Raw genomic sequence first — 72,089 nt, 5'->3', positions numbered from 1 at the left:
AACTAAGCTAGATGGATTATTGTGGGTGACTTCAATATTATCAGATCAAATGATGGGCATGGGGAATAGGCACTTAGTTGGGCATGATTGGATCGCGCGATCATGCCCCTATGGTTGTAAGTCTTTCTAGATCTCAACTCTCTAGTTTTCTTTCTTTTAAATTCCAACAAATGTGTGTGGAACATGAGTCTTTTATGGGTTTGATCAAGAAGGCTTGGGAGGAGGAAGTGGATGATTCCCTTTTTTTTTTGAGGGGCTTGCTCGGAAATTAAAATGTGCCAATAGCTATTTGTGGGAATGAAATACAAATATTTTCAGGAAGACTGATGTCCATATTTTTGAGTTGGAAAAAAGAATTGGAAGTCTTGAAATTGCTTTGCAAGATAATTTTTCAGAGGAGGTGGATTTAGACTTGGTTACTTCAAAACTTGAGTTGGACCTTTGGCTCCAACGTGAAAAAATAAGCCTTCGACAAGTTTCAAAGGTGCACTGGCTTACAAAAGGGAAGGCTTCGACTAGTTTTTTCGTGTAGTAAAGGCAACCAAAACAAAGATGATCTATGAAATGAAGTTATCTGGTGGGCGACTACTTTCTTCTTCAGAGGAAGTACATCAAGGTACAGTGGAATACTTTGATCAATTCCTGAGATCTCGGCCAAGGAATTCTTTACTAGATTTGTCATGCTTAGTTGAGAAATCTATTGTCCATTACAAAAATGTTTTTGTTATGTTAGTTACCGTCAATGGAGGAAGTGAAATGTTGTTTTCTGGTCTTGATGGGTTTGGATTGGGGTTTTTTCACTCTTGTTGGGATATTGTTAAACAAGATGTGATGGAGGCGGTAGGTGATTTCTTTGGAGGAAAAAATCTTCCTCGATTTTACACAACGTCTTCGTTGGTGCTTATTCCAAAAGTGGATAATCTGTAATCTTTTAATAACTTTCGGCCTATCAACTTATGTTCAGTCATGTATAAAGTATGTTCTAAAATATTTGTGCAGCACCTAACTCCTATTGTTTGTAGATTGATCTCGCTTGAGCAAGGGGCTTTTCTTCCTGGGTGAAGCATTTTTGATAATATAAGTTTGACTCAGGAAATAATTCATTCGATTAATAAGAAGATGAGGAATGTGAATGTGTTGTTGATGAAGGTTGACATGGCAAAAGCATATGATAGTGTGGAATGAGATTTCTTATTGCATATTGTTGAAGCTTTTGGTTTCTCTAATCAATTTTTTGGTTTGATTCAAAATTATATTACTTTGCCTTGGTTCTCAGTGGTGATGAATGGTGTTTTCAAAGGTTTTTTTTTTTAAAGGAGGTCGGGGTCTTTGGCAAGGAGACCCGTTATATCCTCTTTTGTTTATTTTGGTTAAGAAAATCCTATCTCGGCTTTTGAAGCAAAAATTTATAGAAGGTAAAATTGAATTTTTTGTTCATTCAAGAGGGGTTCCGCTTATCTCGCACCTTTTATACACAGATGATATCGTTATTTTTACAAGTGGTAATATCAAGTCCCTTCGAAACATATTGAGATTTTTGTAACAAATGAGTCATGGTCAGGACAGGTAGTAAGTGTGGAGAAATCTTCTCTCATTTTTTCAAAACATATTACATCTACTCGTCAACATGTTCTTCTTCGATCTATAGGTTTTAAAGGGTTTTCTTTTCCCTTTTCGGTACTTTGAAGTTCCAATTATCTTAGGAAAACTAAAAGCTGTACATTTGGAGGACTTAGTGGTGTGAGTACGAAAAAGAGTTGATGACTGGAAATCTCAGTTGCTTTCACAAGGTGCCCGATTGATCCTGATCAAGTAAGTTTTATTGAGTATGCCTATTCATTTATTATCTACTCTTTAGGTACCAAATGTAGTGTTCAAACTATTGAACACTTGCTTTAGGAAAATTTTTTGGGGCTCCTCGGAAGGGAAGTATAAACGTAGTTGGAGAGCATGGGATAAAATGTGTCTATCAGGGGAGGAAGGTGGTTTGGGAATTAAGAGGTTGTATGAGATTCAACAGTCTCTAAATGTAAAATTTGCTTGAAAATTTCTTTATGAGAATTCCTTATGGGTGAATTTTTTTGGAGCAAAATATGTGAAGAATAAGCATGTTTCATTTGTAGATGTGAATAAGGGATCCAGAAATTGGCAAATGATTGCTAAGTGCTTGCCTTTGGTTATTAATCTTTCTCATTGGAAGGTTATAGAGGGTAAAATATTTTTTTGGAATAATAAATGCTCAGATGAGGGCCTCTTAATTAATCATCATTCCAATGTTACATTTATGAAAACTACCGTTAAAGAATGCAAACTGGAGGATGGCTGAGATATCAATACTATCTCTCGATTGAGGGGGTTCGGAAAATGCAATGGCTGTGGTGGATAGTTTAGGAAGAAATAAGTATGGGTCTGATATTCTGGTATGGACTGATAATGTGGATGGCAATTTCTCAACTAAAAGTGCTTGGAGTCATACTCGATTTTGAGCACTGAAGGTGGCCTGGTTTAACTAGGTATGGCACCCGTCCTTTCAAAAAAAAAAAAATTCAGTTATGATTTTGAAAGCTTTTATTCGTGCCTTGAGTGTTGATGATCAAATTCGTAAGCTTGGTATATAGCTTGTTTCCAGATGTAATTGCTATGATACTTGGGGTACGAAGACTTGAACCATGTTTAGGCTAAAGGGGATTTTGCAGAAGAGATGTGGGAACGGGCCTTTTTTCGGTTGGTATGACATCCATGTGAGGTAGTGGGTGGTAGATTCAAGTAGAGTGTTAGTTTCTTCAGGCTAAAGAAAATTCACAAATATGGTATCTTTTTAGTATTATTCTGTATCTTGATATGGTGCTTATGGAATAGAAGATGCAAAGCAAGGATGGAAGATAAGCAAGAGTCAGTGTTGTCGACATGGGGCGAAAATAAAATACTGGGTTGGTTGGTTGGGGGAAAAGTTAAAGGGTGGTACTGGTTGGAATGGTTAGGATGAAGAAATTTTATTGGCTTTCCATTTGCCAATTAAACAGGTTCAACGTATATAAAAGTCCTAAGTTGGTTCGGTGGTTGCCTTCTAAAGTAGGTCGATTTAAATTAAATGTTGACGGTAGCTATATTGGCAATCCAGACATGATGGGGGCTGGTGGAGTTATTCAAAACTCACATAGTGAATTGTAGGTGGCTTTTGTGATAAATCTTGGCGAATGAACAAATATTAAAGCGGAGCTTCTGGGTCTTTTACATGGTTTATGACTTACAAAATCTTTGGATTTCTCTTATATTGACATAGATATGGATACAGATTCTTTGTTGGTTATAAATTAGTCGTGGAATAAACATTGTACAATTTGGTACTGAGAAGATTTTTGGGAAGAGGTTCAATTGCTGCTGGAAAATTTGGATGTTAACGTTAATCATGTTTATCGTGAATAAAATTTTTCAATAGCTTTTCTTGCTAAGTTAGTGGTGGAGGGGTTCATTGCTACTTAGGAGAATGTTGTCAAGCTACCAAGGCCTCTCAAAGGGTCTTTGAAACTAGTGAAATTGGGTCTACCAAATGTTCGACTTTAGCTGGTTGGTTAGGTTTTTTTGTCTTTATGGGTTTATTTGTCGGTTTCTTTTTATAGTTGTGATGTTTACACGATATTCCTTTGCCAAAAGTGAGGGTTTCTAATAAGGGTGCTGTTATATACAGTCCCATAAAGGGGACTGTCTTGCAGTCCCAGTATGAGAAATGGCCATACTATCCCCACTTTTGAGCATGAATTGACCGTATTACCCTTGAAGTCACTACAAACTAAATCTGAAAGTGGGCATTTGAAATATGTACGCCGTTTTCCCTCTCCCCTGTGCGTGACTCTGGAGCCCAACAAGAAGGCAGTACACCATCGATTGAACCACCTGCTCCACCATTGACTGCCGACAACTTCCTTGGTAAAAATGTAGTTTCCTGCTATTTTACTGTTTTACATTGTAATAATTTTTCATTCTTGTAATGTTTTTTACAGAAAAATGTGGTGAACTTCCTTGTAATTTTTACAAAACAAGGCTCAGGAAATTTTACATTAGGATGGTCATTAAATTAGTTTTCATTTAAAATTAGTGAACTTCCTGGTCTGTGAAATCCTAAATGTTTCCTAAGTGTATACCCATTTGTAATGAACAACGTTTGTGAAATTTTACATTAGGATGGTCATTAATGAAGTTTTCATTTAAAATTAATGAATTTCCAGGTTTGTGAAATCCTAAGTGTTTCCTAAGCGTATATTTGTAATGAACCTGGTTTGTGAAATTTTACATTAAGATGGTCATTAATGAAGTTTTCATTTAAAATTAGTGAACTTCCGGGTTTGTGAAATCCTAAGTGTATATTTTTGGTTTTCTCAACCCATGCCTTCTTTGTTTTGTAATGAATATATTCATAAATAGTTGTTTTATTTTTTTTTCTTTTAATTGCTCTTCAATTAAACAACATTTGTGAAACAAAAGAGCAATTGAAAAGAAGAAAAACAAAAGAAATATGTTCTGAATTTTGAGGATAGTAAATAATAATGAGGAGCTCAAAAATCCGAGATACTTGACTCTTCTTGTATACACAGTGTGTACATAATTGTGTATTAAGCTTGGTTAATGAGATTGTGCATGTGGTCACGATATGTCATGAAGTTCATAAAATAGTCATTTCTTTTCCTTTCGAATTCTAATGATTTGCAAAGTTGTGGATAACTCTAATTTTTTTTTTTAGTTTTTAATTTCATGTTGTACTTAAATATATGAAGATTGTTCTTGATGGAGAAAGGGGAAGAATGTACTTCTACTAGGCGATTGCTGTTTTTTGTGGAAAGCAGTAATTATATGGGTATGCCAACGCCAGGTGATGATAAGGTAGTGATTGATAATCATGGTGTAGTGTTGGGGAATGATGATGATGATGTGGTGGTTTTAGAGCCAACACCGGGAAATGATAATGATGGTATTTTAGAGCTAACCTCAGGAAATGATGATGATGGGGTTTCATAACCAATGCCGGGAAATGATGATGATGGGGTTTTAGAGCCAATGCCATGAAATGATGATGATGGGGTTTCAGAGCCAACGCTGGAAAATGATGATGGTGATGGTGGAGTTTTAGAGCCAACGCCGGATATGTTTTTTAAGATTGAGAAAGAACTCATTTATTACTACAAGCAATATGGGAGACAGACTGGATTCAGCATAATGACACAAAGAAGTAAAAGGGAGAATGATGTGAGTGTTAGATATGTAACACTTGGTTGTGCTCGTGGTGGTAAGGCAAGAAAAAGTATTACCAACATTTCTAAACCCCGCCCAACAACAAAGACTGATTGTAAGGCGAGAATTAATGCAGTTTTGGCTGATAGTGTCTTATGTATAATTACTGTCTGCAATACACATAACCATGGGTTAAGTCCACAAAAGGAAAGATTTTTTAGATGTAATCGGACAATTGATGATTTCGTAAAGAGGTAGTTAGATATTAACAACAAGGCAGACATAGGTATGTCCAAAAGTTTTAATGCATTGGTTGTCGAGGTTGGTGGTTTTGAGAAATTTCCATTTATTGAAAAAGATGCCTGGAATTATATTGACAAAACTCGACACCTTAGACTTGGCAAAGGAAGTGCTGATGCACTTCGTGGTTATTTTGAGAGAATACAGTATAAGAATGATGGGTTTTACTCATCGATGGATTTGGATGATGATGGTCGATTAAAAAATGTTTTCTGGGCCGATGCACGCAGCAGAGCAGCGTACGAGTATTTTGGAGATGTTGTGACATTTGATACAACATACCTGACAAATAGATATGGTATGCTATTTGCTCCGTTTGTTGGTGTTAACCATCATGGTTAGTCAATACTTTTGGGATGAGTTTGATATCAAGTGAAAATATTGAAACATTTGTTTGGTTATTTGACACTTGGTTGAAATGTATGTATGGGAGGGCACCGAAAGCTATCATTACTGATCAAGACAGGGCCATGAAAAATGCTATAGCAATAGTCTTTCCAAATACTTGACATAGATACTGTTTGTGGCACATAATGAGAAAACTACCAGAGAAGTTGGGTTCACATGCTGAATTTAAGTCTGATTTAAAAAGTGGATTGCAGAGATGTGTTTATGATTCTCAGACTTCTAATGAGTTTGAGACGTCTTGGGAGGTATTTACTGATACCTACAATTTGAAGGAAAATGCATGGCTTCAAAGTCTTTATAGTGAGCGAATGTATTGGGATCCTATATACTTGAAAAATACATTTTGGGCTGGGATGAGCACAACTCAGAGGAGTGAGAGCATGAATGCCTTTTTTGATGGGTATGTACATTCAGGGACTACATTGAAAGAATTTGTCAATCAATTCGACAATGCACTAAGGAAGAAAGTAGAGAATGAAATGGCAGTAGATTTCTACTCATTTAATTGCACAGTATCTTGTATATCTCATTTACCCTTGGAGAAAAAATTTCAGGCAATATACGTGAATTCAAAATTTAAGGAAGTGCAGTCAGAGGTAATGAGGATTATCTACTCTCACTGTGTTATCATAAAAACAAAAGGGGCTATTACCACGTATCAAGTTAATGACAATAGAGAGGTTGAAGACGGCATCAAGAAGTCAACTTTGCAGGCGTACTTTAATGAAGAAGAGTCTGAGGTGAAGTACATGTGTGGGTTATATGAGATGAGAGGAATTATATGTAGGCACATGCTTTCAATTTTCGCCGCAAGGGATGTCCTAGTGTTGCCAAAAAAGTACATTATGGATAGGTGGATGAAGGACATTAAACGTAGATATGTTCTCATTTGAAACAGTTACGATGACTTGAGTGGTAAACCAGCCGCTATTCGGTACTCTGGTTGATAAAATTATGTTACGAAGTAGCTACAAATGCATGTGAAAGTGAAGAAAATTCCTTGGATATGACAGAGAAGTTTAAGGCAATGAATTCGATTTATACTAAATCAAAGCCTCAGGCGACTGTTGCAAGCACTCATATTTCCGCTAATGCTGAAACTGGAAGTTCGAAAAAAGTATTGAGTCCTCGTGTTGTCAGAGGCAAAGGGAGGCCCCCATCAAAGAGGAAACAACCTACATAGAGAAGTTGCAAACCAAAAATAAAAATGGTGGCAAGCGATAGAGAAAAAATGTAAGAAGATTTAAATATTTCAATTTTGATATAGTTTTAGAGCATTTAAGTTATTTAAATTTTAACCAATGACTATTTAAATGCATGTAGGCAACATCACATATGAAAGATGTACTAAACCCCGCAGATTCGGTAAACCAAATTGGTATACCACAAAGTGTACTATCGCAATTGCCTGGTACACAACAAAATGTTATTTATCAAGTAACTTTAGCTTAATACTCCTTATTGCATTTGTCTTTCGAACAAATCATTCTATATAGTTTGCATGATTTTAAATATTTCAAACATCTTGCAGGTGAACTTCGAAATGCATGACCCTCATGTTAATTGATGGAAGACATTGTAGACTGCTGTAGAAGACAATGTAAACTTCTGTATTATCTATTTACATTGTAGACCGTTGATGAGTTTGACTATTTAATGAGATTTGAAGACTTAGATTATACATGTTACTGTTTCTTGTTCAAAACTTCGAACTCTCTTTAGCTGTATGATTTGCAATAATATTTATATGAACTTGATTTATTGTTATGACGTTGGATATTTGAATCAATTACAGGATGGTCATTTTCAAAATTTCAGCATAACTTGCCATCATCATTATTTTCAAAATTTCGGCATTTTTTATTTGTCATGGTAAACATTTTTACCCTTGAATACATAGTAATTTAGAATACATAGTAACACTTGGTTGTCTAAAATCATTACAATAGTGCGAAGTTCACATTAGATAACACAAAATCAAAGAGTTTCATACATAACTGCTGGGTTTGTCCCTTGTACACGAATTCAAAAATGTGGCAAACCAATTGATTACAACCTACTTAACAACATTACACTTTTTGTTACACTTTACTAAATTTTCAATTCTTCTTGATCCTATCCAACAACAAAATAATAGAATTGCAAGTGCCCAATACACGCAAGATCGCATGCGTGGATTGTTATCATTGTTTATTAGAGCATGAAGCTCATCCCGATCAGAGGCGAGTTCTTCTTCCCTTTTTTGGAGTTCTTCCTCCCATTTTCGGAGTTGTTCTTTTTTCTCTTCGAGGTGACGTTCTCTTTCACAGGAAACTTTAGCTTCATTTTCCACTTCAATATCTACCCATAAAAAATACTCGTAGTATGGCCTTCCTTGTAACTGCAAACAGCTTATATAAATCATTATGGGAATTAAAATAACAAGTTCAATATCTGAAAAAAGGTGGCATAAACATGTACAGTATTTACCTCTCTATTGTAATTGGGACACGAATAAAAAGGTCGCCTTGGATTTCTAAGGGTGTTTGACAATTTTAGACGTGCCAACTCCCCGCATAAACATTTTGGAGGAGTGTTCGAAGATGATGAAACATGTGATAAGAACATTACATATCAAAACTTTAAAAATCTACATAAAAAGAAAATACCAATGTTGATAGGAGCATTCAATAAATACCAAAGAAATATGAATTTTTTTTGGATTAGGAGGTTTTGTATGTAAGATTAGGTTTTAATATTTTTTTGTATTGTTTTTTGTATGTAAGACAATTTTAATTCACAGTCTAATGTTGTATTCTCTGAAATCTATGATTAGAATTTAGTCCATGCTAGTCAAAGTAGAAATCTTCAGTGGCTAAGGAGGAAATGGACTTCGGGCTCTTCAAAATTCTGTGTGTAGCTTCTCTTGCTTCTTTGATGTTGTGCTTATAAGTGGTGATTTTCGTGAGATAGGATTATGGATGGTGATTTTTGCAATGTCAGATAAAAGTTCTTCTTCAATCTTTGTTTCAGGTTTCAACAGCTAAGTATGAATGAAGTACATATATGCTGCTCCTGCCATTTGAGAGATATATCTCTCAAATGGCAGGAGCAGCATATATTGTTTTTTTGTATTCTGTTTCAGGTTTCAACAGTAATAGTCACTTCTTTGGTTTTTTTTTTTGCCTCAAAAAGTGAATAAAAATACCGTCCACTAAATATTACATTCGGTTAAATAAGCACATATGAAACACACAATGTCCTGCATTTGGTTAACTACAAGTTGTATAAAATAAATGAGGTTTTCCCACTAAGGCAACGTAGCTTTGTGTCATACACCCTTATTGGATTCCTCACATTATCAATCCCTTAGAAAGAAAAGGACTGTATTTAGGACTTTACTAAGCGGCCAAACCCTTGGAATATTGGATTCCTCACAGTCCCAAGCAAGGCAAATTCACGGTCTAACCCATGCATACACTGACCATTTTGTGTCGAGTAATCCAATCATACATACATACATACATACGTACATACATATATGGAAAAAAAATTCTACTGATATATACTGACAGAATTGGGCATCAAGATGACTCATGACTGTAACAAGCCCAGCTGTAACAAGTAAAGTCTCTCTACTGAGCATTTACACAAACAGTAGGCATGCATTACGGGTAGCATTTGAGAAACATAGATTCGGCAGTCTCTAATCACCCATTATACAACAATGTCCAAGTGTTTCTAGAATAACATAGCTTAAAAATACACAAAATCTAAAAATTTTGTTAAATATCACCAAAAGACTCATGAGATTTCGGAATTTTTTTGAAATCAAAGGGATACCCACACGGATTCAATACCACAATCAGAGGAATGGGAAGGGATACCCGAAAGGGCCGAAAGGATTTACCGTATTTTTAAACCCTGAGCAAACAGAAACTGATGTACCAGGTGGCGACGGCGACGAGCCAAATCTGGGTAGTGCGGTGATGGGGGGAGGGCCAGGTTCGTTTGATGGGGCAGTGATGAATCTAAGGAAGCCGTTAGGTTGAATCTGAGGAAGGGGGCGTTGGGTTTTCTTTCTTGCATTGAAACGGTTTGTTTCATCTAGATTTAAGGCTTGCAATCCTGTCCTGCATACGGGATTTGCAACCAGAATTATTCTTCTAATAAAGATATGGATCATCTACCGTCTTCCTTCCAAAAAAAAAAAAAGGGTAAAAAAGCCATCAAACTTCCGATTATAGATTAAAATTTATAATATACAAATTAATTGTTAGAATAAAATAGTGAGTGACATGAATGCGGGAGAGAGGCCTAATTAAAGTATCGTCTCCCACTAGGCCGATCCAGTCATATATGGAAAATCATGCATGAATTCCTTGATTTACATTGAAATTCATCCGGATGCTTGAGCTTATGCATGCTTTTCAACACTGCTACAGTAAATTTGCATGTGGAACATTGAATTAGGTCATGTTGGGTCGTTTACTTGAACAACTTTGCCCGTTTGTTTGAATAGATACTTCCCAGTTTGCCATTTGTGACCACCTAGTAACAAAATACAATTAATCAGCGTGCTTAACAGTTTTTAGACTACTGATCAATCCATGATCTTATTAATCCTCATGGGAAGTACTGTACAAGTGTATATTCCAAATTTTCTGTCTCGATGATATATTTAAATTTGGATTTGGATTTACACGGTTACACCGACGCGAAACAAGATCTTGAGCTTTTCATGAAAATCTTGGATTTGAAATCATGGTAATTCATTCGAGATTCAATCTAAATCTGATTCTTGTATCTAAACGTACTTAACCTTAATTTATGGAATTCCATTGAACAAGGAATATAGGGCACAAAAAGGTAAGATCGAGTGATTCTTGACTTGGGGCGCCACGTACTGACGATAAAAAAAGGGTGGATATACAATTGAAAGCCATCACTAAGTTGGTAAAAGTTATATGCATGCCCCTGAATATGTATGAAGATGGAAGCAAAGTTTATACGGTAGATAATTTAATTTAGGATAAAATAAAAGAGAAGTGATATTTATAATTATAAAGTGTGCAAATACTCTACATTCCTTCTAAAAAAATAAGTAAATGTAAAACTCACGTAAAAAAAATTAATTTTATAATAATGATAGATTTTACTCTCTTTTAATAAAAATATGTGACGTTTGCATAATTTATAATTATATCTAAAATTATTTAAAATAATAAAATAATTAGTTTAATAGGGTGGCCACCGTCATGAGCATATATTGCACATGAAAAATAATGATCAGGAAACTCCAGTACTAGGTAGTCTAATTTTGACCTTGATTAATTAATGACGTACGTTAATAGTGCAACATTAGCATCTTTCTCAAATATTGTTGTTGTGACGTTGTCTTTTGAACTTCCAACGTCATGATGACGCAGAGCAAAAGGTCAACAACCCGCATGGAAAAGAGAGAAGAAATTTAGCCATGAATAGATTGACAGATGAAGTTTCCGGGCAACAACACAAGGTAGCGGGGTAGATTCCTTCCAGCTTCTTATACAAAGAAGATGGCATGGGTCTAGCTGGTCAAAGGAATTTCAAACATGTATTTTGTGATTAGAAAGAAATCAACACGCATCTATACATACAACTTTATTTATTTATTTATTAGAAAGGGTCAAGTTGGTCAGCTTCTATTTTTGGTCCTTAGTTGTTCTGTCTCCATCAATACCTACAAACATCGAAGGACTCCCCATTCAGTAATTCATGACCATGTTATGATTTCAATAACATCTACTCGATCCATAGCTCAAACTCGTGAAAGATTACCAAACCCTAAACTATACGAGTGTCCATGTGCTAAATGTACGACATCAACGCTAAAAATTACTTCTTAATGTGCTTATAATAACACAAGCCGATTCTTCCATTGGATGATTTAGGCAATTGCTTAAGGTCCAGCGTAAAAAATAAAAGTCTAAACTAGAATTAAAAAAAAAAATACTCAATTAAAATAATTAATTAACTCAATAAAATAACATGAAAAGTTTCAAATAGATATTATTTCATTATTATTTTAAAAATACCCTACATAATGATTATTTCAAGTACTCTCCTAAAAATATACTTTTATTTCATTATTAATTTAATATATAATCAAAAAATTATAAATAGCAAAATCGAATTTTCGAGTATTCATAACATTTTTTTTTATATGATCCTTTGATGAGGTAAGAGTCCACTTTTTTCCAAATGTGTAGGTTAATATTTATAGAATTTTATTGACAATAATGATTATGATTGCTTCTTGGGCTAGCTTAAATATTAAAAATATCTTATAATATCTGTAAATAATAGTGAAATAGTTTGAATTAAGATATTTTATTAAATTTTAAAAAATGAGAAAAAAGTTAAATTTGAGAATATCTAAAAATACTTGAGAATATTTTTGTTTTCAAATGGGTGCTAAAAGTTTAAAGCACGTCTTATGAAACTAGATTCGATAAAATCCTCTCTTAATCAAAAATTCATTAATAAAGATTAGTCAATTATTAGTTAAAAATGTACTATAAAATCTTAATTAATAATTTTATTTTGCAAAAAAATTGGATTTATTTTTAAATAAAAATGAAATATAAAAATTAGAATTAAAATAATTTTATTTAATTTCACTTCATATATATAGAAAAAATAGCCTCTATCAAAATCTTAGCGTTAACTCCAAACTATTGAGCCGAGTCAGCCGACCCTGGTATAACAATATATTTTACTCATTTTATAGATGCGTATTTGACGGGCCACCCTAAGCAACACACTACGACGTCATGAATTCTTGTTTGGTAAGGGTAAAAGACATGAATTCTTGAGCTGAGCCAAATCAAGTCGAGTTATTATTTGAGTTTTGTTTGTGCTGTTATTTATAATTTTTGAATAAATTAAATAATTAAAAATATATACCAACTTACAAATAAAAAAAAATTAAATCTAATGAAATTTCTATAATTAATATATAAACCTTATATTGAACAATAAAATTGTAACATGTTTACAAATACATTTTTTAAATGGTTATACATTTTAGTGTATAATGAAACTACCAAGTCCTATATACTAACTATTACATATTATAAAATATATACTATAATTAATCACTTAAGCACTTAAAATTAACTAACATATAATTATGAACTATATTTAATATATAGGTATACATGACTAGGTATAAGTAATTGGGTTACATACTACATATTTAATCATAAAGGTAACTACGCTTATGTTATTAAATTTAATATGTATAGAAGCATATGTGTGTGTGTGTAAGAATATTAATATATAGAAATAAATTATATTTATTCAATAATTTATGTTGAGCTCTAATCGACTCAAGCTAATGAGTCAAACATGAATGAGCGAGCCTTAACGAATTTTAATTAAGTTGAGTCGAGTTTAAATAAGTATGTATCATTTACTAATCGAGCAAGTTTTGCTTTCACGATCAAACTTCTTTTTTTCAAGAATCAATTTCAATTCGAGTTTAGTCGAGCGATCAATCATACGGATTGGTTCATTTACAACCCTAATCGTGGACACTTGCTACTATGGGCTTAGTTGTCAGTTCCAAAAACTCATGGTCACGACTTGGCCCTAGGTTGCGAAAACCCATGATCACGACTTGGCTATTGGGCTCTAAAGACCCATAGCACCAACCATGGTCACGACTTGGCTGTGTGTCCCACAAAGACCCATGGCCAAGTCATGGCTGTAGGTTGTAGAGGCCGACAACCATGGTCATGGGTCTCTTGGCCACGACTAGCTCGAGTGGCATGCAACCATAGATCTACAAGAAGAAAGCTAGAAGAAAGAAGGGGAGAATGAGAATGAGAGAAGGAGAAGAATAAGAAAGCCATAATAGACGAAGATTGAAAGAAGAAGATGAAGTCTGACCGGTAGGAGAGACTGAGACTGTGGAAGAGAAAATAAGAATGAGGTTAACTTAGGACTTTTTTACTTACATGGTAGGGGGCGGGTGGGTAGGTGGGTACCCATGCCCACCCCGTATGCTTTTCTATTTTATAAATTTCGATCCAGCAGCCTACTCAATGTTAGCGGGCGGATAGTCCACCTAGTAGCTTGTGGGTTTGGATAGATAGGTCGATGGGCCGAGTACCGTGGCTTGCCAAGAAGCCTAATTTTATCCAATAAATTGAGTTTTCTCGAATTCATGTAAATATGTCATCAAACATCCAATTGATATAAAATTTGTAATCTACAAAATTGTTAGAATACAAGAGTGACTGAGATCGATGTGGGAGAGATGCCTAAGTACTAAAGTATCCAACTGTACGTCTCCCACTAAGATCTCGTCATGGGTCATGGATAACCATGCATATAATATTATATGTTAAAAGAGTTAATTAATTCGGAGTTTGAGTAACTTCTATATCAGATTTATGGGATTCATTCCTTTTGGTAGCTTATCGAAAAGTCCTTTAATATTCTTTTAAGACTTTTCGTCAAAGTGACGAAAATGATCAATCCTCACCAAAGACATTCATGTCCAATGTAGGCCATATAGGTAGGCCAACCTATTTTTCTCCCAATCCCTAGGACTGTTCATACGGGCCGGATTTTATCCGGCCCTGCCCGGAATCCTGTTTTACCGGATTCTGGTTCCGGGTTTCGGCCCATATTAAATCTAGGCCGGAACCCGAATTGCAAAATCCGGACCTATCCGGTCCGGATCCGGGTTTAAAAACCGGATACCGGATTTAAAAATCGGCACCCGGTTTTCATTTAATTTTGTTCTTCTTCGGCTCTAAACCCGTACCGTGTTCACTTCACACATTCTCTCTCTCTCATGTAAAAACCCTAGCTGCTACCGCTGTCTTCTTTAGTTTTGGTTCTCTCTCTCTCTCTCTCTCTCTCTCTCTCTCTCTCTCTCGTGTAAACGCTTTCTTCTTTCGTTTTAACGCTGCCCTTGAATCTTCTCCTTCGTCAGAGGCGGACCTGAGGTGCGACTCGATCCCGTAGTAGATTGCCTCATCAGCAAGCTCTTGCATGGAGAATCTGCAAGATGTGGAGGGGAGACGATTTGATCTGAGAAGGGAGAGGAGGACTGAGAAGATCTGGGGATCCCGATCTGAAAACCAGGTAAGCGTCTCTCTTTCTCTCTCCTTTTGAGCATTTATAAACATGGTTTTCCTAGATCTGCCATTTTTTATTTAACATGGGTTATTTTTCTCTGTTTTGTTATTTTTTCTTTAAGCGTTCTAGATCTGTGACTTTTCCACGAGATGGGTATTTTTAATCTGTCTGCCTCTCTCGCTGTCCGGAGTGTGCTGTGGATGAGAGGTTTTTTGGTTCTTGAGGAGACTAGGCGACTTTAAATAGGTTTTTTCATATACCAAATACCTTGCTCTTTCTATGCCATTAGGTAGTTTTCGATGGATTTCTTGGATGGATAGAATTGGGTGAATACCAAAGTAATTTTTTCTTTGTTGAAATAGTTGTTGATTTGCTAAAAGATTGTCTTTTTCTTTAATCCTGGAGCATCCTTTCAATATTTAGTATTTACTAATCCAAAATTTGTCCTGTTTTGGTATGATATAAAAGGAAGGAGGTAGTTGTTAATTTCGTAAGTAAAATTTTAGGACTTAGTACTAGAAATAAGTGTATTTATCAATTGGTTTTGTCTGTATGGGTGGGTGGATCTTTCAATGATACGCCATTAATTAGCTGCTTGGGGATAACAGTACCCAAAACGTGAAGTTCATAGTTCCCTGTTCAAAATAGAAGCAATGACTAGACGCCACCATGGATTTGAACTGAGAAATTCCTATCTGCATTGGCTACATCAGTTTAAATTTCAGAAAAAGGAGACTTTTTACCCCCAATATTGTTCTTGGGTGTTTTAACTGAAGTTTCCATCTAAAGGTGTGTTTTAATCATAAGCTGATGTGTTTCTCGAACAAGCTTTTTTGGGACGTTTGTTACTGTTTAAACAAGTGGAGGAGAAATTAAGAATATAGTCTTGGTAATGTGATCACCAAGCTTGATTGTTGAAGTGAGGCAACGTGATGCTGTTATATGTTTATAAAGTATATGCTGTCATGAGTTTGATAGATCTTAGGAAACGTGAAGAAAAATCCAGAGTCCTTGATGTTGATTACAGTGATGAATAATTTAAATCCATTTAAATTTTCTCTATTAGGAGATTGGATCTTTTATACATGTTCATGTGCTTATATTCAAATGTTATGTTAAATATAATTCTTTGGACCATATTCAGCCAACCATATCTTAGTCTATCCATGGATTTACTCAAGTTTTTATTTTTTGCAGGATCTCGTTCGGTCCAATCACTTGAAGTTGCTATTTGGTGTGGAGATTAAATAATTGATGGAAATACATCTGATTTTGTAATTTATATATTGTAATTTTGTAATTTATATATTGTAATGTTGTAATTTATATATTGTAATTTTGTATTTTGTAATGTATATATAGCAAATAATGGAATATGTAGTGGATTGCATTATGATACATGCATAGATGAATGTTGGATTTTTTTATTTTTTTTAGATGCATCTAGTATTTTTAGAACACAAATATTATGCTTTGTCTATGTTTTTATGAGTATGTTTTTTTCTGTGTATTTGGTCATCTTTGGCTATGTTTTGCATCAAACAAATGAAACATGCATAGCTACATGTTTATTCTTTTGTTTTTCAACCTCTAAAGTGCACAATCAAATTTATTTTTTTGATTTTTATAAAAAAATCAGAGCTACATGTGAAAATATTGTATATACATTTAGGTTTTTATATGGGTTAAAAAAAAAAAAAACTGGGTTCAATCCGGAACCCGGAATCTGGGTTTTGAAAAACCCAGATTCATCCGGGTTCCGGCCCGTTTATGACCTGGGCTAATCCGGTCCGGGTTCCGGCCCGGATTTGCAATCCGGGTCCCGATTTGGGTCCACCCGGATTTTCGGATCAGAAACCTGATGAACAGGCCTACCAATCCCCACAATGAATTAATTGTATTTATATATATGCTATAATGCTAATTAGCTCAATCAATGGTCCATAAGAAAAGTGAAAATGAATGTTCCGTTGAAATACTAGCAACAATGAATTATTAAGGGCACTAACAATGGTTTATGTATCTTTATCTTTAAAATCACATTTTTTGAAGATTGATTTTGAAGATGAAGAAAAATTCCTATATTAGATTATGTATTTTTTGACCAAATAATAAAAAAATATTATTATTATTATTCTTTTTTCCTAAAATTTAGATAATTCAATAAATTCAATTCAAATTCCAAATCCAAGTTCAATAAATTCAATCTACCATATATATATATTCAGCAATATAGAAAAATCCACACATAGTCTATGTGTGATCTAATTTCATACAAATTCATAACTTGAACAAAGAAAAATAATAAAAATAATGTTTGAAGAAGGAAAATGACATCTTCAAAGACAAATAATGACTGTTCATAATTATTCAAAATTATAAATATAGATAAACCAATACAGATGATTTTAAAGAAAGTTTATTCAAATTTAAGAATAAAAATAAAGATAAATAAGCTATTGCTAGTGCTCCAACATGTGTATTTGTTAACGTGTGATCAAATACATGTGTGATCAGGTGAATACGATGGCTTTCACTTCTGTAGATTTTTGTGAGAAATCATGTATCGGAGAGCAATGTTTTCTTCACCATAGGTACATAATTATGTTAACTCCTAAATTTAATGATAACATGGAGGCGAGAACAACATATCAAACTGGTCAAAATTTTATCAATTCCTCAAGAAATGCAATAGTTCGTGCTATTGTTAAGATAATAAATTGATATAGTTTTATGAAATGTATTCAATTTATTTTACAACCAAATAAATTTATAATAATCATATCAAATTACTTCAATTTATATAATTATTTTTGTGTATATATATTTTTTATTTTCAAAGTATTTATGGACCTATGCTTAGTGATCGGTCAAACTTGGAGCCACTTTGTGGGGTCCAACCGCGTTACGTAGGAGATGGTTCAACAAAGCAAAGCGACCATAGCAAGTTCGTACAATTAATTCCAATGGTAAAATACTACTTGAGTTTACTTTAGAATGAGTCACGTCGTTAATTAAAGATGATTATAAAATATATGGATAGCACCCGAGTTCCAGTTCACTGCTGTTCTCGCCCCTCACGACTCCTTTTGCATTTAATCCCTATAAATACCACCAAACTCTCACAGCACAACATCGAACACAGCTTGCTTGGAGAAAAAAAACAGAACACAGCTTGCTTGCTTTAGAACGAGAGAGAGAGAGAGAGAGAGAGAGAGAGAGATGAGATGGAGAACTTTCCAGTGATAAACTTGGAGAAGCTAAACGGTGAGGAGAGAGGAGCAACCATGGCGAAGATCAAAGATGCATGCGAAAACTGGGGTTTCTTTGAGGTACGTATCAGTATCAGCTAAGAGCCTAAGCCTTGCTAAATTTGTTACTAGCTGCACATCCATTATTGAGTTGCTCATTAATTTACAGTTCCACTTATGGGTTAAAGTACTGTTTTGCGTTCCTCTCTGAAATTTGTGTGTATATGCAGTTGCTTAATCATGGCATATCCCATGAGTTAATGGATGCTGTGGAGAGGTTGACAAAGGAGCACTACAAGAAGTGCATGGAGCAAAGGTTCAAGCAACTGATGGCAAGCAAGGGTCTAGAGCGTGTTCAGGCTGAGGTCCATGACATGGATTGGGAGAGCACCTTCCACTTACGACATCTCCCCTCCTCCAATATCTTCGAGATTCCAGACCTCGAAGATGATTACAGGTAGGTAAAGAGTATGCAATTTGTGCACAAATATTGCGTGGAAGACATTTTTTCAAGAAAAAAATTAATGAGATTTGTACACATGAACTTATATCTGATGAGATGACTTCCATTCATCTACTCAGAAGTGGAAGGTGCTCAGTACCTCATGATATTTTGCATCTCAAATATGTATAATATTGCAGGAAGATCATGAAGGAATTTGCAGTGAAGTTGGAAAAACTGGCAGAGGAACTCCTAGAGCTGTTAGGTGAGAATCTTGGACTGGAGAAAGGTTACATCAAAAAGGCATTGTGTGGATCAAAAGGTCCAACTTTTGCAACCAAGGTTAGCAACTACCCTCCCTGCCCAAAGCCAGACCTGATCAAGGGTCTCCGTGCCCACACCGATGCTGGTGGCATTATCCTTCTTTTCCAGGATGACAAGGTCAGCGGTCTCCAGCTTCTGAAAGATGGCCACTGGATTGACGTGCCTCCTATGCGCCATTCCATTGTCATCAACCTTGGTGACCAGCTCGAGGTATATATATATATACAAGAAATTAAGTTTTATAACAAGTTCTTGTAACAAGAGAACAAAAAAGAGAAAAAACAGAACTTTTTGAGGAACAGATTATAAACAATCAACAAGTTATCTTACCAGGATCTCATGCAAGTCTGTTTATGGACACACCCAACACACACCACATTGACTAGCCTATAATGAGTCCCAGTACAATTAAAATGATATTATTAAAGTGATCTTGAATGTATATGTATAGGTCATCACCAATGGGAGGTACAAGAGTGTGCTGCACAGAGTGATAGCCCAAACTGATGGGAACAGAATGTCAATAGCTTCATTCTACAACCCTGGCAGTGATGCTGTAATTTATCCAGCACCAGCACTGGTAGAGAAAGAGGGAGATGATGAGAAGAAGAACCATGTTTACCCAAAATTCGTGTTTGAGGACTACATGAAGCTGTATGCTGGCCTCAAGTTCCAGGCCAAGGAGCCAAGATTTGAAGCCATGAGGGCAACAGGTGGCTTGAGTCCAATTGCAACAGCTTGAGAGCAAATTTTCTAGTTGAAGAGAAAATGAATAATTGTCATATATTATATATGTGGTGGCTTCGTAAACATACCCTGAATTTTATGAATTGATTATTTGTAGAATGTGAGTTTTCTATCTTATAATATTTGTGGTATATGACCCAACAAAATAATATTAAAATTTTATAACAATGTTACTATTTACCATAACTTTTGTGTTCCTCAATCACACTTATTGATCATGTGATACATTAAATTAATTTTATACGTCGACAACGTATAATATCCCACAGTTCTTACCGGGAACAAAGTAAAATCAACCTGAGATTTTTTCAGGAGATCGAGCGTTTCTATCTTTGTTAGTGAGCAACAACCGAAGAGAATCACATCAAAATAATGGGTGTTGTGTGAGGGATAGAAGGGAAATCATGTGACAAAATTTGTTTTGAAATGATCAAATCCTAGAGGATAGGAGATGCTGGGTATCCATAATTGTTGATTCGATCGTCCATGGGGTACGTACGTGAGTATATATTTGGTAAGCATTGCTCTCGATCACCTCCTTCCCCCACCTGATTGGCATGTGAATTTTAAAATAAGAAAGTTTGGCCAATACCCATTATGCTTTCGGGGTTTGGCTTCTTATGCAATATATAATTTTTAAATTAACAGCATGGTATGAGTTATTTAGAAATAAGACCTTTGTTAATTTTTGTGTCCACCAATGTCAATAAAAACAACACTTGGCCGAATCATAGACTTCTAACCCCCACTTGGAAATTGGCAATCATATAAAACCAAGGTTTGACAAATCCCTTTCTTTTTAATATACGCTTCCTCACCCAGGAATCACTTGCCTCATGTTGATTCATCCTTCCATGTCTTCAATGTTAGTGTATGTGTTAGTGTTAGCGTACAGAATTATGTTAGTCCCACATTACTTGAGTGAGGCCCTTGTATAGCCTTTGACCTCATATATATAGGTCATATTGTATAGCACAATATATATAGAATTGAGAAATACAATTCTAACATGGCATTAGAGCCACTACTATAATCCTTTAATTTCTAGTAGTTTTTGTCCTTCTCAGCATTCTTGTACTACCTTTGTCTTCTATGGCTAAGTTTTGCTCACTATCATAACACATTTACAAAATTTCAGAATCATTATGCCTAAAGCTATATACTGATCACATGACATATCTTTAGGAAGATCTCATTTAGACCGACTCAACACCGTCAAAATTAGTCAAATTGGAATCTTGCACCCGCCCCCATACATTGTCCGAAGTTTCTGCCACACCACCCACACACCTCACAAGCTAAACACACCCCGCAGATACATAGCCACGCACCACAAGCACAGGCCTCTTTGTTGACGTCAGCCCTAGTGCCACGTGGCTTCACCGTGGCTTCACCAACAACTGCCAAGTCGGCCAAGTCTTGTTAGCAGCCACATTGTCCTACCACCTTAGCAGCCTTCCATGTCAACATTATTGACTATTGGCTATTGACTTTGACCACAACGTTAACTTTTTTAGATCTAGGTGTTTTTTGCATATTTTCATGTGCTAATCTCACTTTTGCAGTGTATTTTTACATATTTGGTCTTGTAATGGCTCAAAACAATGAGATTCTTCATCCTATTCATGTTGTATTAGATGGTAGAAACTATTTGATTTGGTCTCAATCTGTTCGTAGTTTTCTTAAAGGCCATGAACTTTGGTTCTATTGCATGGGTGATTGGACAAAGCCAGTGCAAATAGGAGATGAACAAGCATAAAAATTTCAGCAACACCTTCTTAAATGGGATAGCCATAATCACTAGATCCTTATTTGGATGCACAACACCTCTATTCCAACTATCTCCAACCTACTTGGTAGCTTTGATGACGCTTTATCTGCCTGGACCATGTTAGCCAGGTGTTATGCTAACCCTTATGGGTTTAGAGCGTACCAACTTATGGTCGAGTTGTATAAGCTTAGACAAGAGCTTGTCCAATCTATCAATGAATTCTTTGATTTCCTTCATCGCATTTGGAATCAGATTGATATCTCTAACCCACTTTGGATGGATTCCATTGATGCTAAAATGTATGTCATTCGTCGATCAACTTCTCATGGCCCTATAGTATGACTTTGAGCCGATCCATGGTCTATTGCTTAATCACACTTCGACTCCCCCTAGATATTGTTGTCAATGAGTTGATCCATAAGGAAACTTGTCTGTAAACATTACAGACTTAGAATAAGCTCAGCCTCTTAACTACCACTTCATTAGTTTCCTCCTTTGACAAACCTCAACAATCTCGTTTTGAGAAGTACAGTCCTAGCAACCATTATTTCAATAGGTTGTTTGTCATGATGGTAAACGTCCTGACCATGTCATTGAGACCTGTTACCATTGTAACAAGAAAGGACCCCCTATTACAGTTGTTTCTAGTTCAGACACTTCTCAAGTCTCTAAAACCATTAAAGATGTTTCTTAGTCTTCTAGATCTAGTGTCACTCTCTCGATAGCTAACTTGGAGAACCTCAATCAAGCACGAGACAGGCCCTAGAGTGGAGCGCATGTTTCCAATGAGCATTGATTTGCATCTTACATCAGTTCCTCCCAGTTCACTTGTTGGTGTTTCTATAATCACATCTGTTTTTCTTTCCTTTGCCCATTGACACTCTCTACTTGGTCATGTATTCTCTTCTCGAATACAATAGTTAGTTTCTTGAGGTCTTAGGTTCTGTGTCCCAAGATACTTTTGATTGTATTTCTTCTCAGTTAGGAAAACAAGCTGCCTTGCATTTTCATAGTAGTGAATCATTGTCTAATAGTATTTTTTATTCGATATAATTTGATGTTTGGGGACCTACCCCCACAAGTAGTATCGGTGGATCTCATTACTTGTTATATTCATTGATGATTTCACTTGTTATAGTTGGATTTATCTTATGCACTCTCATTTTGAACTATTTCATATTCACTGCAATTTTACAAAAATGATTGAAACTTTATTTTCTAAATATATCAAAATTTTTAATTTGACAATGCACTTGAATACAAACAATCCGCTTTTCAAAGTATCTTACAAATGGCACTATCCATCAAACCTCCTGTCTAGACACCTCTTAGTAGAATGAATAAGCCAAATGAAAACTTCATCACATCCTTCATACGTATCAAACTTTTGTCGTCTTTGCTAAGGTCTCTGCCCCATTTTGTGGTGAAGTTGCCCTTACTATGGTTCATACCATTAACCACATTCTAAGTCCTATCATCTTAAATCAATCTCTATATGAGTGTCTATTTGGATCTCCCTCTGACTATCAACACATTCATTCCTTTGGTTCTGTTTGATTTGTCCTTCTTCAGTCTCATGAACATACAAAGTGGGAGCCACATTCTCGCATTAATTGATTTCTTCACTACGGTGAGACTCAAAAGGGCTATAGGTGTTATGATCCTATTACTCATCGCTTACGCGTTTTCCATCATGTTGTCTTATAAGAACATTTGTTATTTACTGAGGTATCCACCTTGAGTTCATCTATTTCTCAATCATCTACCTTAGAACTTTTTCCAAATGAGCCCTCCAATCATTATCTAAGAACCATACATGGGATTTGGTTGATTTGCCTCCTGGAAAATCTATGATTTGTTGTAAGTGGATCTGCAAGATCAAGACTCATGCAAATGGTTCTATTGAGAGGTATAAAACTCAACTTGTTCCGAAAGGTTTTACACAAGAATGTGGCATTGACTATGAGGAGACTTTTTGCCCCAATTGATCGTCTCTCCTCTATTTGCACTCTTTTGGCTTTTGTAGCCTCTCATCAATGGAAGCTCTTTCATATGGATGTAAAAAGTTCATTCTTCAATGGCAATTTGTGTGAATGGGTATATATGTAGCCATCACAAGGTCTCTCTAATCCACCAGCCAAGGTCTGCCACCTTCGTCGTGCGCACTCTATATGGCCTTAAGTAGGCCCCTCATGCCTGATTTTCAAAATTCACCTCCACCGTTTCTTACTTGGGCTACTCACTTAGCTCCTATGACTCGTCCCTCTTCATTCATTGTTATGAAAAATGTCTCATTTTGCTACTACTATATGTGGATAACATAATTATTAACAATGATGATCTTAATGGCATTCAGGAAGTTAAGAACTTCCTCAACTAGAAATTTGAGATGAAAGATCTTGGTCACCTCAACTATTTTCTTTACTTGGAGATCACTTCCTTAATAGATGGGTTGACCTCACCCTTGCCAAGTTTGCCTTTGATCTCCTGTCTTGAGTTAGCCTTACTAACAACAAGGTTGTTGATACATGCATCGAGCTTTATGCACATCTAAGGGAATTATCTTCTGACTTTACGCTTTATCGAAAGTTGGTTGGTAGCCTTATTTATCCTATAGTCACTCGTCCAAATACCTTTTATGTTGTGCATTAGGTGATTCAGTTCATGTCTGTCCCTCAAACAGCCCACTCTACTGTTTTCCTATGCATTCTTTGGTATCTTAAGGGCGCTCTCTTCCATGGTTTGCACTTCTTTGCTCAATCCCCACTAGTTCTTCAGGCATACTCTGATGTTGACTGGCAGGTGATCCCAATGATTACCGTTCCACCATAGGTTACTGCTTTCTTCTCGGCTCCTCATTAATCTCTTAGTGTAGTAAGAAACAGACTATTATCTCTCAATCTAGCACTGAGGGAAAGTACCTTGCGCTAGCAGACACCATCACTTAAATCCTTTAGCTTTGATGATTACTTTAGGATTTAGGTGTGCCTTTCATCTTTGCCACTCCTCTTTACTGTGACAATCACAATGCCATCTAGATTGCTCAAAATGATGCTTTCCATGAGCAGACCAAGCACATCAAGACTGATTTTCACCACCCATCTGTCATGTCAGAAGCTCCCTGTTGCTTGACTTCACCAACTCTACTTGCTATTTTAGATTTTTGATCGGCAAGTAGATCATATGTACAGGCTACCAGCACCAACGTGTAATGAACCCAACTAAATTGGTCCAGACTTGATGGGCCTCCAGCTAAATTGCTGTCCTTTTTATTTTATTTTTTTTATTTGAGTTGCTAAATTATCCCATTGGCCCATAGCCTTAGCTATTGTTTGTAGAAACTCTCCCGTGGCCTTATTTTGGTTGCTGTTGAGTATGGGGTGCCTTATAGTATGTACACTGGAGGTAGTTGTTTGTAAGGTGGGGGTATGGAATGTTGTTTAGCTTGATTTTGCTAGAGTAATTGGGGTGCCTCGAACAACCCCAAGCCATGACTATTTTCTTAGGCTGATATCCATTATAGTTTCCTTCTTAAATTCCTTCGATATTTCTATTTCTATCTCTTTCATATCATAGTATCTTCTTGCATTTCATTGAGATTCATAACGATTAGCATCAGAGCCATGTGATTCTTCATAGTAGACAGGGTAAGATTCAAGAAGGGGTAAAAAAATTTGTTGTTGATAAGTCTATGGAAGAAATTCTTGAAGCAATCATGCAACTCAAGGATGCAGTTGACTGGACACATGAAAATTACAAGGATTTCAAGCAACAATTAAAAGAACCCTTCGTGGAGTGGCAAGATCAAGTTGCGTAGGAGAATGAAGAAGATGCAGCAAAGGGTGAAGAATAGGTGGCAGTGTTCACGAAAATTTCTCCCAAAGAAATCCCTCTTCACTCTGTTACTAGAAATCCAGATCGAAATTAATTCCTAAACTCTTAGAAGAAGGAGTATCGCGGCCAATTTTATCCATCTGGTTCCCTAAATTTTTTCTTAAATTTTAGCTAAAAAGAACACTCCCTATAATTTTATCCAAACTTTTACTCATCTTCAAAACCTCATACATCTCAGTCTCTATCATTTCTCTATTATATTAAAATAATATTATTCTATTCTTTCTTTTTTACTTTTTCTTCTCTCACTTCCATTTCCATTTTTAACCACTAACTATTTTGTCTTATTCTCTTCTATTCAAATATCACATTTTAATAATTTTATAAATACTTATAAGAATTTTTTTTCGGGTACAATATTATTTTTCAAACAAACATGTTCATTAAAATTTTTTTTTTTAATATGTGCATTTTCCAAAGTGATGGTATTTTTTAATATCATTTTGTCTTCATATATTTGAGTAATAATTTATTTACATTTGTTTAATGGTAACATTTTTATTTTATTTTCTTATAACGGTAAAATTTTTTCAGTTTCTCTAATTGTAATATCTATCTGCTTATTGACGATAAAATTTTTTGTCCTTTATCCAAAGGTAATATTTTTTGTCATCTCTCTAACAGTAACATTTTTTTATCCTTTCTCCAATGGTAAATTTTTGAATTCCTCCCTCTAATGGTAACATGCTTTGTCTTTTCTTCAATAGTAACTTTTTTTGTCTTTCCTTAAGCGGTAATCTTTTTTGTCGTATATATAATGGTAACTTTTTCCTCTATAAATACACCTTTTACTTCTATTCACATTCTCAGAAACTCAAGTTTTATTTAATCAAAGAACCAAAATTCAACATTCCCCCCTCATCTCCAACTCCCTTTATGAAATGGATCGCTCATTCTATCGTAAATTGCCCATATACTTGTCCTTGAAGATGAGTTGGAAATTGTTCTTAATACCGAGGCTGATGAAAAGTCATTGAGGCATCGTAGCAATCTCCGAGCACCTTTTTCGCAAGTCTTTTTGCAGAAAATCTAGTATATCACTTGAATATATTTTGAAGGTGATTTCAGATGAGTCGCCTCCTATTTCTTTGTATTCTAAATGAGGTAGAGGCTTACAAGCTATACTTGGTCCAAAGAAGAGATAATGCCAAAAACTCAATTTATCTTTTATGCAAAAGATAATCACAACACTTAATGTTGGCGTATGGGATTACTGGAAATTTTATCGATGAGTACATACATATTGGAGAAAGCACCTCAATGGAGAGCCTCAAAAAATTATGCAAGACAATTGTAAGTGTTTCTTCAGATGAATATTTGTAATCTCCAAATGCCAATGAAATTATTCGATTGTTTGCAGTTAGTGAACAACGAGGATTTCTAGGAATGTGGGAAGCATTGATTGTATGCACTGGAAGTGAAAAAGCTGTCTCGTTGCCTAGAAAGGTATGTACTCTAGCCACATCCGTGAACCAACTATTATTTTATAAGCAGTTGTTTCATATGATCTCTGGATATAGCATACATGTTTTGGTATGCCTGGTTCACATAACGATATTAATGTGCTGGAGAGATCTTTTATTTTAACGGAACTTGTCTAGGGGCTTGCTTCTCCAATCAATTACATAATCAATGACAATGACTACACAATGAGGTATTACCTTATGGATGGTATTTATCCCAAATGGTCAATGTTTGTGAAAGCAATTCCATCTCCCTAAGGGAATAAAAATAAAGATTTTGCCGTAGCATAATAATCTGTAAGAAAAGATGTCGACTATCCATTCGGAGTATTTTAACAACAATTTGCAATCATTCATGTACCTTCTTGGGTTTTGAGCTAACAAATATAATGAAAGCATGTATTATTCTATATAACATGATCATTGAAGACGTGCATGATGATAGTCAAGGCAAGCATGGAGTATGATCAAGTTGAAGATAATATGTCAAAACTGTCATGCAACCCAACAAGCAAATTTATCAACTTCATTCAGCGCCATCATGAAATTAAAGAGAACTCGGCACATCATTAGTTACAAGCAGATTTAATTGAACATCAATGGCACATTTATTCCCAACAATAGAACATCATTTATCCCAAATTGTCTTTGTTATCTTCTCATTAGTAGGGACTATGTTTTTCAGTTTCAACAATTTCCATTCCAAAAAACATGTTTTCTTCATGAACATGTTGATTGGTACTGTAATATTTTCATTATTTGTAATCACTTTAAACATTTGTAATGTCGAAAGTAATCAAGCTGTGTCTATCCATGTTAGAGAAGATTCTCATCATCCAAAGTAATCAAGGTGCCTCAAATAAAAACTTGCTAACTTACAAATTATAAAATACAACAAACGTGCCGCATATTTAACAATAACCCAAAACATCAGTCTCAACAAATGTCCTCCTATTGAATAATAAATAAGTTAAAAGAAAAGCTAACTCAATTGTCTGATGCATTGTAACTCGCCAAGATCTCCCTTTGAGGTCTCTAGAAGTATACTCGCTGAATTCCAGGCATCATACTCACATCGAGCAACATTATTATCTCCTCCCTCTCTCCACCGGACGATTTCTAGTTTCTCTGCCTCCAACCTCCATCTCTCATGCATTTGCCTACTTTTATTCCCCTCTCTTTCTCGATCACATGCCATCTTCTTGGCCTTGAGTCGAAAAAATTCTTTCTCTTGGGCATGACTCCTCGAGGAGAGTATACTTGTGCTTTTTCACTTTGACCACAGAAAATGTGGTCAATTTCAGGCTCTAGAGTCAGGAGGCTCATGAAGAACAAGTTTTCCATGGTCTTGTAAATCCATCTCTAAAAAATTGTAGACAAAGAAGAATTAGTACACTTGTTAGCGAATTGGGAACAATATTTGCAAGTGATTTTGGTACCCAGCTTAGGAATCCTATGGTAACATATGACCACACTTGGTACCCTCCCTCGCATGATTGCAACAATTAGTTTCCACTATTTATTGGCCATCCAGGTTGGCATGCTATGGAGGTGTGCCAAAGTGCCAAATGTCCCCACGAGGATTTCTCATCATCACAACCGAGGGGTTAGATATCTCAAATCCAATTGTAATGTATTTGGAAAATAAATAAGAACATAAATACTTGTGTATTTTGAATAAATAACATAGAAAACAAGAACATTCCCATCCGCTTCCTTAAACACTTGTGTATTTTAAATGTGGTTTAGAATGCTTTGCAAAGTTTACATCATGTGTGAGACAGGAGCTCAACTAACATAATGATTGCAAAACCAAAAAACCCCATTTGCTTGGATAATAAAGCTTGGATAATAGCAGAAAAAACACAAGTCAAAAAATTGTCATTAGAACAAGGTGTAATCCTCTCCAAAAAGCACAAGTTGCAAGCCTTATCATTTAGTCAACTAGCACTGCATAGGATAATTATAGTCCCAAAACAAATCTCAATGCACAAGACCAATTTCAGTACAAAAACAGATCTCAATCATGTCCGTCGTCTAAGGGCTTAAACCAAATGAGATGGAAGCCTACCACCATTCAATGAAAAGAGAGGAAAATGGTAATGCGTATATGTTTGGATGTCATTTCTATATTTTGCCACTATTTTTTAAGCCCAAGATTAAAGATACATCTACCAGTTGAATATTTGAGCATATAGTAAGTTATCAATCAATCATATAGAAAAGTAAAATATAATAGTAATAACATTGCAAACCAACAGATCTAATTTCTCTCATCAATGTACAATTTTAAAAATAGTGCAGAACTAGAGTAGTGCAACCCAAACAAATGCCACAAATAACTCTAATCTAAACCACAAATTACAAATATCTCAATGCAAATAAAAAAGAAAACCCACAAAGATCGAAGTTAATTCACAAATGGGAGATCCAAAAAAAGTTAGGGTTTTGAGTTAGTAAGAACAAATTAGTGCAACATATTATTTGATTAATATTTCAGCTTGGACGTTTTTACCCTTTTGCTCTGCTAGGGTTTGTTTCACGTTCTTTGCATGGCTACCGTGAGGGGCATTGATGGCCCCATGCTGGCGGCCAACCGATCGTTTGCAGATTTGGTTTCTGCAGCCTCTCATCCGATTCCTGATGTGCAGCTGCCACCAAGGGCCCATAAAATCATGGATGGAGAAGTTTACTTTCTGTTTTCAAAGGAGGAGATTGTGAAGTCGGCTGAACCTTTTCGATTCTCACTGGTGCTGAAGTTCCTTAGGCAGAGACCATTGTTGCATGCGATTAGGATGTTCATTAAAAACAGATAGGGCTTATCTGGTATGGTGGTGGTTTCAACCATGAGAAGGCCACGGAATGTGTTTGTTCGATTAACATCAGAGGAGGATTTTAACAAGGCATTCTCGAGGGAAGCTTGTGACATAAACGGGGTGGTTTACCGTCCGTTTCATTGGATGCATGATTTTTCTGAAGAGGAGGAGCCTTCGGTGGTTCCCGTTTGGATATTTCTCCCTGGGTTGGCTCTGAATTTTTATCACCCATCTATCTTGAAAAACCTCACGTCGCCTATTGGAAAGTTTATTCGGATTGACAATTCTACAAGGTGTGTTACTAGAATAGATGGTGCAAGGGTATGCTTGAAGGTTGATGTTGCTAAATCCCCTCTGGTTTTGTTCTGGATTGGTGCGCCATCTTGTCCTACAAGTCGGTTGCAGGAGATTGTATATGAGATGACGTCGGCGTTTTGCTCTATACGTAAGTACAGGGCCATAACTTGAAGACATGTAAGAAGGGTGTTTTACGGAAGGATAAAGGGAAAAAACAGGTTCGGATGGAATATCAGATTGTGCCGAAACAGTTGAAAGATGTGGAGTCTTCAGGTTTGAACGTTGCAGTGCAAGAAGTGGCTGAGCAGTGTACATTGGATGTGGTGGTGGTGGGCAAGGTTGAGCCTATACTTAATACGGAAGAACAAAAAGTGGAAGATGTACAGCTGAAGGAGTTGCAGGGTCACGGGTCTGAGGATAAGGTAACAGATGGTAATACAGAGGCACTATGTTATGTTTTGGCGGTGATGGTGCCAGTGAATTCAAAGGTGCTGGAAATGCCATTTTCTGATTCTATGGAGGTGGTCCCGAGAGCAATGGAGTGCAGTGAGATGGCTCAAGATTCTCCAATGGTGTGTGCAGAGGTGGAATGAGCAGGTATAAAAGACGCTACGGGGTATGCGGAGAATGACACTGTTGTGCACGTAAAGAGTATGACAGAAGAACTAGGGCTGATTCCAGTTGATGTGTCTCAGGAGGATCTTGTTTCTATTGTGGTAGCCCATGCAGAACAGGTACGTGACCTTCCGTCGGTTGAGCCGAGTACAGAAAAGGAGACTATAGGGGACAATAATGTTCTTATGGTTTGTCTTTTGGATCCGGAGATGGGGGAGGGAAGAATTGTTTTGCATAAAGATGTGTCCTCTGATATAAGGGAGGTAGTAAAAAAACAGAGTGAGGATGGTTACAAGAAACTATGCAGTAGTAAATGGGTAATTACCCGTGCCTCTAAATTGAATCTATGATTAGTCCAATATTATATTAGAATGTTAGAGGGGTGAAATCTTCTAAAAGTAGGTTGAAAAAAATTATGCAAGTATATAAACCGAAGCTGTTTGTGATTGCGGAACCTTTTTTATGTGATGAACAAATGGATGAAGTTAAAAAAAATGCTATGTTTTGATTATGGGTTTTCAAATGGTGCGTGGAATGAGAAATTGTGGATGTTGTGGATGAATGATGTTAATGTAAGTATGGTTAGTTGTGGAAGTCAACAAATTTCTATTCTTGTGGCTAATGGTGGGATGAAATGTAAAATTTCTTTTGTTTATGCTAAATGTTTATGTGAGCAACGGAGGATGTTGTGGGATGAGCTTGCAAGGGAGAGTAATTCTAATGATCCTTAGTTGGTAACAGGGGATTTTAATATTATAGCGAATGATGGGGAGAGACGTAGTGGTAGGCCACGACTTGTGGTGGCCATGGAGGAGTTTAATTCTTGGATACATAATTGTGGTTTAATGGAATTGAAATTTTTAGGTAAGAGTTATTCATGGTGCAATGGGCATGCTGGTAATACAGGGAGTTGGGCTCATTTGGATCGTTCCTTGGTTGATCAACAATTTCTTGGTGCTTTTCTGGATTCAGTTATGAGATATTTACCTCATAAGTCATCGGATCATGATCCTATGGTCATTTCGTTAGTGAAGAGTTTTGAAGGCTATGGGCCGGCGCCTTTGCGCTTTCAGCAAATATGGGTGGATCATGTTGATTTTGCTCGATGTGTTCGTGAGGCTTGGGACCAAAATGATGTTGGTGGTGCTCTCATGAAAATGGTGGCAAAATTAAAAAGGGTGAGAGTTGCTCTAAAAGCATGGAATAAGGTAGTTTTTGGGTGGACGAGTGGGCACATTCAGGAGTTGGAGGCTCGTATAGAGAAGATGGATGAACAGTTGCAAGTGAGATATGAAGAAGATGTGGAGTTGGACCTGTTGGCTTCAAAGATGGAACTGGACACCTGGACTAATCGTGAAGAGATTCGGTTGGCTCAGTGTGCCAAAGTTAGATGGTGGAAACATGGTGATAAAAATTCTAGGTATTTTCATGCTCTTCTTAATAAAAGGAAGCAAACTAGGATTATGGAGATGAGTCTGTCTAATGGTACTACGTTAAAAACACCGTAAGATATTCATGATGGTGCTATGAAATATTTCATGGATTTTTTGGGTCAATCTACTCGTGTAGTACTTCCAGATTTGGGGGATTTAGTGTCTAGTGTGATCTCGGATGATGATAATTTGAGGCTTTGTTCTTTGCCTACAGAAGAAGAGGTGAAACAAGCTATTTTCAGTATTCCTATAGAGAGTAGTCCTGGCCCAGATGGGTTTGGTTCAGGTTTATATCGTGCTTGTTGGGATATTGTGTGTGTGGAGGTGGTGGAGGCTGTAAGGGATTTTTTTAAGGGAGTTCCTCTCCCTAGATTTTATACGGCTTCTTTTGTTGTGCTTATTCCAAAAATGGCTCAGCCGACGAGATTTGATAAGTTCCGTCCTATCAGTTTATGTTCTGTTTTCTACAAAATCTGCACTAAGGTTTTGGTGGCAAGGCTTGCCCCTTTATTGCCTGCTATGATCTCCTTTGAACACTGTGCTTTTATTCAAGGTAGAAGCATTTTTGATAATATCAGTCTCACACAAGAGATGGTGCATTCTCTTAACAAAAAGGCTTTGGGCGGTAATGTTATTTTGAAGCTTGATATGGCCAAGACTTATGATAGAGTGGAGTGAGAGTTTTTGTTACATGTGTTGGCAGGATTTGGTTTTTCTCCTTCTGTTAAGGCTCTAATTAAAAATTATATTACATCACCTTGGTATTCAGTCATGATGAATGGGACGTCTCGTGGTTTTTTTCAAGGAGGGCGCGGGTTCAGACAGGGGGATCCTTTATTTCCATATCTTTTTATCATTATGCAGGAAGTTTTTTCCCGTTTACTTAAGAAGAATTTTTTATGTGGTAATATTAAGAGTTTTTCGCATTCGAGAGGTGCGCCTCTTGTTTCTCACATTCTTTATGCAGATGATGTAGTTATATTCACAAATAGAAGGAAAAAGTCGATGCGAGAATTGATGAAGGTTATTGAGACTTATGAGTCTTGGTCCGGGCAACGAGTGAGCAAGGAGAAGACGGCAATATATTTTGCGAAGCAATTCTCTGTAAGGCGGAAGAGGGATCTGATGAATATCATTGGTTTTATAGAAGGTAATTTTCCTTTTACCTATCTTGGTGCACCGATTGTTGCTGGAAGGCTTACAAATTTACATTTGGATTCTATTCTTAATCGGGTGAGGAATAAGCTTGGGGGTGGAAATTGAAGTGTCTCTCGGTTGGGGGCAAATTGATTTTGTTGAAGCATGTTTTGTTGAGTATGCCAATTCATATTATGTCTATCCTTCAATTGCCAAAAGGGATTTTGAAAATTCTAAACAGTCTGCTTAGTTCTTTTTTTTAGGGTGAAAAAGATGGTAAGGGGAAAAAGAAATGGGTGGGATGGAAGTCGATGTGTAAGCCAACTGAAGGGGGGAATTGGTCTGCATGATTTTGATGAGGCACATCATTCTTTACACATGAAATTTGCATGGAAAATTATGACTAGAAGTGATCTTTGGTCACAATTTTTTCGTGCTAAATATGTTAGAGATAACCATGTCTCCTTAATGGATCCTAAGAAGGGGTCAAGATTTTGGAAAATGGTGGTTAAATGTATTCCAGCGGTGTTAGATAATTCAAAATGGAGAGTTCGTGATGGAAATATATATATATATATATATATATATATATATTTTGTGGGATAACTGGTTAAAGGAAGGTCCTCTTGCTAATTCTTATCTAGTGATTGATGAGTCAAATATGAGGTTGGCTGATGTTAGAGTTGAAAATGGTTGGGATATTGATGTTTTGGAAAGGTTAGTGGGAGCACAAAAAACAGAGGAGATTTGTAGTTTTTTGGGTGCTCACAAAGATGGTCAGGATTTACTTGTTTGGATTCATAATAAGGATGGATGTTTTACTACTAAAAGTGTATGGCAATGTGTTTGGGTTAGTGCACCAAGGGTGACTTGGGTAAAGTGGGTATGGCATGAAGCTTTACAAAAAAAAAATCTCTGTTTTAATGTGGAAGGTTTTCCATAACAGTTTAAGTGTTGATGATAGATTGAGGAGGGTGGGTATTCCCATTATTTCCAAGTGCAATTGCTGTGATCGAGAAGGCTATGAAGATTTAAATCATGTTCTTGCTGGAGGTGATGTGGCTTATGAGATTTGAAAGATGTTTTCTCTTATCTTGGGAATTCCTTATGATCCAAATAGACGATGGTTTGAATTGGTGTTAATGTGGTTTAGACGGGCGACTACCAAGTCCCAGATGGGTAATCTTATGGGCCTTATTCCTTCTATTATTATTTGGAAATTGTGGCAATACAGGTTCAAGGCACGGATGGAAGGTAAAACCATATCGACAGAAGAGATTTGGAGGTCTATTTGTGTGTGGCTAAGAAAAGTGCAAAATTCCTTAACAAATATTACAAAGATTGGTGTTGTTGATGAGGAGAGGTTGAGGGACTTGAACATACCGGTTTTACCTATTAAAAAGGTGTAGCTAAATTGGTTTGTTGGAAAAAGCCAAAAAATGGTAGATTTAAATTGAATATAGATGGGTGCAGTCTTGGTAATCCAGGAAGTTCAGGTACGGGGGGTATTATTCGGGATGTACATGGCAATATGGTGCAATCCTTTTCATGCTCTCTTGGGGTAGGTTCTAATAACCATGCTGAATTGAAAGCATTATTAATAGGGTTGAAATATTGTCGAGCTTTGGGGCTACATCAGGTGGACATTGCGTCTAATTCTTTGATTTGTGTACCTTGGATTCAGAAGAAGCATTGTGAAGTTTGGTATTTGGAAGATTTCTGGGAGGAGGCTATGAGACTGTATGCAGGTGGGGATTTTACTATTCACCATGTATATAGAGAAGGAAATGCACCGGCTGATTTTTTAGTTAAAATGGGAGCTCAAGGCTCTACCTTGCTTTGGCGGTCCTTGTTACATGTTCTAAAATTTCTTAAAGGTTTGATTCGTATGGATAAATTGTCTTTACCTTATGTTAGAGGGAGTTATGTTGTTTAGAAGTCTTGAAGTTGGTTTTTTGTTTATAGGTGTGTCTTTGTGGGTAGGGAGTTTTGATTTTAGGCTTGTATTGCTTTGGCTTTCTTGTTTGGTTTTTATGTATTTTTGGTATTCCTCCACCGGAAGTGAGGGTTTTTGTTAATAAATTTGGGAAGGGATCACTCTTGGAAAAAAAAAAAAAAAACAAATTAGTGCAATACAACATATAACATACATATAACCCGCAATAACAATCTCGAAATATAAGATTGTATTAAAAAATTAAATAAATACAGCACAACCAAGAACAAATCTCATAAATACCATACGCCATTATATTTTTCTTGAAAATGACCATTATTCCAATGCACGCCAAAAATTCCATAAACACCATCCTCCATTTTTCTGAAAAATGGCCCAAACATAAACCCACCATTTTTCCAAAAATGGTCATTGTATTCACTAAATCACAAACTGCTATCTCCCTAGAAAATGACTCAATATATCCATTTATTAATCACTGTAGGCGGGAATCGCAGGCTGGACTATCACCATTCCTGCTTACCACTATCCCTATCGCGTGCATTGTCAGTAGGAATCGTAGGCGAGAATATCACCATCCCTACCGTATGCATTGTAAGTGGGAATCACAAGTGAGACTACTATCATCCCTACAGCTTACACTGTAGGCAGGAATCGCAAGCAGTCATCACGGTGGTAGAACCAATCAAAGGCAAGTAGTTCAGGCTAGATTGTACATGGTGACTTCTAGTAGTGTTGGTGACGAGATTCCAAAGACTCGGGATGCTGGAGTCATCACAAGTGGTATCAGAGTAGTTTGGCTCTGCGTAAAACCACATGTCCACAGTACTAGAAATTTTGAAGTTTTAATTTGAAATTATTTTATTTAAATTATGTTATTTTATTGTATGTTGTTTTATTTTATTATATGTTGTTTTATTTTATTGTATGTTATTTTATTTTATTGGTTTTATGTTATTTCATCTTACGTTATTTTGTTTTATTTTAAGTTATTTTACTATATTTTATTTTATTTTGTTTTGAGTTGAAAAATGGGGTTAAGGGTTACACTATGGCAGGAAGATGGTACGACCAAGAAGGTCAACTAGTGAACCTGAGGATGAATTCTCAAGAGGTGATGGGAATTATGTAGTGGCAAGGGCTTTAAATCAGATGACAAAGTTCTTTCAGCAGAATTTTTGGCCACCGCAAGGAAAGCAGAATAGGGAGGTGCAAGCCAGGTGCACCTAAGAGCTCTTTTTAGCACATAGGACCCCTGCCTTCATGGGTGAAGAGGATCCACTTCAGATTGGAATGTAGATTGAAGATATAGAAAGGACATTCAAAGTTTGTGGTTGCACAGAGGCCCAGCAAGTGTTTAATGCGAGTTACTTTCTGCAACGTGAGGTGACTAATTGGAGGAAGACCAAGCAAGAACCCTTGGAGATGGAGTTGGGATCGTTTGTTGCTATGTCTTGACAGCGCTCCAAGAAAGAGTTCGATGACCTTTTCTTCCTTTTTTTGTGGGACATCAAAAGGTGCAAGAATTCAATAATTTAGTCCAAAGGGACATGAATGTCAAGTAGTATGCCAGGAAGATTGTGGAGTTTAGGCGATTTGCGCCCACCTCATCGCCACTGAAGAGATGCGGGCCAAACATCGCCACTGGAGTCTAGCCTCACCTTAATTCCAACAAAGATAATATATTAAGATAATAAGAATAAAATATTTATTTATTTTTGTTTGCCTTTATTTTTATTCCCATATATTGATGGATCACACAACTAGAGAAAGTAACATTCATTAATCTCTTATTCAACATTTTCTTATTTTATCCTCTTACCACTACTTAATTTGCTTAACTAATTAACTACAACAAAACAAAGTAGCATTACTAGTCACCCACACCACACTCCCTCCCCTCCCTCCCCTTTGATCGTTGCTCGATCTCTCTCTCTCTCTCTCTCTCTCTCTCTCTCTCTCTCTCTCAAAATACTCCGGTCTTCACACATGCATGTTAGATGCTGCACTGTCCAAAGCTTCTATCAAATTGGTTCCTCCATTGGAGAAAGATATAAATAGGTGAGGCTAGACTTTTTTTTTTCGGGTTCATGAGTTCTCTCAATAGATCGAAACACAACCAAGGTATTTTTTTTTTCTTGCTTTTCTAATGGGTTGAGCGAGAGAGATTTTGAGTGCTCTGTACAAAGAGAAATTTTTTTATTTAATGTGATATTTCTCTGTTCTTGATTCAATCTTAAGTAGTCATTTTTTCCTTTACCGTTTGAGCCACTTACATGTGTGATATTTCTCTATAGAAAATGTAATTGGTTGCATTTAATTAATAAAAAAAAACTATAGAATAATGTAAATCGTTTAGCAATAAGCATGAATCTTTTCCAGTTTACCAGATCCAAATCAAGAAACAGTTAGCTTGAGAAAGGTGAAAGAGGGCATTGCTACTGTTTTGAAGTTCCATGCAAGAGTTTCGAAAGATATTGTTAAAAGAGAAGAGAGAGGCGCTAGGGAGAGGGGAAGAAAATATTCACTAAACTAGTCCACACTATAAAGTACATAAGTCTCATATATGTTGAGATTCTATTGGCCAATATAAAGTGGAGAATGTCACCCAACCGATTTGGAGATTTTCTCTTCTAAGTTATGTTAGGGAGAAGTCTCGCACATACATTTAAAAAAAAAAAAAAATGGATCCCACTAAGAAAAATTGAGCTTTTCACATTTTTCATGGTGTGGTCCACTTTTTTATAAAAGGCTGACATGAGGTTTATGTATTTGGGGTTTGTATATATCGTTCATTATATAATTCGCCATGTGATGAATTTAATAACCACTTCAAAGCTCAAACTCATGAAAAATTAACAAATCCTAAATTAGAAATGTATGTCCATGTGCCAAATTTACGTAAGATACCAACCCTAAAAGGTACCTCTTAGTGTGCGTATAACAATATCAGCTTGTACTCATTTTATGCATGCATACGCATGTATTTTACCACAATAAAAGACGCACTTATAAAAATCACCATTTTCCTTTTTTGAGTGGTCAAAGTAAAAGATACGTAACATTTACAAATAAATTGATGAGGTATGGAGATGTTAAATATAAAATTTAAGTTATTCTAGGAGGGACGAACTGATCTTAATTTACAAGTACGCATTTTGAAAAATGTATAAGAATTATCACTTATCTTTAAAATTTAAATTGATAAAAATAAATGACTATTAATCATTTTATTAATGTTCTAATATGCATCTCTTAAATAAGAGTACCACATGTTTTTTAGCGATATTGAATCCTTGGATAATTAATTTCAAATTATGGATAACGCTAGCTACTAATATATCAATGGTGAGTGAGAAGGTTAGAAGCAATAACATAAATGAGAACTTATGTTAGCAGCCCCCATTTGGAGGACTGCCCGCGAATGCCCTACATAGCTAAAACAATGGAAGCACATAATTTTACTAAGTGGAAAAGAGGGAATCGACAAAGTGGAAAGGGGGAAAACATAGACCAACGTCTATCCCTTTCCCCCTTCCTCAGCGCAAGACCCATTTGAGCCCTTTGTGTTACAAGGCTGTATAGCAAAAAAAAAGATTGTTGGATAACCCATCTAAACACTTTTTAATAAGATTCTTAGATACAGTTAAAGACTCAACCATTGATCCAAAAACTCCAGGACTGTAGGATACTAATTTGGTTATGTTTTCAACTCTCAGGCTCATAACCTTCCACCAAGCTCCCAAATCCGATGTCCAAGGCTACCCACTCTATTGACACTGACCTGGTGGTAGCTTTTTCCCTTTTGACAGTTTCACTAATCTATCAATATTCAATGACTTAACACCACGCTCATACACAATACCAAGGCATTTTAATCCAATCTATAGGTTACCCCCTTTGTGACGTAGTCCCCACTCTAATACCATTTGTTAAAGGCCCAACAATTGATCCAAAAGCCCTAAGACTGTTGGATACTATTTTGGTCAAGTTTTTAACCCTCAGGATCATAACAGATACCCAACAAAGAAAATAGAAGAAACAATAGCAAAAAATATTTCTTCAGAACCAACCCGATTTTCGAGTCAGGGAAAAACATACCAAACAACATTGCAACTTTGTGCCCAGGTTACAAGGCAAGGATGATAAGTCAGTTATAAAATATCAAAACATCTAGTCAGCGGCTGACAATGGTGGAGGAGAAACTCAACTAGTTGACGGAGGCAGACAAAGCTTGAAGTAGATAAATTTTAGGAATACTCAAAATGAACACGACAATAAGAGAGTGGTCAAAGTTGATGCACAAGGAAGCCAATGGTAGTGGAAGAGGTAGACAGTGGTGGACTCGACCACTACTACTCTGTCAGACAAGAATTGAAGAGAGAAAGCAGAGAAAATTTTGAGTTAATTTTAGGAAAGAAAAGTAGTTACATGTCAGTTCTCTGATTTTCAATATTTCACTTTTTTGGCAAACACATGAAAATCAACACATATATATATGTAAAATATATATGGTTTCAAAATTCAAACATCAGCATGTACATACGTTTCCATTATCAATTATCACTATCCTAATTCAATCTCAAGGCAATCACAAAAACTCAAAATGTATATCAAATAAATAGTCAGCGCCTTATAATTAGCATCGAAGAAGCATTTATACGAGGCATCACAAAACATTCCCATAGTGCATGTTTGTCTAAGTTTTTATCGCCTCCATCATATATATATATATATATTCTTCTATATCTATATATATAGAGTATTCATGTTATAACTTATACTGAGATCTCCACATCACATGACATAATTTGATTTAGAACATAAACTTTAAAATTTGAATTTTATAAATCAAATTTTTTTATTTAAGTGATGTGGATGGTGTATTTTGCATACCAGCTCGAAGATAGAATTAACTCATATGAGAGAGAGAGAGAGAGAGAGAGAGAGAGAGAGAGAGAGAGAGAGAGAGAGAGAGAGAGAGAGAGAGAGGTCATAAGGTCGTTCAAACGATAAAATATTTGTTCAAATAACATTAATATGCAAAAACACATTCGAATGGATAGAATTTCCAAAAATAAAGTATGTTCAAACGAACAGAATTTATGTTTGAACACAAGTCATTTGAAAAACTTATTAGTTCAAACACAAAAAATTTGTTTGAACACTCAGTCCGTTTGAACAGTATCAAATATGGTCATAAGTTCAAATCAAAATTTCTTATAGTTCAAACGGTATGTGTTAGTTCGAACTGATATGGTTCCATTCGAATGGATTTTAGAGATGAAAATGATTTGTCTAAAAAAAAAAAAAATCTTGTTTGAATGGTTTCAACTGGTTCTGCCCAATTTCATCTCCAAAAACCTTTTGAGACAGACTTTTCAAGACAAAATAGAGATAAAAATTGAATTTTTTGAGACAAATGATTTGTCTCAAGAAACCCAATATCTTATAGTGAGGGTCATTTAATTTATATATCCAGTAGTACTTCATTGATTAGTTTCCACGAATTCATGTAAAAATGCCATCAAACTTCAGATCATAGATTAAAAATTATAATAAAGAAATTAATTGTTAGAATATAATAGTGCATGATTAGCTGAGATGAATGCGAGAGAGAAGCCTAATTAACTTATATATTGACACTACAACAAATAGTAGCTTTTGTCACGGGTTCTTTTTCCATGACAGAACATCGTGTGTTATAGTGGCTATTTGTCACCAAAACAAAGCATGGGAACAAAACCAGCCTTTTACCATGAGATTCCTTTGGTGACAACAGTATAGTGGTAATAGGAGTTTTAATCACGGAAAATAGTTTTGATCCCACAACTATGTGTTAATGGGAATTAAAATCTGCAGAAATTTTCCCTCGTCGTGGGTTAAAAGTTAGTACCCATGAGAATGAGATTTATTCCCATGAAATATTATCCATCGCAAAAATTATACCGCCCCAGTAGATGGCAATCGTGAGTAAATTAATATTTGCCACTAATATATTGATTCTTTATCCCACGAAATATACCATCAGTTAATGTTGAGGGAATTAATTCCACAACAAATAATCCCGCTATACCCCGCGCGATACCGGGTCTATCCTTTTTACCCGATGTTATCTTCCCCACCCCTTTCCTTTCTTTCACAACCGCCGCGCCCCCCCCCCCCCCCCCCCTCCCCTCCAACATTCGCCAGTCACCGTACATCGCACTCGCCCTACAACCTCACCGCCTCTCACCATAGTCGCGTCCTTCCCCACGCTGTGGGTAAAATCGTCCCCAACCCGTGCATCGAAGCAGAGTGAGAAGAAAGTTCCCAGCAACTGCCCTAGCCTACTGCACGACGCGGAAGCCCTCTTCTGGTGCATCCCCTCTCTCGGGTCAAATAGACACAGTCAGCCTCACATTCTTCTCCCTCCGTCTTCTATCTCTATTAATGGTATGATTGTGTACCATTGGGGGTGACTTTGAAGATACTGTGTAAGATATCTCTACTTGTCTTATGATATGGTTGTGGCAAATCTGATTCATGTATCACAATTTGTTATCATCAATAAATACACATGGATGGAGGTGCCACGGATCATCCCTAATTTAGCTCTGGAATTTCTGCTGATTAGGTAGCCCCGATTGTTGTGAAGCAATGTATGTACAGATTTGTATATATTATTTATGTAAATATTGGAGTGTGGGGATTGGTTCCTCCATGTTAATCTATTTTTGTGTAATATAGGTGAGGGCGTTGTCCTTACTAGCCTTGCATTAACATTTTAAGTGTACCCGTTTAAAAGATTCCTCGTTGCATTCCAATATGAAACATATCTGTTTCATGTTTTTAAATAACTACAAGCATGCATCCAGTTACCAACAATTGATGTTAAATATTAAATTTGGGCTTCGATTATGTACCCGTCCTATGCCAGACCAGTTATTTCTAATTTATCGATGATATTTTAAGTAATGGCCATCAAACAGAATCATGCTATATCTTCGATTTCTCACGTCGACTTATGGTAGCTAAAGTCGACGTGAAGTTGTACCATGATAATGCCGCGTGAAGTTGTGGTGGCAAATTCCGATTTCCCCACCAAAAAATCCATCTGGGGCATTCACATTGTCACCCTATACATGATGGCAAAACATGTATTGTCACAAGACCAGAACAATTTGTGGGAATTAGTAGTCATGGACATTATACAAATTGCCACTAGACGGTATAAAGGTAAAACTAATTTTTGTCACGTCTACGACAACTGCCTAATAAATTTTTGCAACCACATTGCTCATCTCTAATATTTAGTTCCAACCATGACATCCGGTGTCGTATAACTTATTACGACAAGTATTGAGGTTAATAACATTAACTAAGTGCCAGACCTGGTCATCCCAGAAATTATGAACTCACAACACTTAGAGTGGTTAATAACTTTATACGACTAACACTGCCACCAGATCGCTAATGGCTAAGAAATATTACGGACTGTGAGTGTGGTGAGAAATGAGGTATCTTTCACCATTTCTGCTGAGTTGTTCATCAAGTTTGCCACAGAGGGCCGATGTTTTTGACACCACCTGAATTGGTGACTAAAAGGGGTTTTTCCCACCAACTAATTGTATTGGTGGTTAATGTAATATTGTCCATGAATTATATGCCACCAACGTGTCACCAGTGAAAATGGTAACAAAAAATAGGGTTGCCACAAAGCATATGGTTTTAATCACGAAAGTGCTTCACGGAAAAAACCAGTATTTGTTGTAGTGTGAACTATCTCCCACTAAGATCCAGTCATGGAAAATCATGCATGCATTGCTTGATTTACATTGAAATTCATCCGGATGCTTGAGATCATGCATGCTTTTCAACACTGCTACAGTAACTTTGCATGTGGAACATTAAATACAATTAATTAGCGTGCTTAACAGTTTTTAGGCTTCTGTTCAATGCCGGCCATCTTATTAATCCTCATGGGAAGTACTGTACAAGTCTATAATCCAAATTTTCTGTCTCGATGATATATTAAATTTTGGATTTGGATTTACACCAATGCCAAACAAGATCTTGAGCTAGCTTTCCGTGAAAAGCTTGGATTTGAAATCATGGTAATTCATTTGGAATTCCGTGAAAAGCTTTCCGTGAGATCTAAACGTACGTAACCTTATGGAATTCCAATCGTACAAGCAATTTATGGCACAAAAAGGTAAGATCGAGTGATCCTTGAATATGGGGCCGCATACTGTTGATAAAAAAGGTGGATAATTGAAAGCCATCACCAAATTTGTAACAGTTGTATGCATGCCGGCCACTGAATATATATGAAGATGGAAGTAAAGTGATATACTTTAGATAATTTAATTTAGGCTAAAATTAAAAAAAAAATGATATTTAATTACAATAATAAAGTTTACAAATATAGTATAATCATTTTAAAAAAATAAGTAAATGTAAAATCCACATAAAAGAATTAATTTTATAACGATAGCGCATAGATCTCAATTTTTTTCAATAAAAATATGCGACACTTACATAATATTCCATCACTATATTTAAAATAAAATAACCAGTTTAGTAGGGTGGCCACCGTCACGAGCATATATTACACATGAAAAATAATGATCGGGAAACTCCAGTACTGTACAAGGTAGTCTAATTTTGACCTTGATTAATTAATGACGTACGTTAATAATGCAACATTTGCATCTTTCTCAAATATTGTTGTTATCTTAAACTTCCAACGTCATGATGACGCCGATCAGCAAAAGGGTCAACAACCATGGAAAAGGGAAAAGAAATTAAGTCATGAGAATAAATTGACAGACGAAGTTTCCAGGCAACAACACAAGGTACGTAGCCGGATAGATTCCTTCCAGCTTCTTATACGAAGAAAATGGCATGACGTCAAAGGAATTGCAAACACATACTTCGTGATTAGAAAGAAACACGTATCTAATATATAGGCCGTATACACATTATAAAATATATACTATAATTAATCACTTAAGTACTTAAAATTAACTAACATATAACTATGAACTATATTTAGTATATAGGTATACATGGCTAGGCATAAGTAATTGGGTTTCATACTACATATAAATCATAAAGTTAACTACACTTTTATTATTAAATTTAATATGTATAGAAGCATATATGTGTGTGTACATGTGTGTAAGAATACTAATATATAGAAATAAATTATATATATTCAATGATAAATGGATGAGCTTTAATCGATTCGAGCTAATGAGTCAAGTTAGCATGATTGAGCGAGCTTTAACTGAGCCAAGTTGAGTTTAATTGAATATGTGTCATTTACTAATCGAGCGGGTTTCTACTTTCATGATTGAGCCTTTTTTTTTTTTTTTTTTTTTCACGAGTCAAGTTCGATTCGAGTCTAACTGAGCGAGTATCAAGCGAGCAATCATATGGATTGGTTCATTTACAACCCTAATCACGGACACTCGCTACTATGGCTTGGTTGTCAATTGCAAAAACTCATGGTTACGACTTGGCCCTAGGTTGCAAAAACCCACAATCAAGCTGGGCTCGGCTCTAAAGACCCATAGCACCACCCATGGTCACTACTTAGCCGTGGGTCCAAAGACTCGCGACCAAGTCATGGTCGTAGGTTGTAGGGACTGATAGCCATGGTCGTGGGTCTCTCAGCCAAACAAACTCGAGTATCTCAATATTAACAAGTGAGTAATCCGCCTACCTACTCGATATTAGCTTTTATATTTTATAAATTTTGATTCGCCCACTTACTCGATATTAGTGAGCGGGTAGTCCACCCAATAGCTTATGGGTTTGGGCAAATAGGCCGACGGCCAGGTACAGTGGCTCAGCTTAATTTTATCCAATACATTGAGTTTCCTCGAATTCATGTAAATATGTCATCAAACGTCATATAAATATAAAATTTGTAATCTACAAAATTGTTAGAATATAAGAGTGAGTGAAATCAATGAGAAAGAGAAGCCTAACTAAAGTATATATCCAATTGTCTCCCACTAAGATCTAGTCATGGGTCATGGAGAACCATGCATATAATATATGTTAAAAGAGTGAGTTAATTCGGAGTTTGAGCAACTTTTATATGATCAGATTAATGGGATTCATTCCCTTTAATTGGTTGCTTAGCTAAAAGCCCTTTAATATTTTTTTTTAAGACTTTTCATCACTTGGACGAAAATGATCAATCCTCACCAAAGACATTCATGTCCAATATAGGCTATATAGGTAGGCCTACCTATTTTTTTCCCAATCCCCACTATTAATTAATTGATTAATTAGAAGCTGTTGAAAGGTTATAATTTCTTTTTTAAAAAAATGTGCTAATTATGTCAATCAGTGGTCCATAAGGGAAGTGAAAATGAATGTTCTGTTGAAATACTAGACCCATATACATAGCAACAATGAATTATTAACCTGTGTATTTATTAACGTGTGAGCTGAATACGACGGCTTTCATGCTTCTGTATATTGTTGTGAGAATTAATGTATCGGACAACAATGTTTTCTTCACCGTAGGTACGTAATTACGTTAACTCCTAAATTTAGGAGCAACAGATCAATTTGGCCAAAATTTCAGCGATTCCTGAAGAAATGCAAGAGTTCGTGCTATTGTTAAGATAATAGTATCAATTTTGAAGGAATACACAGACATTGATATAATTTTATATGATTTATTAAATCTATTTTATAAAAAATAAATTTATATATAAATTTATAAATTTATTTTTGTGTATCTATGGACTTAGTGATCGGCCAAAATTGGAGCCACGAAGGTGGGGTCCAACCGCGTTACTTTGGAGACGGTTCAACAAAGCAAAGCGACCTTAGCAGGTTCGTACAATTAATTCCAATGGTAAAATAAAGTTTGCCTTAGAATAAGTCACGTTGTCGATTAAAGATGATTACAAATATATGGATAGCACCCGAGTTCCAGTCCCTCACGACTCCCTTTGTATTTCGCCCCTATAAATACCACCAAACTCTCACAGCACAACATCGAACACAGCTTGCTTGCTTGCATAGAGAAAAAGAAAAAAAAAGAGAAAAAAGAACACAGCTTGCTTGCTTTAGAACGAGAGAGAGAGAGAGAGATGGAGAACTTCCCAGTGATAAACATGGAGAAGCTAAACGGTGAGGAGAGAGGATCAACCATGGAGAAGATCAAAGATGCATGCGAAAACTGGGGTTTCTTTGAGGTACGTATCAGTATCAGTACTCTGCTGGAGCTAAGCCTTGCTAAATTTGTTCCTAGCTGCGCATCCATTATTGAGTTGCTCATTAATTTACAATTCCACTTACGGGTCAAGTACCGTTTTGCGTTCCTTTCTGAAATTTCTATATGTATATGCAGTTGCTTAATCATGGCATATCCCATGAGTTAATGGATGCTGTGGAGAGGTTGACAAAGGAGCACTACAAGAAGTGCATGGAGCAAAGGTTCAAGCAACTGATGGCAAGCAAGGGTTTAGAGGGCGTTCAGGCTGAGGTCCATGACATGGATTGGGAGACCACCTTCCACTTACAACATCTCCCCTACTCCAATATCTCTGAGATTCCAGACCTCCAGGATGATTACAGGTAGGTAAAGAATCTGCAATTTGTGCACAAATATTGCGTGGAAGACATTTTTTCAAGAAAAAAAAGTAATATGAGATATGTACGCCTGAACTTATATCTGAGATGACTTCCGTTCATGTACTCAGAAGTGGAAGGTGCGCAGTACCTCATGATATTTTGCATCTCAAATATGTATAAAATTGCAGGAAGATCATGAGGGAATTTGCAGTGAAGTTGGAAAAACTGGCAGAGGAACTCCTAGAGCTGTTAGGTGAGAATCTTGGACTGGAGAAAGGTTACCTCAAAAAGGCATTGTGTGGATCAAAAGGTCCAACTTTTGCAACCAAGGTTAGCAACTACCCTCCATGCCCAAAGCCAGACCTGATCAAGGGTCTCCGTGCCCACACCGATGCTGGTGGCATTATCCTTCTCTTCCAGGATGATAAGGTCAGCGGTCTCCAGCTTCTCAAAGATGGTCACTGGATTGACGTGCCTCCCATGCGCCATTCCATTGTCATCAACCTTGGGGACCAGCTCGAGGTATATGTCTATATATATAAGAAATTAAGTTTTAAAACAATTTCTTGTAATAAGAGAACAAAAAAGAAAAAAAAAAAAGAAAAGAAAACAGAACTTTTTTGAGTAACAGATTATCAACAATCAACAAGTTATCTTACCAGTACAACCCTGTTCATCGACACACCCAACACACACCACATTGGCTAGCCTATAATGAGTCCCAGTACAATTAATATGATGACATTAAGCTGATCTTGAATGTATATGCATAGGTCATCACCAATGGGAGGTACAAGAGTGTGCTCCACCGAGTGATAGCCCAAACTGATGGGAACAGAATGTCAATAGCTTCATTCTACAACCCTGGCAGTGATGCTGTAATTTATCCAGCACCATCACTGGTAGAGAAAGATGGAGATGATGAGGAGAAGAACCATGTTTACCCAAAATTCGTGTTTGAGGACTACATGAAGCTGTATGCTGGCCTCAAGTTCCAGGCCAAGGAGCCAAGATTTGAAGCCATGAGGGCAACAGGTGGCTTGAGTCCAATTGCAACAGCTTGAGAGCAAATTTTCTAGTTGAAGATAAAATGAAAAATTGTCATATATTATATATGTGGTGGCTTCCTAAACATACTCTGAATTTTATGAATTGATTATTTGTAGAATGACTTTGTTAATTAACATTGTCTTATGATCTGTCACACTCTCCATGTTTCTATCTTATAATATTTGTGGTATAGGACCCAACAAAATAATATTAAAATTTGATAACAATATTACTATTTGCTACTATAAATTTTGTCATCCTCAATCATATAGCGTTATTAATTTTATACGTCAACAGTTCTCACCGGGAACAAAGTAATATCAATCTGAGATTTTTTCAGGAGATCTAGTGTTTGTCTTTGTTATCTCTCTTCTTTTATATTGTTAATAATCAACAACCGAAAAAAATCACATCAAAATAATGGGTGTTGTCTGGGGGATACAGGGGAAATCATGGTACAAAATTTATTTTGTAATCAAATCCAAGAGGGTCATTTTCTGATCTGCTTTCAAAGTGTGTGTTGATCACTCTTGAGCAGACCCATGAAGCACTACCGCTAGCATTTCGACAAAGAGAAATGATAGTACGTCGTCCCAAATGTACTTCTCCAAATAACTGCTCTTTAATTTTATTCTATTTTTTTTTTTTTACTTTATAGTTAATAAAGTGACTGTTAGTGTATTGATATATTTTTTTAATTTTTAAAAAATATTTTCAAATGATAAAAAAATATATTAAAAAAATGAAAAAAAAAATGGTCAATACCCATTATGCTTTAGGTACTTAGGTTTGGCACCTTATGCAATATTTAAAAAAAAAAATTGACAGTATGGTATGAGTTATGTAGAAATAAGGCCTCTGCCAATTTTTGTGTCCATGAATGTTAATAGAAACAACACTTGGCCGAATCATTGGCTTCTAACCAGAAATTGGCAATGACCATCTAACCAAGGTTTGACAAATCACTTTCTTTTTAATATACCCTTCCTCACCTAGGAATCACATGCCTCACGTAACCACGTTGATTCATCCTTCCATGTCTTCTATGTTACTGTATATGTTAGTGTCAGTGTTTAAACTACAACCAATTTGCCCATTTCTCACAAGTTTTTTTCCCAAGACATAAGCTGGTGGAAAATACTTACCTGATGTTACAAACAACGTTCGTAGAAAAAAAAAAAAAAAAAAAAATCCTTTTGCCATGAAATCACGTTTGGTCCTTCTCAACATTCTTTCGTTGCGTTTGCCTTCTATGGCTGAGCCATCTAGGTGCCGCTCACTATCAATTCATAATTATATATATATAGTTATACAGATCTGTCTAATAAATGTATTTTATAATTTTCACATTCGACGATTGAGTTCAATTCCTCAACAAAAGAGAAATTAATAATTTTATTAGTATTCAATGACTTAACACATTGTCCATATATAGTATCAATGCATTTTAATTCAGCCTATAGGTCACCTCTTCCATGACTTAAACTCGTGACCTGTTCCCTACTCTGATATCAATTATTAAATACCCAACAATTGATCCAAAAGTCCTAAGATTGTTGAATACTAATTTGATAAAGTTTTAACCTTAAGGATTATAACAGTTTCCCAACAAAGAAAATCAAAGAAAGAATAGCAAAATAATTTCTTCAAAACCAACCAGATTTTCTGAGTCAGGGAAAAACATACCAAACAATACATGCAACAACTTTGTGCTTGTGTTACAAGGCAAGGACAATAAGTCGGTTATAAAATATCAAAACATGTTGTCGGCAGCTGACGGTGGTGAAGAAGAAACTCAAGTCGATGGAGGCAGACAGAGCTTAAAGTAGATAGATTCCAGGAATACTTGAAATGAATACGAGAATGAGAGAGTGGTCGAAATTGATGCACGAGGAGGCCGATGGTGGTGGACTCGACCACTGCTACTTCATTGGATAGGGATTGAAGAGAGAAGGCAGAGAAGTTGTTGAGTAAATTTCTAGGAAAAGAAAAAAGAAAAAAACAGTTACGGGTTTCAATTCTCCGATTTACAATATTTCACTTTTTTGGCAAATGCATGAAAATCAACACATTTTTGTTTCACATGGTACTACAGTCTATACACTTTCAATTTAATTAATTCCCTAGTTTAGTTGGATTAAATTTTGTAAAATCATATATATATGGTTTTACAAAATTCAAACATCAGCATGTACATATGTTTCCATTATCAATTATCACTATTCTCGATCGATCTCAAGGCAATCCCAAAAAACCAAGAACGTGTATCAAATAAATAGTCAGTGCTTTATAATTAGTATCAAAGCAGCAATTATAATAGGCATCACAAAACATTCCCATAGTGCATGTTTGTCTAAGTTTTTATCGCCTCCATCATATATATATATATATATATATATTCATTTATATATTTAGAGTATTCATGCTAAAACTTATACTAAGGCCTCTACACCACATGATGACGTAACTTGATTTAAAAGAGAAATTTTGAAATTCGAATTTTATAAATCAAATCTTTCTATTTAGGTCAGGTGGATGGTGTGTTTTATATAAATAATGGCTTGAGAATAAAATTAACTTTTATATATATATATATATAGAGAGAGAGAGAGAGAGAGAGAGAGAGAGAGAGAGAGAGAGAGAGAGAGAGAGAGAGAGGGTCATTTAATTTATCCAGTAGTACTGCATTGATCTGTCTCCATGAATTCATGTAAAAATGTAAAGAGTGAAGCCAAGAAATATGCAGAGCACTGAATTTTATTTCTCGAATTATCTTTTACATGAAATGATAGTATAGCTTATATACTATTTACAGCAAGTGGATAACTGGCGGGAAAGTAAAATTTAAATAATCTAACAGAAAGTCCTATAACACTATAACAGAATACAGAAAAACAATATAATACTATCTCTAATACCCCCCCTTCAAGCTGGAGCATGGATGTTAAGAAGGCCCAGCTTGGAGATCAATGTGGAAAACAGAGGGTAGCCTAAAGGTTTAGTGAAACAATCAGCCAATTGGTGATGAGAAGAAACATGAAAGAGCTTAACAATATCTGCTTGAACCTTGTCACGTACAAAGTGACAATCTATTTCTATATGTTTTGTTCTTTCATGAAACATAGGATTATTGGCAATGTGAATGGCAGCCTTGTTGTCACAATAGAGAGCAGCAGCTTTAGAATGGGGAACTTGTAGATCTTGAAGCAAAGAAAGTAACCACACGACTTCACAAACTGTGTTGGCCATAGCTCTATACTCAGATTCAGCTGAAGATCTTGAAACAATACTTTGCTTTTTGGATTTCCAGGAAATGAGAGACTTGCCAAGGAAAATACAAAAGCCTGTAATAGATTTTCTAGTGTCTTGACAACCGGCCCAGTCTGAGTCAGCAAAGGCAGTCAAGTGAAGAGAGGAGTGTGCAGGAAAAAATAAGCCTGGCCAGGAGAACTTTTAAGGTATTGCAGGACTCTTTGAGCAGCATGAAGATGAGGCAATCGAGGAGAATCCATGTATTGACTCAAAGTATGAACTGCAAAGGTTATATCTGGCCGTGTGATTGTAAGATAAAGTAATTTGCCCACTAGTCTCCTAATTGAAGCGGGATCTTCTACAAGAGGACCATCATCCCGAGAAAGCTTGAGGTGTTGTTCCATTAGAGTTTTGACAGGTTTAGAACCAAAAAATCCAGTGTCTGATAAGATCTCTAAAGCATATTTCCTCTGAGAAAGAGAGATGCCAGAGCTATTTCTTGCAACTTCCAAACCCAAAAAATATTTCAAGGACCCAAGGTCCTTAAGTTTGAATTGTTGATCAAGAAATGTTTGAAAAGTGGTGATAGCTGACATATCATTGCCAGCAATGAGGATGTCATCCACATATACTAACAAAGCAATAAAAGTATTTCCTTGAAGCCGTGTAAACAAAGAATAATCTGCTCTTGATTGTTTAAAACCAAGATCAAGAATGGTAGATGAAAACTTAGCAAACCATTGTCTTGAAGCTTGTTTTAAACCATACAAGGATTTGTTTAGTCTACAAACCCGTGCATCATTTTTATCCCCAAAACTAGGAGGAAGAGACATATAAACTTCATCCATTAAATCTCCATGAAGAAAAGCATTGTTGACATCTAATTGAATTAGAGGCCAACCTTTAGCAGTTGCTATAGCAAGAAGGCATTTAACAGTAACCATTTTGGCAACTGGACAAAAAGTATCAAAGTAATCTACTCCTTCTTGTTGTGTATACCCTTTGGCAACCAACCGTGCCTTATATCTCTCAAGTGTCCCATCTGATTTTAGTTTAGCTTTATAGACCCATTTGCATCCTATTGGACTCTTTCCAGGAGGAAGAGTAGTTAGTGTCCAAGTATTATTTGTTTCTAAGGCTTGAATTTCTTCAGCCATAGCAACTCTCCAATGGAGAATTTTCACAGCTTAGTGATAAAATTGAGGTTCAAAAATGGTGGAAAGAGCTAAGGTAAAAGCTTTATGCTTTGAAGACAAATGAGAATAATCAAGTGAATGAGATAAAGGGTATTGTTTACCTGGAAGAGGACCAGAAATCCCACTTGAAGTAGATGGAGAAGAGCAAACCTGTGAGGAAGCCGAATGGCAATGAAAATCCTGCAGGTAACCAAGTGGTTTATGCACTCGAGAAGACCTTCTAAGAATAGAAGGATCTGGTATGGAAGGTAATTCATTAGGGATAGAAGAATTGGAGTCTGAATGAGGAGGGACAGGTGCTGCATGCAAAGGAACAGATTCTGTATGCAAAGGAACAGGTTCTGTATGAGCAATAAGGGAAGCAGGTAGATCAGGAAATGGAACATGTTGATCAGAAATAGGGACAGGAAAAACAGGAGAATGAGGTGGTGGATCAGTAAGAGATGATTTGAGAGAATGAAAGGGAAAGATGTGTTCGTGAAAAACAACATCTCGAGAGATAAAGGTAGTATGGTTATCAAGATCATAAAGTTTGTAGCCTTTAATGGCAAAAGGATAGCCAATGAAAATGCATCTTCTAGCTCGAGGGGCAAATTTGGATCGATTATGAGCTAGTGTTGATGCATAACAAAGAGAGCCAAACACTTTGAGATGAGAAAAGGTGGTTTGTGAAAAAGTAATTCATATGGTGTTTTATTTGATAGCAAAGGAGAAGGGATTCTGTTGATCAAGTAAACTGCTGTAACAATACAATCAGACCAAAAAATTATAGGAACATTGGATTGAAAGAAAAGAGCACGAGCAACATTGAGAATATACTGGTGCTTTCTTTCAACAACTGAGTTTTGTTGAGGAGTAGCTACACAAGATAGCTGATGAATGATTCCTTTGGAAGAAAAGAATTGAGGCATAGCAAATTCAGTACCATTATCTGTTCTAATGGTCTTAATGGAAGAATTAAACTGAGTATTGACCATGTTAATGAAGTTCTGCAACACTCGAGTTTCAGATTTATATTTCATCAAATATACCCAAGTGCTACGGGAAAAGTCATCTACAATGGTTAAGAAATACTTAAAAACATCTAATGACTGATATTGAAAGGGGCCCCATATGTCACAGTGTATAAGTTGAAATGGAGAAGAAGAATGATGTTCACTGTGAGAAGGGAATGGCAATCTTTTATGCTTAGCAAGAGGGCAGATTGAACACAGAGTATCATTTTTATTGATAGAAGCAGTAGGTACAACAGATGACAACAATTTTATTCGAGAAAAGGAGGGATGACCCAACCTTTTATGCCAAACATCAAATTCAGAGTTATTAGAATGAGAAACAAAAGCAGAATTGAAAAATTGAGTACAAGGAAGAGTGACATTAGCAGCTGGTTTATGCAGTATGTATAATCCTCCTATGGCTTTACCCTTCCCAATCGTTCTCCAATGGGTGAGGTCCTATATATAGCAAACATTGCCAGAAAAAATGAGACAACAAGAAGTAGATCTGGTTAGTTGACTGACAAAAAGAAGATTGAATTGAAATGAAGGGACACACAAAACATTATGTAAGATAAGATGTGGAGATAGATGAATGGAACCAATGTGTGTCACCGGTGCAGAAATGCCATTAGGCATTTTAACAAATGCATTGTGTGCAAAATGAAAGGAAGTAAAAAGGGAGGTGGAATGGACCATATAATCCGTAGCACCAGTATCTATAATCCAATCATTAGGAGTAATATTCAAGGGAGAAACAGTGTTTATGGAAAAAACAGAAGATATACCTGAAAGATGATCAATAGGAGAAGTCACATTTGCTGTCTGAGGAACATGTGACTCAGGATTGAGAAGAGCCAAGAGTTGTTGGCATTGTTGTGGTGTAAGGGGAAATTGAGATGAGGAATCAGCAACAACTTGATGAGCTGAAGATGATGGAGTAGAGAATTTCCCTTTGGAGCGATATCCAGGAGGATATCCATGTAACTTGAAACACTTATCAATTGTATGCCTTGGAACAGAACAATGGGAACAAATAGGCCTATCTTTTCGAGTGGAAGGTTTAGTTTGATGGACAGATTTTGCTGCAAAAGAGAGTGCAGCAGATGGAATGTGAGGAACCAGAACAGATCCAATATCTCTTTGGCGCTCTTCTTGAAGAACAAGAGAAAAAACCTTGTTGATAGGAGGAAGAGGATCAATGAGCAGTATCTGTCCACGAATCTGTGAAAAAGAGTCATTGAGCCCCATCAAGAAGCGCATAACATAGTCTTGTTGATGCATGTCCATCAATGTACGTGGACCTCCACATGAGTAGACAGGTAAGGGTCTATAATTCATCAATTCATCCCATAAACCCTTCATTTGAGTAAAATAGGCACTGACAGAGAGATCATTTTGCATGAGAGAGGCAATTGACTTCTGCAATTGATAGATCCGAGGGCCATTGCTTTGAGAAAACCTTTCTTGAAGGTCAGACCACATATCTCTAACAGAATCAACATAGATCACGCTAGCAGCAATCTCTTTAGAAAGAGAATTAAGAATCCAAGAAAGGATCATATTATTGCATCGAGTCCAAAGAGGTAACAGAGGAGAAGTATCAGATGGTTTGACAATGGAGCCATTGACAAATCCTACCTTGTTCTTGGCAGTGAGAGCCATGATCATAGACCTACGCCAAGTGTTATAATTGTCACCAACAAGAATTTGAGTGACAAGAATGGATCCAGGACTATCTCCATTATGGAGATAGTAAGGACTGGATGAATCAGAGGACTCAGGAGTGGGAGATGAGACAGATAAATTGAAATCAGAAGTCATGATGATTTGCGCGGAAAGGTGTTTTCAAACTGATACCATGTAAAGAGTGAAGCCAAGAAATATGCAGAGCACTGAATTGTATTTCTCGAATTATCTTTTACATGAAATGATAGTATAGCTTATATACTATTTACAGCAAGTGGATAATTGGCTGGAAAGTAAAATTTAAATAATCTAACAGAAAGTCCTATAACACTATAACAGAATACAGAAAAACAATATAATACTATCTCTAATAAAAAATGCCATCAAACTTCGGTCATAGATTAAAATTTATAATATACAAATTAATTGTTAGAGTATGGTAACAGTGAGTGAGATGAATGCGAGAAAGAAGCCTAATTAAAGTATCGAACTGTCTCCCACTAAGATCCAGTCATATATGGAAAATCATGCATGCATTCCTTCCTTTACACTGAAATTCATCCGGATGCTTGAGAGCTTTTCTTGAAGTAGTGATCGATCATGCATGCTTTTCAACAGTACTGCTACAATAAATCTGCATGTGGAACATTAAATTAGGTCATGCTGGGTCGTTTGGTACTTTGAAAAACTTTGCCTGTTTGTTTGAATAAGAGGTTCCCACAGTACTGTCCCATTTGTGACCACCTAGTCACAAAATTAATACAATTAGCGTGCATAACAGTTTTTAGACTTCTGATCAACCCCATCTTATTAATCCGCATGGGATTTGGATTTACACCAATGCCAAACAAGATCTTGAGCTTTTCATGAAAATCTTGGATTTGAAATCATGGTTCATTTGAGATTCAATTCTAAATCTGATTCTTCAATTAAAACGTACGTAACCTTATGGAATTCCATTCGAACAAGCAATATATGGCACAAAAAGGTAAGATCGAGTGATCCTTGACCATGTGGCCACGTAATAATGATAAAAAAAGAAAAAAAAAGGTGGATAATTGAAAGCCATCACAAAGTTGGTAACAGTTATATGCATGCCACTGAATATGTATGAAGATGGAAGCAAAGTTTATACTGTAGATAATTTAATTTAGGATAAAATGAAAGAGAAATTATATACATTTGAAGTCATAAAATACGTAAACGCCACACACTTCTTTTGAAAAAAGTGAGTTAATATAAAATTCACATGAAAAAATTAATTTTGTGATAATACATTCTATTTTTTTCTCAATAAAAATATGCGACACTTGCACAATTTATAACTATAAATCTATATCTAATATTATTTAAAATAAAATAACTAATTTAATAAGGTGGCCACCGTCATGAGCATATATTGCACATGAAAAATAATGATCAGGAAACTCCAGTACTAGGTAGTCTAATTTTGACCTTGATTAATTAATGACGTACTTCAATAGTGCAACATTTGCATCTTTCTAAAATATTGTTGTTGTCTTTTGAACTTCCAACGTCATGATGACGCAGATCCGCTAAAGGGTCAACAACCATGGAAAAGAGAAAAGAAATTAAGTCATGAATAAATTGACAGACGAAGTTTCCAGGCAGCAACACGTGAAGCTAGCCGGATAGATTCCTTCCAGCTTGATCTTATAAGAAGAAAATGGCATGGGTCTAGCTGGTCAAAGGAATTGCAAACATGTATTTTGTGATTAGAAAGAAACACGTATCTAATTAAGGATCAAGTTGGTCAGCTTCTATTTTTGGTTCTTCTTGTTCTGTCTCCATCAATGCCTACCAATACCGAATAAGGAATGCATTCAGTAATTCACCATGTGATCATTTCAATAACATCTACTACATATATGGCTCAAACTAATGAAAAATTAGCAAACCCTAAACTAGAAGCTGTGTCCATGCGCCAAATGTACGATACCAACCCTAAAAATTACCTCTTAATTAATGTGCGTAGAACAATGTCCATACATACATACGTATTTTACCACCCTAAAGTCTAAACGACGCACTACATCATGAGGAGCTATGCGATTGGTTGACCATTCATCACCATTTCCCATTCTTGTGTACGTTAAAAGTAAATTAATTAAAGAAATATAACATTTACATGTACATTGATATGCAGAGTAGAAACATACACTGGATGTAAATGATTACTATTCTAAGAAGGACAAACTCACATTTTAATTTGCTCATATTCATGTTTTGGAAAATGCATATAAGAATTATCACTTATATTAAAAATTTAAATTAATCAAAATAAATGACAAAATTAGAACATATTATAATTTCCACATAACATTGCTAGCTAGGGGTTGAATGTTTCTTATAAAAGATCGCGCATTAATTCATAGCGATGATCATTATGGACAAAAGATTACTCGTATCTTTTGGGGAAAAAAAAAAAAACAAAACAAAACAATTACGGAGTCTAATTCACAATATTTTACATTTGTGATAAACACATGAAAATCAACATTTTTTTTTTTTTCACGTACTATAGATAGATACTCTTTCGATTTCCTCGGTTTGGCGGTATAGAATTTTGTAAAACCATATATGTAAAATTTGGTTTCAAGAAAATTCAAGCATAAGCATGTACATTCACTACAATACAATTGGTCTTTTGTCACAGAGAAAACCATCACAAAAAATGACTAAAATGTCACTGAAGACATTTGGTGACGGTTCGAAACTATCACGACTACTGTTACCTAATGTGCATCACAAAAAACAATTGGTTACAGATTACTATTCAACTATCACAAAAAATATTTTTAGTATCGGTTGGAGATCTTCTGTTTGATGTAACGTTCGAATGTAGAGTTTTTTGTGACGGCTAAAATCTGTCACAGATTGCAACGTTCAAACATCCAACAGAACATTCGAACATTAATCTGACCGATTGACATTTGTACGAAAAAAGTTGACGTTCGTTAATTATGGTTCAAACATATGATATTTACGTTCGAACACAAGTGGTACGTGCGGAGTTAGTTTGAACGTTAATCGTTTAAACAATCAAATGTTGTGTTTGTTTTTAGGGTGAGTACATTCGAAGGTTGGGTCGTACATTCGAATATTATTTCATAATTTTGTGTAATTATGTTCGATTGTTAGTTTGAATGTGAACCAACATTCGGACATTTGTTATATACATTCAAACGTAGAAATCAAATATACTAACTTCATTAAATTAAAAAACATACAAATTGTATGATCATATTATACCATCAAATTAACAACTAACAATATTTTATATAGTTACAAAATTATATATTAAAAGTTCTACGCAATGAGAAAATTGAATTACTTTCATTTCTTCTTCTTTCCTCGCCTGCCGTGATTCTGCTACAGTAATATAATATGCTCTATCTAGACTATCATCTCCCTCTACACTTGTTTTTGGACTTCATTGTGTATTCTTTCCTCCTAATCTCTCTGTTGCTTCTGCAAACGCGTCTCTAAATCAAACTATCACTCCAAGTGAGACTCCAACTCTTGCTGTCTCAACCTCATATACTCGTTTGATAAAGAAAATGCAAAATAAGTAACGTTTTAAAAGAAATACAAATAAAAAATAAATTATTGACATGCTGCATAATTCAATTATCATTATCTACAATCTCAAGGCAATTCCACAAACCCAAAACGAATAAAAAAAAAAGTCATCAACTTATAATTAGCATCGAAGTAGCAATTGTACAATGCATCACAAAACATTTCCAGAGAGAAGTGATCCATTTTATCTAGGGGTTGGGTTGGGTTGGTAGTACACTACCTCACTCCCTACACCCATATGGGCGAGTTAAAAATTAAAACTCAAACCTAAGCATGTACATTTCCATTATCACTATCTTTGATCTCAAGGCAATCCCAAAAACCCAAAATATATATATAAAATAAATCATCAACTTATGATTAGTATCCAAGTAGCAATTGTAAAAGGCATCACAAAACATTCCTATAGAGAGAGAAGGCCATTTTAACATGGGGTAAGGAGGGTAGCACCCTCCCCCACTACCTAGACCCGCATGGGCAAGGTGGAAAATGTTGGGTGGGTTGCCCCATCCCTTACCCTCCGCACTTGCACCTGCATGGGCGGGTTGGTCATTTTCCATTCCAATCCTAGCCCAACTTTGAGTCGTTATCTATCCGCCCATGTCTAACGGATGGGCAAATTTTCAACCTATCGTTTATACTTTGCCCAACAAAACTCCAAATAGACATACCCACAGAATCCCAAGTCTTCACATTCAAATCCCCAAATGCAGACCAAACTTCAAATACATAGATCCAACCATAAATTTCAAAATATATATATATATAGATATGAAAGAACAACTTACCCATGACTGTCTTGGACGTGGGTTCTTACAAAGATACAGAAGGTCAAACCAGGGCCATGGATTGCGAGCACTCAATACTCTGGCTTGGTTGCTGGTTGCAAAAACTCATGGTCACGACTTGGCCCTGGGTTGCAAAAACCCACGATCATGACTTGGCTGTGGGGCTCTAAAGACCTATAGCACCACCCATGGTCACGACTTGGCCATGGGTCCCACAAAGACGCACAACCAAGTCTTGGTCATAGGCTGTAAAGACTGATAGGCATGGTCATGGGTCTCTCGGCCACAACCAGCTCGAGTGGCCCACAACCATAAATCTGTAAGAAGAAAGCTAGAAGAAAGAGGAGGAGAATGAGAATGAGAGAAGGAGAAGAATAAGAGAGCTGAAGTAGATGAAGAATGAAAGAAGAAGATAAAGTCTAAGTAGTAGTAGAGATTGAGAATAAGGAAGAGAAAATAGCAATGAGGTAAAATTAGGGCTTTTTCACTTACATAGTAGGGGGCGAGTGTGCTGGTCGGTATCCATGCCCACCCCATCCGCTTTTCTATTTCATAAATTTTGATCTGCCTTCCTACTCGATATTAGTGAGAGGGTAGTCGGCCCAATAGCTTGTGAGTTTGGGTAGATAGGCCAATGGGCCGGGTACAATAGCTCACCCTTAAAGTCTAATTCCATTCAATACATTGAGTTTCCTCAAATTCAATATGTAAATATGTCATCAAATGTCCAATAGATATAAAATTTGTAATCTACAAAATTGTTAGAATATAAGAGTGGGTAATATCAATGTGAGAGAGAAGCCTAACTAAACTATCCAACTGTCTCCCACTAAGATCTCATCATGGAAAACCATGCATATAATATATGTTAAAAGAGTTAATTAATTCATAGTTTGAGCAACTTCTCTATCAGATTAGTGGGATTCATTCCCTTTGGTTGCTTACTTAAAAGCCCTTTAACATTTTTTTTTTAGGACTTTTCATCACTTGGACAAAAATGATTAACCCTCACCAAAGACATTTGTGAATATTGGTCATGTGTGTCAATTATTTTACGATCACTATGTTATACTAACTTATGTGCATGCGGAAAATAAATGATACACTCGGTGATAAGCAGCAGCTCTTATATATGCAGTGTTGAGGACATGTGCAGAGCACGTGTGTACTAAACGGTGGCATCTAAAATAAAGATGAAAAGTGAAGGGGGCCGTTCGATCTAACCACGTGGTGTAATCTCTTGAGCATGTATATATATATATATGAAGGTCTTTGTATTAGGATTCCCGTGGGATTTTATTTTGTGCATTCTGTTGTCTCTGAGTGATTTGGTGAGTCTGAGTAGAGAGAGAGCTAGGGCTTTGTCGAGGGTAAAATGAAGCCATTTCTTGTGGCTTGGTTTGGCTCGGTATTGGTTCAATCTCGTATATTGGCACATTGGCTTTGAAGATTCATCAATAAAATGATCTCTGAGACTGTTCCTACAATGGATATAAGCCATTAGGGCCGAACCACGTAATCTTTTTGTGTATTTCGGTTTTCTTTAATCTTTTTTCTTATCTCTTGTTGATTTACTGATTAATCTTGCTAATCTGGTTATCTTTATCTCATTGTATTGTATTTCTTTGGATTGGATTTTGATATTGAGTCCTTAAGGTTATAAGGGACTCGGGTTGTACTCATAACAACATTTATGTCCAATGTAGGCCATATAGGTAGTAGGCCAACCTATTTTTCTCCCAATCCCCACAATTAATTAATTGATTAATTAGAAGCCCGTTGAAAGGTTATAATTTCCTTTATTTAAAAAATGTGCTAATTAGGTCAATCAGTGGTCCATAAGTGTTAAGGAGCAGACTGTCACCATAGCTAAAGGATCACAGCCAAAGGAGGTTAGTAGAATCATGTAACGGTTTCACCTAGTCTGCATGATCCCTCTTGTATCAAACCTTACCTAGGCTAGAATATTCTCTGTACAAAACCTCTTTCATTGTAGTCATGCCTATATTAAGGCATCACTGTAAAGTTTTCCTTCACGGAAATATATATGATCAATAGTAGAGTCCATTTCTTCTAGCATGGTATCAAGAGCCTAAAGGACTAACGTCCATGGCAACTCCTAAGCCTCCCTCAAGAAAGGAACCAATAAAATCTCGGTTGACTTTCGTAATGCTAAGATTTTAGCAGATACAATGGCTGCCGCGGGACGTCCCTTACCTTGTGAGGATTTTGTTCCTTATCTTCTTGCTGGCCTTAGGCCTGAATATAACGGTCTTGTTACTTCTGTTACTTCCTGCGTCACTCCTATTTCTCCAAATGAAATTCTTAGCCATCTACTTGCACATGAAGCCCGAATGATACACCATAATGAAACTAGCCTTTTTCCCACTGAAGCATCTGCTCAGTACACGGCTAAAAATCAACGTGGTTGAGGCAATTGATGGGGTTGTAACAATCGTGGGCGTGGTCACTCAAATCGTGGTCGTGAACCACCTGGAGGTAATCACGGTAATACCCAATTTACACATAATGGCACTCGTTTGGTGTACCAGGTTTGAAACCGCCAAGGGCACTCTGCCATAACTTACATTTACCGCTTCAACCAGGCGTACACTCCCTCATCACCAACCTCTGCAAACTATACCTCCAACTATGCTTCAGATTCTAGCTAGTATCCTAACACAGTAGGAACGCATCATATCACAAGTGACTTGTCCAACTTGAATTTGCAAGCTGCCGAGTACCATGGTGATGATTCCTTAAGTGTTGGCAATGGCTCCATAATTCCCATATCCCATTCTGGTTCTGCCTCATTCTCCTTCCCTACTTCCACTTGGCTCTTTCCTCTCAAAACTAAATCTCAAGCTCTCGATTATTTCATTAAATTTAAAAATCAGGTTGAACTTCAATTTCAAACAAAAATTAAACAATTTCAATCTGATTGGGGCGGTGAATTCCGACCCTTCTCTCAATACTTAGAAACTCATGGAATCATACATCAAATAACATGCCCTCACACTCACACACAAAATGGCATTATCGAACGGAAACACCGTCACATTGTGGATACGGGCTTGGCCCTTCTTGCTCATGCTTCAATTCCAATTCATTTCTAGCCTTTTGCATTCACCCATGCCGTCCATTTAATCAACATCTTACCCTCCCCATCCCTTAGTAATTCATCCCCTTATTTTCTAATTCACCAAAAACATCCAGACTATAAAGCCCTGCGTGTATTTGGTTTGGAATGTTGGCCCCTTACCTCACCTTATAACTCCCACAAATTTAATCACCAATCCATTCCATTTGCTTATCTTGGTCTTGGTCCATCTCACAAGGGGTTCCTCTACTATAATTTGTCTATGGGCTATTTATACATCCATTGATGTTCAATTTAATGAGGCAATTTTTCCCTTCATTAATGCTACTAAACTCAAGCCCACTTCTCCTCCAACTCACACAGACCTTTCTCTATTCCACTTAAATCCTTCTCCAACCCAATCTGAACCCAATTCCTCCTCTCCTTCAGTCTTGGACCCACCACATTCATCCCCTACCTCTCGATCATCACCAAGTATGTAGGATTCTCATTCATCTGCTACTCCACAGCCTGCACTTGCAATGATCACAAGGTCACACACCAATGCTCTCCGACCACGTCAATACACAGATGGAATAGTCAAGTGGCCACCTCCTCGTGCTCTCATTTCCATCTCATCTGATATTCTAGAAACACCAACTAGTTATACAGTTGCTTAGCAGCATCATGAATGGCGGGAAGCCATGGCACACGAGTTTAATGCTCTTCTTGCCAATCGTACGTGGTCCTTAGTTCCATCAACTGCAGCGTCCAACATTGTTACAGCCAATGGTTCTCTACAATGGCAGAAAACCCGTCTTGTGGCAAAGGGTTTCCTCCAGTAGTCCAACATTGAATTTGAAGAGACTTTCAGCCCTGTCATGAAGCCAACCATTGTCTGGCTTTTTCTTGCACTTGCCGTTACAAATCACTGGCCAATACGTCAATATGACGTTCAAAATGCCTTCTTGCATGGACCATTACAAGAGATCGTTTTTATAACTCAACCATCTGGTTTTTCTCATCCCCAATTTCCCTCTCATGTTTGCAGGTTGCATAAAGCCCTCTATGGCGTTCGACAATCACCACGTGCGTGGTACTCACGCCAAAGTAATCGCCTGGTTGATCTTGATTTTCGTATCTCTACTACAGATCCTTCACTATTTTTTTGCACAACTTCAACTAGCAAGATGTGTGTCCTTGTGTACATGGATGACCTATTGATTATAGGATCTTCAATTCAGAAAATCTCTTATCTCGTTACAGCTCTACGAAGTGATTTTCCTATCACTAATCTTGGTGTCTTATGGTATTTTCTGGGTGTCGAAGTCACACCAAATTCAAATGGCTTACTTCTTACACAACAGAAGTATATTCTTGATCTGCTCCAATGGACAAATATGTCACTAGCAAAACGGGTAAAGACTCCAATGGCTATAGCAGAGAAACTAAGTGCCTTCATCGGTAATCTTTTTGAAGACCCCACTCTATATCGCAGCACTGTCAGATCATTACAGTATCTTTCATTCACACGACCTGACTTAGCCTACACTGTTGGCAAGGTATGCCAGTACATGCATAATCCCCAAGTTCCACATTGGCAAGCCGTAAAGCGAATCTAGAGGTACTTGAAACATACATTAACTACTGCATTGCAAATCTCACCATCCCAACTTTCAAGCTCACTGCATTTTTCAATACCGATTGGGCAGGCTACCCCGATTATCGGTGTTCCACAAGGGGGTTCTGTGTATTCCTCGGTGTAAATTTAGTTTCTTGGTCATCTAAGAAACAGCCTAAAATCGCTCGATCATTCACCGAAGCTGAGTTCAAAGCTGTCACCAATGCTACCACCGAAGTCATATGGCTCCAACATCTCTATCATGATCTGGCAATTCCTTTAAATTGCCCACCCATGATCTACTGTGATAATATGGGTGCTTGGAGTAGAACCCTTGACGTACTGAACCAGTTCTTGTCGGGCAGAGAAGTCTAGGTTAAGATGTTGTTGTGGGCTGAAGAAACATGGGCCTCGTAGTGGGCTGCTGAAGAATGAAGATCACGGGCCTTGATATAAGCTGAATGGGCCCAGCTATATTAGTTATCTGTTTTGTTATACTTGCTATTGTAAGGGCCTTAAGCCCATTCTAGAGTAAGGACTTATTAGTAATTCAGTATTTCTAGTATATTAACAGACATGTGAGTCACGCCTGAGATATCTGGAGAATTATTGTACTGTTACTTTGTGGAAGTGCTTTCCCTCGAAGAAAGTGTGGCACTCTGTTAGAAATGATGGACTGTGGCATTCCATGTAGTTTAAACACGTGTTTCATAAAGAGTTGGGCCACTATCTTAGCAATGTAGGGATGACAAATGGGAACAAAATGGCCATACTTTGTAAATCTGTCCACCACCACCCATAGGGCATTAAATTTTCTAGAACTGGGCAACCCTCAACAAAATCCATCGTTATGTCTGCCCATAGCTTAGAGGGGATGGGCAAGGGCTATAGAAGCCCGCTAGGGAGAGAGTTATCCACCTTCACCACTTGACAGATGTCACACTCCCTTAGAAAGGCATTCACATCAGCTTTCTGGCCAGGCCAATAGAAATCCCTTTTTAATCGATGTAGGGTCTTGTCAAACCCCATAGGACTGCTATGAATGAGCTCAAGTATCTTCTGAATTAGGCCCTGATTAGCTGGAATGTACATTCTATTCTTGTATAAAAGCAGTCCATTCTTCAGTGTATAAGGATTGTTTAAGTCACCATCTTGATTCTTTTTCCATAATTCCTGTACAACAGGGTCTCCTGCATACAAATTCTTAATCTCATCAGCCCAGTCGCAACTAGGTAAAGATATCACAGATAGTGTATAAGGACGCCACTTTTGCACTGCTAAAACTAGTGCAAAAAGCTCCTTTTCATAAGTTGATAAACTCATAGCCCGTCCTTTCAAAGCCTTGCTGAAAAAGGCTATTGGTTTCCCTGCTTGCATTAAAACTGCTCCAATGGCCTCCCCCGAGGCATTGCACTCGATTACAAAAGGCGACTGAAAATCTAGTAATGTCAGGATAGGGGGCTGGGTCACAGCAATTTTCAGGCTGTCAAAGGCAACTTGTGCTTCACTATTCCATTTAAAATTTTCTTTCTTCAGCAAATCTGTTAGTCGAACAGTAATGGCCCCATACCCATTTATAAACCTTTGGTAATACCCAGTGAGGCTCAGAAAGCCTCTTAAATCTTTCACTGTCCGTGGAATAAGCCAATCTAACATTGCTTTCAGCTTCTCCGGGTCAGCCCTGACACCTTGGCCAGAAATGAGATGGCCCAAGTATGACACTTCATTTGAGCCAAAGGTGCATTTGCTCATTTTAGCAAACAACTTGTGTTGCCTCAAAACATCAAAAGTAATCTTTAAATGGTTCACATGAGTTACTACATCTGAACTGTAAACTAAAATATCATCAAGAAAAACTAAAATGAATTTTCTAAGATATGGTTTAAAAACCTGGTTCATTAAGCTCTGGAAGGTGGAGGGATCAGTTAAGCCAAATGGCAATAACTAGAAACTCATAGTGCCCTTCGTGTGTCCGGAAAGCAATTTTTGGTATGTCCTTAGGCTTCTCCCGTATTTGATGGTGGCCTGACCGTAAGTCAAGCTTGGAAAACACCTTAGCACCATGTAGTTCATCCAACAACTTTTCCACCACTGGAATAGGATATTTATCCTTAATAGTGGCACTGTTTAGTGCCCGATAATCAACACATAAACGCCATGTTCCATCTGCTTTCCTCACCAATAAAACAAGTGAGAAATAAGGGCTTTGACTGGGCCTAATAACCCCGGAATCCAACAACTCCATCACAATCTTTTCGATCTCATCCTTCTAAAAATAAGGATATCTATAGGGATGGACAAAAATGGGTTTGGTTCCAGGTTGCAAATTTATGGCATGGTCATGGGAACGATGGGGGAGTAAACCTTTTGGGGTGGCAAAAATGTCGGAATAGTGGTTGAGGAGGTTCTGTATACTTTCTGGGGGCTGGTTGGGTTGGTGATTGGCTGTAGTTTCAATGAATTGCAAAAGGATGCCCTTGCTCCCCAATCGACTACCTTTGTGAATGGGGCCCTCTTCAATCCATGTATTGCTAGTGAGCCCTTTTAACTGAATAGCAGCTTGTTGAGTTATAAATTGCATGGTTAATTCTTTGAAATTCCATAAGATCGGGCCTAAACCTTGCAACCACTGCACTCCCAAGACCATATCACATCCAGCCAACACAAGAACATACAGATCAACCAGAAAAACAGGACCCTTGAATAGAAACATTCACACCTGTGGCCTTACCTTCATTAGTCACCATCTCCCCATTTGCTACCTTAACCTTAATTCTATCCTCCTCTACTAAGGGAAGGTGAACTCTCGATAGAACTGCTGGATCCAGGAAGTTATGTGTACTTCCTGAATCAATAAGAATTACCACCCATTGACTCCCAATCTTGCCTTTTACCCTCATAGTCTTAGGGTTCCTAGAACCAATGATGGCATGCAATGAAATTTCAGGAACCTTTTTCTCATTACACGGCCCTTTTTCAGTGGACTGGTAAGAGGGCTGGCCAGTAGCCTCAAAAGACTTGTCACAATCATCCTCTACCTCTTCAATCAAATACAACTTAGGACTGTTACAACGATGGCCTGGGTGCCATTTAGAGTCACAATGATAACACAAGCCTTTTTCTCTTCTTAGTTTCATTTGGGTTGGACTGATTTTATGAACAGGCACTACAGATTTGTTAAAGGAGGGGCTCGGTTTTATGATAGGCTGGGTTTGTGAAGGTTTATATTTAGTGTTTGCTGGTTCAGTATAGGAGATTGAGGGAGACCGGGTGGAAGGCTTTTGATGGAGGTGTACTTTTTCCTCTTGGATATGAGCAAGACGATAAGCTGCGATTAAATTTGTAGGATTAAACATTTTCATCGTCAAACGAATATCATCAATGAGTCCACTGACAAAACAACTAAGTGTATCTATTTCAGACAATCGCCTGAGGTGATTAGCAAGCAATTCAAAGTCAGACTTATATTCATCGATAGTTCCCACCTACCTTATCCTAGTGAGTTGTTCCATAGGGTCATCCAAACTACAAGGGCCAAACTGTATAAGGAGAGCATTGACAAACTCCTCCCACTCACCCAATAACCCAGACTCATCAAGGCCTTGAAACTAGATTAAGGCCTGTCCAGCCATATGAAAGGACACTAATCTCAAACGGTGCTCAGGCAATGTATTATGGAACTTAAAAAATTGTTTTACCTTGTATAGCCAGGCATGGGGGTCATTACCATCAAACATGGGAAATTCCAGCCGGATGGAACGGGGTAAGATATCACCTGCATGAGGTAACATTTGTTGTTCACTTTTGTCCCCATTGTTATTCAGGTTTTGTGACTTGTGTACATTGCCATTTTTCAAATCTGAGGCCAATGAGGTGAACTGTTGCATCATTTCGTCCATTTTTCTACACACTGCCATTAGCTCCACACCAAACGTGCTCATCTGTGATTCAATAGACTTCTTGAAGGAGGTAAAGCCTTCCTGAAGGTCTTTCAAACATGTTCATTCACGTGTTCCTTCCGCCATTGATAGGATGAAAAGTAGGACCTGGGCTCTGGGATACCACTTGTAATAGAATGTTCTAGAAATTAAGTTGTAAATGAGTGATGAAGGAAATAACTGAATTCCTTTCCATAATAGAGTGCCACGCTTTCTTCGAGGGAAAGCACCTCCACAAAGTAATAGTACAATAATTCTCCAGATATCTCAGGCGTGACTCACATGTCTGTTAATATACTAGAAATACTGAATTACTAATAAGTCCTTACTCTAGAATGGGCTTAAGGCCCTTACAATAGCAAGTATAACAAAACAGATAACTAATATAGCTGGGCCCATTTAGCTTATCACAAGGCCCGTAATCTTCATTCTTCAGCAGCCCACTATAAGGCCCATGTTTCTTCAGCCCACGACAACACCTTAACCTAGACTTCTCTGCCCGACAGGAACCAGTTCAGTTCCTCAAGGGTTCTACTCCAAGCCGCCATATCACAAAATCTAATTTGATATTTTACAACCCCCTCCCAGATCATTCTTCATCTTTCCATAAATGCTACACCACATTCTTCTCTTCTATCTAGGTACCATCCATTAGGAGGGAAGCAAATAATATAAAATCACCTAAAAATTTCTTATAATTCTCAAATTGTCATATAAATTTTAAAATAAGAAAGTTTTGCCAATACCCATTATGCTTTCGGTACTTAGGTTTAGGCGCTTCTTATGCAATATATATTTTTTAAATTAATAGCATGGTATGAGTTATTTAGAGATAAGACATTTGTTAATTTTTGTGTCCATCAATGTTAATAAAAACAACACTTGACCGAATCGTAGTTTTCTAACCCTCACTTAGAAATTGGCAATCACTATCTAACCAAGGTTTGACAAATCCCTTTCTTTTTAACATACGCTTCCTCACCTAGGAATCACTTGCCTCATATTAATTCATCCTTTCATGTCTTCAATGTTAGTGTATATGCTAGTGTTAGTGTATATGAATTAGTCCCACATCGCTTAAGTGAAACCCTTATATAGCCTTTAACCTCATATATATAGGTCATATTGTATAGCACAAAATATATAGAATTGAGTAATACAATTCTAACATGGCATCAGAGACACTACTCTAATCCTTTAATTTCTAGTAGTTTTTGTCCTTCCCAGTATTCGTCTGCTACCTTTGTCTTCTATGTCTAAGCCATCTAAGTTTTGCTCACTATCATAACATAGTTACAAAATTGCAAAATCTTGTGCCTAAAGTTGTATTCTAATTATACGACATATCTTTAGGAAGATCTCATTTAGACCGATACAACACTATCAAAATTAGTCAGATTGGGAGCTTGCACCTACCCCCAAACATTGTATGAGGTTTCTACCGCACCACCCACACACCTCACATGCTACACACACCCTGCAGATACACAACCATGCACACACACGTGGGCCTATTTGCTTACGCCAACCATTGTGCCACGTGGCTTCACCAACAACTGCCAAGTTGGCCCAGTCTCATTAGCAGCCACATCGTCCTACCACGTTGGTGGCCTTCCATGTCAACATTATTGACCGTTGGCTATTGACTTTGACCACAAAATTAACTTTTAGATCTAGGTGTTTTCTGCATATTTTCATGTGCTAATCTCACTTTTGCAGTCTATTTTTGCATATTTGGTCCCATAATGGCTCAGAACAATGAGATTCTTCTTCTTATTCATTTTGTACTAGATGGTAAAACTATTTGGTGTGGTCTCAGTCTATTCGCAGCTTTTTTAAAGGCCATTAACTTTGGTTCTATTGCATGGGTGATTGGACAAAGCCAGTACAAAAAGGAGATGAACAAGAAAAATAATTTCAGCTACATCTTCTTAAATGGGATAGCCATAATCACCAGATCGTTACTTGGATGCGCAATACTTCTATTCCGACTATCTCCAACCTACTTGGTAGCTTTGATGACGCTCTATCTGCTTGGACCATGTTAGCCAGGCATTATGCTAAACCTCATGGGATTAGAGAGTACCAATTTATGGTCAAGTTGTATCAGCTCAGAAAAGAGTCTGTCCAACCTATCAATGAATTTTTTGATTGCCTTCATCACATTTGGATTAGATTGATATCTCAAACCCACTCTAGACGGATGCCGTTGATGCTGAAATGTATGTCATTCGTTGATCAGCTTCTCATGGCCCTATAGTATGACTTTGAGCCGATCCATGGTCAACTACTTATTTGCACTTTGATTCCTCCCCTAGATATTGCTATCAATGAGTTGATCCATAAGGAAACTCGTCTGCAAATATTACAGACTTAGAATAAGCTCAATGTCTTAGTTACCACTCCATTAGTTTCCTCCTTTGACCAACCTCAGCAATATGGTGTTTCTAGTTACTCCTCAAGTCTCTAAAGCCATTAGAGATGTGTCTCAATCTTCTAGATACACCATCACTCTATCCACAGCTAACTTGGATAACCTAACTCATGGGACAAGCCCTAGAGTGGACGTATGTTTCCAATGAGTATTAATTTGCATCTTACATCAGTTTCTCCCGATTCATGCATTCTCTCCCCGAATACAACAGTTAGTTTCTCGAGATCTTAGGTTCTGTGTCCCAAGATACTTTTTGAGACAGGCTTTTCAAGACAAAACAGAGACAAAAATTGGATTTCTTGAGACAAATGATTTGTCTCAAGAAACCCAATATCTTATAGTGAGGGTCATTTAATTTATATATCCAGTATTACTTCATTGATTAGTTCCCACGAATTCATGTAAAAATGCCATCAAACTTCCGATCATAGATTAAAAATTATAATATAGAAATTAATTGTTAGAATATAATAGTGCGTGATTAGCTTAGATGAATGCGAGAGAGAAGCCTAATTAAAGTATTGAACTATCTCCCACTAAGATCCAGTCATGGAAAATCATGCATGAATTCCTTCATTAACATTGAAATTCGTCCGGAGGCTTGAGATCATGCATGCTTTTCAACACTGCTACAATAACTTTGCATGTGGAACATTAAATACAATTAATTAGCGTGCTTAACAGTTTTTAGGCTTCTGTTCAACGCCGGCCATCTTATTAATCCTCATGGGAAGTACTGTACAAGTCTATAATCCAAATTTTCGGCCAAACAAGATCTTGAGCTTTTCATGATGAAAATCTTGGATTAGAAATCATGGTTCATTTGAGATACGTAACCTTATGGAATTCCATTCGAACAAGCAATATATGGCACAAAAAGGTAACAGTTATATGGGGCCACGTACTGACGATAAAAAAAAAGGTGGATATACATGAATTGAAAGCCATCATCACCAAGTTGGTAACAGTTATTGCATGCCACTGAATATGTATTAAGATGGAAGCAATTAAAGTTTATACTGTAGATAATTTAATTTAGGCTCAAATAAAAGAGAAATGATATTTAATTGCAGTCATAAATTGTGTTGCACACCTCTTTTAAAAAAAAAAATGAGTAAATATAAAATTAACCTATATAAAAAATTAATTTTGTAAGAATAGATCCCACTATTTTTTAATAAGAATGTACATGTGAGACACTTGTACAATATTCCATCACTATATTTAATAAATAAAATAACGAGTTTAGTAGGGTGGCCACCGTCATGAACATATACTGCACATGAAAAATAATGATCAGGAAACTCCAGTACTAGCTAGTCTAATTTTGACCTTGATTAATGACGTTAATAGTGGAACATTTGCATCTTTCTCAATTGTTGTTGTCTTTTGAACTTCCAACGTCACGATAACGCAGAGCAAAAGGTCAACAACCATGGAAAAGAGAAAAGAAATAAGTCATGATAATAAATTGACAGATGACGTTTCCAGGCAACAAAGGAATTGCAACTAGACCCATGACGAAGAAAATGGCATGGGTCTAGTTGGTCAAAGGAATTGCAAACATGTATTTTGTGATTAGAAAGAAACACGTATCTAATTAAGGATCAAGTTGGTCAGCTTCTATTTTTGGTCCTTATTCTTTGTTCTGTCTTTTTCAATGCCT

General features: G+C 36.6%; 2 protein-coding genes across 2 annotated transcripts in view; both read left to right on the top strand.

Annotated features, from left to right (window-relative positions):
• LOC122308398 (1-aminocyclopropane-1-carboxylate oxidase 3-like) overlaps positions 1–19,967 on the top strand; it is a 25,010-nt gene extending 5,043 nt beyond the window's left edge. The window contains exons 2-5 of the mRNA XM_043121696.1: positions 18,345–18,380; positions 18,530–18,756; positions 18,942–19,275; positions 19,517–19,967. Coding sequence (XP_042977630.1) covers positions 18,345–18,380; positions 18,530–18,756; positions 18,942–19,275; positions 19,517–19,807 — 888 coding nt within the window. The 3' untranslated portion in view covers positions 19,808–19,967. The remainder of the gene's footprint in view (positions 1–18,344; positions 18,381–18,529; positions 18,757–18,941; positions 19,276–19,516) is intronic.
• A 20,170-nt stretch (positions 19,968–40,137) lies between these two features.
• Positions 40,138–47,984, top strand: LOC122306815 (1-aminocyclopropane-1-carboxylate oxidase 3-like). The gene is made up of 5 exons (XM_043119332.1): positions 40,138–40,187; positions 46,281–46,399; positions 46,555–46,781; positions 46,967–47,300; positions 47,552–47,984. The coding sequence occupies exons 2-5, from the start codon at positions 46,295–46,297 to the stop codon at positions 47,840–47,842; spliced, it is 957 nt and encodes a 318-aa protein (XP_042975266.1). The 5' UTR covers positions 40,138–40,187; positions 46,281–46,294; the 3' UTR covers positions 47,843–47,984.
• The last annotated feature ends 24,105 nt before the right edge of the window (positions 47,985–72,089 follow it).

This window comes from Carya illinoinensis, chromosome 4 (assembly GCF_018687715.1).
Source record: "Carya illinoinensis cultivar Pawnee chromosome 4, C.illinoinensisPawnee_v1, whole genome shotgun sequence".
In the NCBI taxonomy this organism is placed as follows: Eukaryota; Viridiplantae; Streptophyta; class Magnoliopsida; order Fagales; family Juglandaceae; genus Carya; species Carya illinoinensis.
This window is presented reverse-complemented; position numbering and strand designations above follow the sequence as displayed.

Excerpts from the sequence above, each read along its gene's own strand:
- LOC122306815 (XM_043119332.1), top strand. The coding sequence starts at position 46,295 with ATGGAGAACTTCCCAGTGATAAACATGGAGAAGCTAAACGGTGAGGAG. Across the intron at positions 46,400-46,554 it reads AAAACTGGGGTTTCTTTGAG|TTGCTTAATCATGGCATATC; the intron begins GTACGTATCAGT and ends ATGTATATGCAG. Across the intron at positions 47,301-47,551 it reads ACCTTGGGGACCAGCTCGAG|GTCATCACCAATGGGAGGTA; the intron begins GTATATGTCTAT and ends GTATATGCATAG.